The 58653-nt window shown below is 37.7% G+C and overlaps 3 protein-coding genes and 1 long non-coding RNA gene across 7 annotated transcripts; 2 read left to right on the forward strand and 2 right to left on the reverse strand.

Moving 5' to 3' along the window:
* Positions 1-390: 390 nt before the first annotated feature.
* pkd1b (polycystic kidney disease 1b) lies at positions 391-25072 on the reverse strand. Its single transcript, XM_058794003.1, has 42 exons — positions 25009-25072; positions 24677-24854; positions 24370-24545; positions 23846-23964; positions 23334-23481; positions 22969-23234; positions 20996-21703; positions 20665-20796; positions 19755-19930; positions 19524-19645; positions 15748-19370; positions 15507-15671; positions 14723-14860; positions 14315-14597; positions 13994-14225; positions 13759-13903; positions 12208-12342; positions 11818-11962; positions 11111-11716; positions 10330-10480; positions 10001-10253; positions 9609-9804; positions 9341-9508; positions 9122-9265; positions 8846-9056; positions 8475-8598; positions 7916-8068; positions 7746-7804; positions 7519-7670; positions 7137-7251; positions 6892-7058; positions 6416-6618; positions 6126-6323; positions 5834-5988; positions 5204-5316; positions 4722-4860; positions 4460-4576; positions 4120-4291; positions 3723-4010; positions 2922-3056; positions 2504-2818; positions 391-1360 (listed from the first exon to the last, which is right to left on the reverse strand). Exons 1-42 carry the CDS (start codon positions 25070-25072, stop codon positions 620-622), a joined length of 12030 nt encoding a protein of 4009 aa, XP_058649986.1. The 3' UTR covers positions 391-619.
* A 2611-nt stretch (positions 25073-27683) lies between these two features.
* On the reverse strand, positions 27684-31598 carry mrpl27 (mitochondrial ribosomal protein L27). The gene is made up of 4 exons (XM_058794582.1): positions 31465-31598; positions 30968-31093; positions 30763-30836; positions 27684-28055 (listed from the first exon to the last, which is right to left on the reverse strand). The coding sequence occupies exons 1-4, from the start codon at positions 31502-31504 to the stop codon at positions 27849-27851; spliced, it is 447 nt and encodes a 148-aa protein (XP_058650565.1). The 5' UTR covers positions 31505-31598; the 3' UTR covers positions 27684-27848.
* On the forward strand, positions 31474-39175 carry eme1 (essential meiotic structure-specific endonuclease 1). 4 transcript variants are annotated; one of them, XM_058794581.1, is made up of 9 exons: positions 31474-31586; positions 32373-33106; positions 33272-33399; positions 34573-34662; positions 35050-35174; positions 35438-35582; positions 35681-35796; positions 35896-36085; positions 36283-39175. In XM_058794581.1, the coding sequence occupies exons 2-9, from the start codon at positions 32401-32403 to the stop codon at positions 36457-36459; spliced, it is 1677 nt and encodes a 558-aa protein (XP_058650564.1). In that variant the 5' UTR covers positions 31474-31586; positions 32373-32400; the 3' UTR covers positions 36460-39175. The 4 variants fall into 4 exon arrangements, with proteins under 4 accessions (XP_058650564.1, XP_058650560.1, XP_058650563.1 ...); XM_058794577.1 differs by having other exon boundaries at positions 35435-35582; positions 36283-39174; XM_058794580.1 differs by lacking the exon at positions 31474-31586 and adding an exon at positions 31609-31732 and having other exon boundaries at positions 35435-35582; positions 36283-39174.
* Positions 39176-42206: 3031 nt separating this feature from the next.
* Positions 42207-56746, forward strand: LOC131551311 (uncharacterized). The gene is made up of 3 exons (XR_009273725.1): positions 42207-42382; positions 42635-42746; positions 55737-56746. It is a non-coding gene; the product is annotated as an uncharacterized LOC131551311 (long non-coding RNA).
* The last annotated feature ends 1907 nt before the right edge of the window (positions 56747-58653 follow it).

The following is a 58653-nucleotide window of genomic DNA, read 5'->3' on the forward strand; positions in this document are numbered from 1 at the left end:
CGGAACACAATTTAAGATATTTTGGATGAAAAATTATTTCAGATATTTTAGAAAATATATTATTTCCTTTAAAAAGTATTCTCGCCGCTTCATAAAATTCAGATTGAACCACTGATGGCAGATGGACTATTTTGACAATTTTTTTGTAATTTGACAGTGTAATTTACTTGGCAGTCAATGAGACAGTCACAAGCCTCCCGGTTTTCATCCAAAATATCTTAAATTGTGTTCCGAGGATGAATAAATTTTTTACGGGTTTGGAACGACATGGGGGTAAGTGATTAATGACAAAATTTTCATTTTGGGGTGGAGTAACCCTTTAACTCTTTAAGATGTTTTAAATGATAAACACAAATGTTCTGATGTTTAAGCCACAGTTTGGGTGGCCGTGTCAATTTATTGGCAAAAATAAAACAGATTTTGTTAATATACAAGAAGATACATGTCCCAGAAGACTGATTGTGGTGAAATCAAAGGCAAACAAACATGAAAAGCAGCGCAAAAGCACCAGTCAAGAGGTAGAAACACAATTTACAAAATCTAAAGCAATTGCAACTAACACACTGTATTCACTGTTTCAAAAAATTATTATTCATACTTAATAGCATACTTGAAACTCTTATTCAGTGTGCCATGCCTGTCTCTTAATCGGCATGCCGTCACATGCATGCTCTCGGTCTCCGTCTTCACTCCGGGGTCTTGCTGGCAAGGCCACAGTGCTGTGAGATCCAGGTAACCTCTGAGCGGTGTCAGCAGAATGGCAGGTGACTGAATTCCAGGCTCTGCGTCTTGGGACACCCCATTTTCTCGGGTTTGGGCTGTTCATCCTTCCATCCAATGCAGAAAGTATTCTCTTACCCAGCTGAGCAGCCGGCCCCAACAGGGAGGACTCTGAGCGTGTAGCACGGCGATGTGGAAGGGTATTAATGACACCTTGGAGAGAAGCTGGAGTGGGGTTACATTCCAAAACAGAGGTAGATGGATGTCGAGGGAGCGGTGGTGGCTCTGGTGTTGCATCATGTCCCTTGAAGGTCACTTGCTGAGGCGGAGACTTTCTTCTCTGGTAAATTCTGCTCTGGATCTGCTGCAGTTGGAGCTCAAAGTTATAGACTTCTTCGGTCAGCTGGTTGACACGGTCGAAACCAGCCAGGAGGCTGTCAACACAGGGCACCAGGCGGTCCACATAATGCTGGAAGTCAAAACTGGCTGAAATGACAGATGAATCGGAGGCCAAAGAAGAGGCAGATGATCCCTGATGACTGATGGGACTGAGCGGGACAGAGCAGCTGGAGGCTTCAGAGCCCTGGGAGGATCTGGAGGGTGGAGGAACCATTCCCTCGAACTTGACTCTGTGCCGAAACTATGAAGAAAATAAGGAAATGAAGTTTTTATGTGTGTGTATGTATCAGCAAATCTATGCATGTAGATGTATTTCTATATATAATTCTATATATAGATAGATAGATATCCATATTTTGAATTATGCATTGCATTATTTTGTGAATTAGAGTTAAAGGTGATGTCCATAAACTTCCGAAGTGTGGATTCAGTGATTTAAAATAATTAAGTTTGCATTTATTTGATCAATAATACAGTAAAACGGTAACATTAAAATAACTGTTTTTGCTTACACTATTACTGAGAGTCCACTTTAGACATGTTACTAACTATAAGTAACTTTGCAACTACATGTCAACTAATGCTCATTAATTTGCAACTACATGTCTACTAACTCTCAGAGAAGACTGTTAGGTTAGGTTTAGGGTTAGTAGAATAAGACTTGCCAATACTTGCAAAGTTTCTCATAGTCAGTATGTTGTATGTTGTGGACCCATTAAAATAAAGTGTAAGAAGATATTAAGCAGACAGTCTACTAATACTCTAATAACTGCTAGATGACATGTAGTTGCAAAGTTACTTACTGTTAACAATGTCTAAAGTTGACTATCAAAATAAAGTGTTACCCTGTTTTCTAGTTTAATACAATATATTTTAAAATTAAATTTATTTCTGTGATGGCAAAACTGCCATTACTTCAGTGTCACATGATCCTTCAGAAATCATTCTTATTTGCTGATTTGGTGCTCATGACACATTTCTCATTATTATGAATTTTGGAAAGTTTTTGATGCTTAATATTTTTATACTGTCACTTTTTTATCATATTTGCCAAATATTTTTTGTATGGTTGTAAATATCCTGCTGTTTGTTACATGCACTATCATACATGTCCCATTCAAAGGTTTAGTTTGTTTTTTATATGTAATTTTATTTCTAAATATGATTTATCTATATTTTATAATTTTATAATTCTTTTATATATTTATTTATATATATATATATATATATATATTTTTTTTTTTATTAAAGTGTCGATTGAACAAAATACATGTAAAAAATAGATGTAAATGAACCCAAATGTTGCTTTATAAAGCATGCTTATTGGCTTTTGTAGTTGAAAAAAAATGTCATGATCTATAATAGTCAGTCATGATATTTGTACCTCTTTGGTCTTGCTAAGCCCCATCCATAGCTTGAGCCGTTTAATGAGGAACTGTACCATCTCATAGTCCTGCGGCTCCATGGATGGTCTGTAAATGTCTGACTGCACCATTCGGTAAGTTCGAATCAATACAGCAGCACATAGGCGCCCCAGTACCCAAAATCCAATGCCCACGGCAGACAGGCAGTAGAGAGTTCCCACCACTGGATGATGCTCACAAAGTCGACGCAACCCCATGTGCCCCCTTAGCAAACATAGCAGAGAGGAACTCGCCTGCCCTAAGGTCCTAAAGCCCTCCACTGAACCCGAGAAGAGCTGAAAGAGATGGAGGAATGATGGTGGGCCTAGTTTGAGGTGCAAAAATGATTGAGCAAAAACACAATGGAAAGTCAAATTATAGAAATAAAAAGCATTGTACCATGATGCCTACGTGAGAGAACAGAAGCAACATAAGGAGCAACAGGAACACTACGCCACAGATCTGAGGGAATACCTGTCGAATAACCCGACCAAACACCAACCATCGCCTGACAAACCTCAGGATCCCCACCGTCTGTAAAAACACACCTCTCAACAGCTGAACTACATTTTGACTGGCAAAATTAAGGATTGTTTGTTCATAGAGGTTGACTTTAAAGGGTTACTCCACCCCAAAATGAAAATTTTGTCATTAATTACTCACCCTCATGTCGTTCATAACCTGTAAGACCTCCGTTCATCTTCAGAACACAAATTAAGATATTTTTGATGCATTCTGAGAGCTGTCTGACCCTCCCATAGACAGCATAAACAGCATACGCTGTTTGCGTTCAGTAGATACTCTCCAAAATGGCGCTACGGTGACGTGGAGGAGACGAATTGTTGAATAAAGTCATTGTTTTTGTTTTCTTTGCGTACAAAAAGTATTCTCGCAGCTTCGTAAAATTACGGTTGAACCCCTGATGTCACATGGATTATTTTACCGATCTCCTTGCTACGTTTCTGGAAGTTGATCATGTTAATTCCATTGCTGTCTATGGGAGGGTCAGACAGCTCTCAGAATGGAGGTCTTACAAGTTTGGAACGACAGGAGGGTGAGTATTTAATGACAAAATTTTCATTTTGGGGTGGAGTAACCCTTTAACACAATATATTTCATTTTAGTGATTGCAAGCCATTTTCAGTTCTTTCTTAGATCATATGCGTGCTAAAATAAAAATCCTTTGCTTAGGACAAATACCTTTAGAACCAAGAGGGTTAATAAAATTGCTGAGAGCTGATTGGATTTTCTGGCCAGTCTGGCAGAACTATGGAAGTCAGCAAAGGAGGAGGGCCGGGAGCGATGTCTGGAGATGTAGGCTGTAGTCATAGAGAGGAAATACAGACGAAGAACAGCTGCTGCTAGTGTCAGTAGAGCTAACAGCAGCTGAAACCAGCACCAGGCTTGCCTCGGGTGCTGACTTGACTTCCTGATCAAGGCCCATACTTCAGCACTCGCAAAGCACAGGCCAAACAGCAGTAGCAGAACCTAGTGAGAAAACAGCAGTTAATACGACTATAAGAAAACCACAAATACATTTTAACTCCGTTCAAACAGTAAAATTAGTTTCTATTTAGTCTTGTAGAAGAGCAAGTACCGTCAATGTGGTGTGTAAGTCTGGACCAAATAATGGAGAGATGTGAAAAGGCTGGATGGAGATGAAAGAAAGGACTCTGCCTGTCTGTGTTTGATCCAGGAGAATAGAAACAGGTGCCAAGATGCCCGTCTGTTTATGATAGTGAGTGAACTCTATCAATACTGCCTGTGTCCTGTCACAGAAATCATAAGAATCACTGAGTTGATGAGTATGCTGGGTCTCTGGTACTAATAACTTCCATACTTACAGTATGTGTGCAGAAAGTACAAGCCTGGACATGTAGAGAACAAGGTATTGTATTCTACAGTGATATTTTGTGTATAATGGTGTGACATTATACCCTGTTGTCATCCACTTTGCCGTCTGTAGGTCCGACAGGATCTGACGTGTGGATTCACTGTTGTTCCCAAGTATTACTTCCTCTGTCTGACTGAATGCACATGATGCACCTGTAGTCCTTGGCCTTGAGAGAGGACATTGTGATAATTTTCCAAAAGACAAATGTACTACGGAAAATATTGTTATATTCTCAGCTGTTCAGGCTGCATAACATCTTATTCGCACGCTGACAGTCTCTCTCTTTGTGTCCTGTTATCTCTCACCACGTTGAAAGTGCTGCAGTGTTCTTGCTGTGTGCTGAGGAGCTCTGCTGTCCAGGCTTGGCATGTGATGAAACATGAGCAGTCAGCATCAAAGGAAGTCGACCAGATTGGAACTTATCTCTGATGTTTTGACTGCAGACTTTGAGGAAAAAAAACACTTTTACAAAGGTTATGATTTTATGGAAACCTCTTTCTGCCACTGAATAAAAAATAAAAAAGGTAATTGCGACTTTTTATCTTACAATTCTGACTTTTTTTTTAACAGCAATTGCGAGTTATAAAGTCTAGTTCTGAGGAGAAAAAAAGACTGATATGTTGTCAGAGTTGCGATTGCAAGTTTATATCTCGCAATTCTGACTTCAATGTCAGATAAAATGTCGCAATTACCTTTTTTATTTTTTATTCAGTGGTGGAAATCGGCTTCCATATGATTTCATGTTATTATGACATAACCTTACAGTCCTTACATGGTATGTCCTTACAGTCTTGAAAATGAACTTTCTGTAGTCTTGCGGGGCCAGTTAAAGAAAGAGAAGGGTTTTCATACAGGTGTGATATTAATCTCTCATCTACCCACTGTTCAGCATTCATCCATCTATGATAAAAAAATAAAAGTTAAAATAAAATTACTTTAACTGATTCATGACAAGTTTTCATATTTCATATTCAATTCATATTTTTGACAAAACCATCGGCTGGTTTGTTTTGACCCTGCGGTTGAGTTAAATGTTTAACACAACCTTCTGGGTAGTTTTATTTATCTCAAATATTGTTTAAAAATTGCTATGTGGCTGGCTTAAACCTTTTTTTCCTTTTACTGTTTTTCTAATATATTCTGCATCTCTAACCAATGCATCACTGTTTCTATTAATTTATATGAGGTCTCTCAGACCCCAAAATTCAGCAGCATTACTATACTGAAGTCAAATTTCTGAATTGCATTTTGCAATGCAATGGAGGTTTAAAGTTTTACTTAGGTCAGAGGAACATATTAAAAGAGGTTGACTTCAAATTCCTATTATTATTTTTATACAAATCACTGAGCTGTCTGAGACCTCAAAAAGAAAAATCAGTTTCAGTGGAACATGTATAATGTATAGAGTCTGCCTTACCCTGATAATGCAGTGAGACAGGGCTGGCCTGGTGAAGCTGTGATCAGCATGTGTTTAATAGCTGAGTGAAGCCGTCTGCTGTTTGCCTCATGCACATGTTCCTGGTAGTTCACCATCAGAACCACCAACAGGAAAAGCATATAGACTAAGCATCTCTGATTATAAGCATAAAACATGAAACAAAAGACCATTAAAATTAATATTAATATCCATTAGAGTCAGAATGCAGCTGTTATAGGTCTCTGAGGACTAAATGAGTGCTGAATGGATTCATCTGTGGGTCTGAGCTCACCCTCATTAAGACTCTTAACGTTCTCAGCTTCCGCGCTTCCTCTTTAGCCTGCAGCAGGCTGTATCCACAGAGAGGATGCACCTTATCCCCCAGACCCTCTTCTGTTCTTCTGACTTCTGTCTCCTGAGCCAAACGGTCCTCCACCTCTGGGTCCACTGGTCTCACCACAGCAGCCAGATATAGTGCCTGAATACAGATCTACAGAAACATGTGATAACATAAAAATGCACATCTTTCAGTTTGTTTGTTTTTTAATCTAAAGAGCAGTGCAAAATAAGTTTATAGCTTACCGCAAATGGCTCCAACAGCAAGGCAGAAGTGAGGAAAGCTGACAGGGCAGACACCAACCACATGAGAACCACAGAGCTGGAAAACCTGCTTCCATACAGTCCCACCAGAGCCAGGCTTGTTCCCAAGAAAACAGCCACCAGTGGGTGAACCACACGCAGAACCCATGATGGAAGAAACAAGCCAGGTACACCACGAACAACACCTGAACAACAGCCCATACAGTAGTAGTAGTTATTCATTTTTATTGCCATGTCAGCATCTAAGGCTATCTTCATGGCAAAAACTGAGTTGGAATAACACAAGAGTTGGATAAACATAAGGAAATTATGGGAATAAAGTGAAAAAACTGTGAAAATACGATCAAGAAATGGGCATGTGTTCACTCATGCACAACGCATCAGAGCATGTTCCTTGCTACCGTTCAACATCTCAGCTGAAAATATCAATTCTTTCCCTGTGGATGGTGTGGGCTCACCAATGCGTGTGTTGGAGATGGTGCTTATAGAGTCGGGTGGGAGACTAGGGAGAAATGTGCTGGCATCACTGAGCACTGAGAGTGAGGAGGAGGACTTGTGAAAGCCAGGTTCAGATGTAGGCGTATCCACGCTCAGATCAGACCACTCACTGCACAAGCTGTCCTGGCTGAAAGAAAAATGTATGTGACATGTCTCCTGGTAAACTGTGCGTGGGTCAGTGTGAAACGTTCATTGCAGAACTCACATGTCAGACAGGATGGTGTCGTTGGGTGTGAAATGGCCACTGTCAGATGCTTCTGGCTCCCAGGAAAGCGTATTTGCAGGATCCAGGTCTGCAGATATAGATCTAAGATCTTCCTCTTAAAAAAAAAAAAAAAAGAAAAAAAAAAAGCAAACTATTCCATATAAGAAATAATTAAACGTTGTATGGATGACTTTTATTTTGCCATTTTATTTTTTATTTTGAAAAATAGACCCGGTCCTTATTTACCTTATTTCATTATATGAAAAAGAGCAAAACTGTGTTCCACAGAAAAAAGTGAGTCATACAGGTTTGGACCAGCATGAGGGTAAGTAAATTATGACAGAATTTTTTAATTCCAGAGAGTGATTGTGTTTCTTCAAACCTGAAGACCTGATTGGTTCTAAGGTGTCGTGGTCGGAGGTCGGAGTTGACAAATGTAGTTGTAGAATGGCTTTTTTTCTTTTCAGAAGGTGATTGGTTCCTGTTAGCTCAGGCACGCCAAAGATACTGTCACATGAAGTCCACTGATCCATTCTGTAAAATAACACTGTATGATTAACTTTTTAAAGGCATGTAGTACTGCAATTCCATGTAGAATAGATTCAGTACCGGTCATTCCCAGGGTCTGGAGTATTCCAAAACTCTGAATCTAGTTTCTGCAGGGAATTCTTTGAGGGGGAAAAAGAAGAATGTGCTGTAAAAGTATTCATTTAGGAAATTATGCTTGATGATTCTCTATAAAATCAATTAATTAACCATGAGAATGGACTTTCTCTCACAGTGAATGGAGACGGTCCATCATAGATGGAAGAGTCGGGGCCTATCGGCAGTGACAGAAAAGATGAACAGGAGAGATCTGGGTGACTGAGGAAAACATCCATCTCCACGGTATGAGACACAGGAGAGGGAGGCAGAGATACCTCCAATGTCACCTACAACACAATACATCAGCTTTGCACTATGTGTGGATTTTTCATGAATGCACTCTACCATTCAATTTAATTCTCACTATCAACTAGTTGTTTATTAGCATGCCTATTAATAACATATTGGCTGTTTATTAGTACTTTTAAAGAACACATTCTACATGACCATATTCTACATCCCTAATCCCACCCAATACCTAAACTTAATAACTACCTTATTAACTATTAATAAGCAGCAAATTAAGTGTTTATTGCGGCAAAAGTCATAGTTCTTGGTTTGTTAATAGCGAAAATGAATACACTAAAGTGTGACCATAAAATCTTACCAACCCCAAACTTCTGAACAGTAGTATAAGTTCGAAGTCAAAATATGATATCTAAAGTATGGTTTCAGAAGGACTGACATGTATACCTTGCTCTTGATGTTTTGGAAGAGAAATCTAAGAATGGTTTGGAAAGGGAACATCAAAGCTGCAACTGTTATTCCAACCAATATGTTCTCTGCATTCATCACCATCTGGGTAGAGACTGGACCGCTGTATTCGGAACAGTAACAAATGTGAAGAATAACCCATTTGTTTTGAGAGGAATGAGAGGAAATTCATTCATTTGTTTAGTGATGAATATTATTCTCTTGTGCCATTAATCAATAACAAAGACTTCTGTAGCTCGGAGAAAAACAAAAATTGCTTTGTTTTACAAGATGTAATTACCTCCACCTACAGTGTAAGCTATACAAGCTCAATCTGTTAATCCATGACCTTTGAAGGTCAAGTTTATTACCTGCTGCCCTTTCTGCCCACTGCTCCATACCAAACTGCCCCAGCTGCCAGATAGAGATGTAATAAGAGGGCGCAGCAGGTGACTCTCTGGGCTCGGCTAAAACGGCTATGGGCAGGCCGTTCCCATAATGAAATCCACAGATGGTGCTCTCGAAGACCAAATAGTAACTGGGAATGTAGGATCCTCTTAAACTGCTGCAGCTCCTGAGGACCTACGGGGATGGTAAGGTTATGAAAAGCAAATATGATTTACGCTGTACTGCATGCGTATACTTACAAGATGCTAAAATAACTTTCTCCACCCTTCCAGAGTTCTTTTCATTCTCCACAGATAGCCAGTCTTCCACCAAAAAGAAGAACATGTTGTCTGTTTGTATGTCCCAGACTATCACATGTTTTAGGAACCAGGATGGGTCTAGGCCTGGAAAACACAGCAGTTGTTTGTGAGGATTTGTTATTTTAGAAAGAAAGAAGGAAGCTATTCACAGCCACTGACCTGTGTTGTCATGCCAGATGCGTATTTTCCAGATCTCTCCGAGATTGGCATCTGTTTCAACTTGGAAGTCATCCAGGCTATTCCTCTGGAAAGCTCCTTCTCTTTGAAGGTGACGTGAGCCACTTTTATTCAGGCCATACAGGCTAATGCCAACATGTGCAGTGGTACCTGGTGAATTCAGATGTTTTATAACTTGAAAAGATCTTGTTTGTTGAGTTTTATGAGGTTGATAAATATTTTTAGCATGCAAATTAAAGGTTATATTTACCAGATCCTCTTTTCCAACCTGTTTTGACAAGAACTCGGTACTGGTAGCAACCTTTCTGACCACACAGAGGAACCCAACTCAGACGTAGACTTTCCAGGTGATCCAGTTTGTGAGCGATAAGACCAACCAGCAGATGAATTACCAGCAAGACTCCGCAAACTATTCCCACCACCACATTTCTCACTGGCACCTCTGACTGGTGACACAAATAATTTTTTTCATCACATATGTGTTATATATTTCATTATGATATTAAGAATGTCAGAGTCTTATCACTTTTGATCAATTTCAAGCATTCTTGCTGAATTAAAGTATTAATTTCTTTTGAACAGTAGTGTTTCAATTCCCTGTAATGGTGAAATTATGTTATGTCTTTGAACAAAATGGCATACAGGTGGCAGCAGTAGAAGTGCATCAGGATGGATGAAGAGGCTGGCTCCAAACATAGTGAGGTGGTGTGTGAGGCAGTGGGCAGTGTGGGGGCTGCTGCCACTCAGAGGACTCAAGCCGTCACTGCTCCAGCGCCTCTCATCAACACTGAAGAACCGGCACAGCACGCTGAACACACACACTGAGACGGACATGTCCACACCTCTGACGCTACTGTTCAGCTTCACATACAGGTCTTTAGCAGAGTCATTCAAGCTGCAAAGTTTAAAGACACAATAGATAATAACTACTTTCAATTAAATGAATTATGGAAGGAAAAGGAAGAACTTACAGTGGTGTAAGGAAGATTGTGTGCTCCAGTGATGGAGTTCGAGCTGAGAGAGAGAGGGCGAGCTCTTCAGAATGAGTGTGTTCTGACAGTGGATGAACTGGTTGGTCAATGACAGAGATCCATACTAATCCATAGGCTTCCTCACCAGCTCCTGCTCGACAGTACAAAACACAGGCTTCCTATATTCTATATTGCTAACACATTATGTATTTTTCTCTACCTCTATTACTAACACTGGGACCAACTTACCATTACAGTCATTTCATAAAGTAAATGAAATAAAAAATAATTCAATATAAACTAATATTAAAAAGTAAAGTCTCTTATGCTCAGAAAGCCTGCATTTATTTGATCCAAATATCAGTAGAACAGTAGTAGTGTGCAATATTATTACATTTACAATACCAATTTTCTATTTGAATATCTTTCAGTGTCACATGATACTTCAGAAATCATTCTAATATGCTGATTTGTTAATCTTATTATTACAGTGTTGAAAACATAATATACTGTATTAATTTATTGTGGAAACCATGATACATTTTTGCAGGATTCTTTGATTAGTAAAATTAGAAAGTTCAAAATATCTTTATCTTTTGTAATATTATAACTATGTTACTTTTGATGATTTACTTTTAATACTGCTACTTTTGACGATTTTAATGCATCCTTGTTAAACAGAAGTATAGTTTTTTACATTAATGGTTACATTACATTACATTACATTACATTATATTATATTATTGAAATCTAATAAGATGAAATGACTGGCGTACATTACCTGGAATGAGACTGAAGTTTAAGGCAACATAGAGGCCAGTCTGAGGATCTGAGTCCATTGCTTTGACTGTGAAATTTACACTTCCCTTGGGTGGTAGAGTAAAATTTTTCCATCGTAACCTCTCATCTTCCATCTCTTTTACTTTTTTGTGTAAAGTAAATTGTATCGCAGTGTCTAGTGTCAGGTTGGCAATGGAAATGGACTGCCCCTGTGGTGTAGCAAACTCCATGGCTGCGAGCGTGGTCGATATGGGAGGCACTGCAGCTGGAATGAATGGGTTTTCTTCACCCTCCATTTGCAGGAGGATCTGCAGGACCTCTTGTTTTTCCTCCTTTAGTTGAGAGCTCAGTGCTGATGGGACGTGAAACTGGCAGTGACTAAGGGGATCTGTGCACAGGAGGTCTTTAGTAGGGTCACCCCGTATGCCCACCGCAGTGATCTTTGGAACAGTGAGGGAAAGAGCTTCTCCCCCACTCATCTGCGACAGCATTAATGAACGCATGAGCTCGAAAATCTGGCCTAGTGCTGATACAGCTGTCTCTGATGTATCCACATGCTTGAGGCCTGAATTGTTCCTCTGCCTCTGATCAGCAGTCAGTGTGCTGCCTGCAGTGAAAACGGAAGGATGGTTAAGCCACGGTTCATTTACAACTTCAGAGCGAACCTCTATTATCACGCTGAATATGAATTCTGCTGAGCATAGTTACTTAAAACAGCCAGAATGTTCCTGCCGGTGTCTGTGGGGTTGATGTCACCCTGTCCTGTTTGTTCTCTTATCGCTTTGATCATCTTCTCTGTGACCTTCAGCACCTTTGCATGGCAGCCGTTGCACTGCACTTCAGAGGGAACCACCTGCAGACAGGAAAGTACATTTTACAGTACATCATTTGCATTTGTAACATCACATGTGACAATAATTTGTTCCTGGGCAGCACTCCTCATTATGCACAGCAGGTAATCTGTATTCAGTGACATGTCTCTGCTTCTCGTATCACATTGTGCTGGATCTGTAAAATGCTGACATGCTTTGTGCCAAGCTATGATTAATGCTGATTAATGCTATACTGTTCATAAGCTTTAATAGTAGAAAGCCTTACGGTAGACTGGGCCAAAGCTGAGCTGATCAGAGCCACATCCTGGAAGGAGGAGATTGGCAGAGACGCCAGAGCCTGAATGACATTTCCACGTGTCTGAATCTTGTTCTCCATCTCTTGAGCATTTATGGACGCTAGCTGTGGAAGTGGTAGATTTTGAATTAGAAATAAATTTTCTAAAAAAATGGGTGGAGAATTACAGAAACGTCATGTCTTGTGGTGTGGATGCAACTACACAAAAATTGTCAATTGCTGATGAGCTGCCCCTTTAAATTCTAAATTTAAAGAGATAGTTCACCCAAAATTCAGTAATCATTTACTTACCCGTTTGCATTCCAAACCTGTATGACTTTCTTTCTTCTGTGGAACACCAAAAAGAAGATATTTCTGAATGTCGGGAACCAAACAACATTGACCCCAGTGACATTTTTCAAAATATCTTCTTTCGTGTTTCACAGAAGAAAGTCTTTCAGTTTTGGATGAAATGAGGGTGAGTAAACGATGACAGATTTTTCATTTTTGGGTGAATCTCTTTAAGAACTTGGCCCCGCTTTAGTTCATGAGTTGGAATTTGAATTAAATTAGCTACACCCCATAGGAAGTTGAACTGGAACTGTGCAATGTACTAAATAAACTGGAGGTGCAATGTACTAAATTACTTTTCAGAGAAGTTCAACAGATAATGGCATTCTGGGAAAATAAAGTGTTCCTACAGATTGGTGAATATACATATCTTATCTATATGCATGAATAAAAACAACACAGAAGTGACATTTCAAACAGATTTTCATTGTTTTTTAAGACAGTCTTTAAACTTTCTTTATACTTACTATGATTATTTGAGTTTATCTGAATTTTATTTTTTAATTCAACTTCATAAAATGCACATTTGTAGGGCTGCAAAATGATTAATCATGATTAATCGCAATAAAAATAAAAGTTTGTTTACATACTCTTTGTGTGTGTATTGTGTATATTGTATATTATTATATATAAATACACACACACACACACACACACACACACACACACACACATATATATATATATATATATATATATATATATATATATATATATATATATATATAAATATTTATATGTACATATATTTATACTTGTATATAATTTATATTATGTATAAATATTGTGTGTATATATATATATATATATATATATATATATCTAACATATTTGTCCTTAATATATGCATGTATGTGTATGCATTTATATATACATAATAAATATACACAGTACACACACATACATATATTATGTAAACATAAACTTTCATTTTGAATGCGATTAATCGTCTCGCAGCAGCCCTACAAATTTGACATCTGATTTCCTACAACAAATAAAAATCACAACTGAATTGGAATCTAAAAAGCATTCTCATTGAAGTTATGAATGAGTTATGAACATTTCATGTGAATGTGTATGATTTTTTAGTCTATTTTATCCATCCAGTATAATAGTCTTTTTACTTAGAAAGATGAGTACACCTCCTAATAAATATCCAGACGACTGGTTTGTCAGGGCTATCTTGGTTACCTGGTTAAGTTGGCTGCTCAGGGCAATAGAATATTGAATGATGTCCTGAGGATTGCCTTGTTGGCGCAAGACCCATAATTCTGATTGGCTCTTATTCCTCAACCACTCCGTTGTGCATTGGTCACTCAGCAGCACTGTCAGGTTCCTGCAGAATATAGCAATTGTAATGTTAGAGCTGTGATATTTAGTCAAATTTTATCTGACTGTATAATTGGCAAACAGCTGAATGACTAACTTTCTCGCTGCAATGACTGATGCCCCCATACTGCCCTCTACCAGCACCAGCACGTGAATAACAGTTAAGTTTTCCACTGTGCTCACACTACCCAGTGGCACCAGGGAGCTGAACGTGCTCTGAGTGCCTCTGTAAAGGGTAATCATGGGACATAATAGTCCAAAATCATCACACTGTGCCACCTGCAGTGAAAATATCAGCTGAGCTGAGTCACCGTCATCATCCATCCACCCTGCCGTTGAGAAATAATAGCAAAGAATGAGTCAATCCGCAGAGCCATTACTTGGATGAGAAATAAGAGGAGAAGAGAAATGACACTACCTGAGCAACTGTAAGAGACCATGGTTTCCAGGAAATGAAGCGAGTCGTCAGGTGACAGAGTGCAAATACCCCCGTAGGGAGGATGGTTGGGGACTAAGGTGATGCTTGCCGACCCCCAAAGCCCAGAGGCTGGTTCAGACACGTTGAGAGTAAAGGTATATTCTTGGCCCTCCATTAACACCCCTGGTTTAATAACTATTTCTCTCCAGAGATTTCCTGTCGAGGTAGTGACCTCGTTCAGTGTTAGAGCTTCACCTTCCTGATTCTCTGCAGTCCACCTGTACTGTAGTTGAAGTGTTTTAAAACATTATTAAGGTGTGTGTGTGTGAGTGTGTGTGTGTGTGCGAGAGAGAGAGAGACTTATGAAGGCATATGAGGTTATGTTAAGGGACATTGTTAATTGAATACCTGTACAGTGTCTTGACATGAGGAACAATGACCAGCCAATGTAACGTAACGGCCGTGACTCACATGGAATGACAGCAGGGAATTACATGAGACACACTTTACAGTCACATGAAGCAATGTGGTATTGTACACTGTAACCTGCAAGAAGAAAAACATATTTTTTCATTCTAAACCCATAAGACTTCCCTTCATCTTGGAAACACACACAAAAATATATTTTAATCTATATTTTTAACATATTGATATGCTCATTATGTGTTGATCAATGTTTATACATGAATCAAAGCCTAAATTAAATTGGTTTATCATATAAAACAACCTGTCTTTTCAGAAGTTATGGATTAAACCACACGATTCATATTGATTCATTTTACAATGTATTTTTATACTTTTTGATGTGTCAAATATTTGATTGAGTAGACATTCAATGGATGGCCAAAAATAATGAGGGAATATCAAAATGATCTGTGTGTGTGTGTGTGTGTGTGTGTGTGTGTGTGTGTGTGTGTGTGTGTGTGTGTGTTCCAACGATTAACTAAAGTCTTGCATTTTGAATGACAAGAGACTAAATGATTTTCATTTTTGGATGAACTATCCCTTTAACAGAATGTCCCGTTAGAATGAAGATTTCCGTGAGCTTAATTTTAAGTAAAATCTTCTCATATAATTAATATACAGGTGTAACACAAAATGAGTGTGAGAAAATTATGACAGAATGTTAATGACAAATACTGTATGTTCATGTTGTGGAGAGCAAAATGAAGTAAGATAAGTTGACACTCACTGACTGTGATATAGACACAGGTTGTCGTCCACTTTTGTAAAGGATGAGAGTAAAGTGGAACATTCTGTCTGGCAGCAGTGCACTTCTGGGAAGAAGCAGTATACTTCCATTTCTTGGAATATGTTGATGAAGGGTGGAAACAGCTGAAGACAATGCTGTTGTGTTCTGGAAGCACAAAATACAGCATCAGTTGAATGTTTTAATGGAATCAAGTATTCACTGTATTTGTGATGTACTGTACCTCTATAGTGTAACCCCACTGGAACTGAAACAGCTCATTATCATTCTCCTCTGAATCTGGATCAAAAGACTCAGTCGCATCCAAAACCAGATCGTACTGACTTGACCAGAACCTGTGAGAACCACCTTTAATCACAGGCACCAACTCACTGTGGAACACAGTAAGCTGTACGTCTCTGTTCTGATGTAGAGGAGTTCCTCGAAGTCCGGCAGTAAATGTCAGGCAGTAGCTTCCCACTTTCAGAGCGTGCTTTGGCAGAGAAAGAAGCGGTGTTGTGACATCCACTGAATCATTTAAGGACACCTTGTCCATTCCTGAGCAATCCTGTCCACTGAAGATCTCCCAGAAATAATATGCTTTGTGTGTAACACAACCATTAAAGTCCACTCTTGCTTCAAAGAAACTTGGTCTGGATTTTAATATTTTATATTGTTCTTTTACTACATAGATATGTGGCTGGGTACACTCCAGCTTTTGTACTTCAACTGTCATTTGAGTAGAGACCTCACTTATGTTGTTGAAAGCTGTTAATTTTACAACAAACTCTCCAGTAACATTATATTTGTGGACTCTATTAGATTCTGTAACCAGGACTCCTTCACTGCCATCACCAAAATCCCAAAGGAATTTAAGGTTGCTGCCTCCATCTGTGATAGCTACAAATGTAATCGGATAATCAATAAAAGCTCCATCATGGGTGGTAAATAGCTTCACTTTCTTCACATGCTTCTGTATTGTTGCTGTACTGGTAAGGGACTGTGAACAGAAGCCATTATCAGCTTTCACTGTAACAGACAGGGATCCATTAGTGAAAGGTGTGAAGTGAACTTTTTGCCCGATTTCCCGAGAGGACTGGACTCCATTTAATAGGAAAGTCCAGTGGTAATTGGCTAGTGAGCCACTGGACGCTTGAAAACTGATGTTTTTGGATGCCTCCAGGACAGCAGAACAACATCCGATCAAATGCAGACCTTTAATTCTTTCCACAACTCTGACAATCGCTGTTGCACTTTGGTAACTGACATGATTTGTTGCTGTTGCTCTTACAAGGTGGTTTCTGACTGAAAGAGAAGAGATGGTAAAATTCTGCCAAATTTCCACGGAATAACTTGCATTAACAAACTCCAAAGAAAAGGAAACTTCACTTCCTTGGGAGACAGATGGTGTGAAAGTAACTGGATCGTCCTCACATACAACATCGCTGCTAGCCGCAAGTATAAGTCCCTGGATGGCATCCTGAACGGTAACAGTATATGAAACAGTTTGCCAGCTAATGTCATTTGATGCATTAAGCGAGACACGGTGATCTGCAACATCCGCAAAAGAATAGCTAACAGTTTGATTGTCTGCAAGAACCATACCAGTGTTGTTGTGAAACATTAAAACCCATTCCCAATGCAGGACATTTCCTGTTCCTGCAGAGCCATGGAGCAACAGGAGGCTGTTTGATTTTACAAAAAATGGTCTAAATTGTCCATTTATCTGAAAGTCTACTTTAGAGATGTTCTCCTGAATTATTAATAGCTTGGTTGCATCATCAGACCCAAATACATTTGAGACCGATACCCTGATCTTGGCCTCACCGATAACTTTAAAAACATGCAGAACAAAAGGCACATCTGATATTACAGGACTGCTCTCAGAATCCAAGAACCATGAGTACCGAAGGTCTGTTCCAGAGGACACACTCACAGATATTCTCACTGGCTTTCCTTTGGCTACAGTATTCATTGGTGATGAAATACTCAGACCAGACACAAGCTCTATTGCTCTGAGTGAAAGGTCAGCATCTACTGATCCAAGAACATTGGATACTACCAGCTTGATGTGTATATCACCAGGGCTGTTTGTAAAAAGTGGAAATTGTTTGCTAGTGCTTGCCATTCTTTGGTTTGCAGTCCACTCATATGTCAAGTTAGAACCACATGTCACTGATGCCATCAAGAGCACGGTCTGATTTGTCATAAAATATCTTGTAGACTGTAGCCCTTGAGATTGAATTCGAACTCCATGTATTCTCTCTACAACCTTAATGTGCGTTATGGATTCTACTCGACTGACAAGATTTTGTGCTGTGACTTTAATCTGAAACACCCCTGCTTTAGGAAACACATGCATGAACGTGGACATCCCAGGCTTTGGAGGTGATGAAGGATTCACCATCCAATAAAACACAACATTTTCATCAACATCAGTCTGAGCTGTCATTAGTATCTCTTTTCCAGCCTCCACAAATGGCTGACTGGTATTAACCGTTAAGTATGACAGTGGTGCCTGCACCTCAATCTCTATAGACACAGAATCTGAATTTATTACATTGGATGCGGTGGCTGTTACATGAAATCGTCCAGGAAAACAGAAAACGTGTGATTGATTCTGACCCTCCGTTTTGAAACCATCACCAAAATCCCACTGAAAAGAAGCTATTGTACCAGGGAGCTCAGCCCAAAAGTAATAGGACTGATTCACAGTCATAGCATCATGGTTACCCTCATATTTTATGGATAGATTAGATACAGGCCTTTGAACTGAAATGGTTGCTTTTGCTGTTCCATTGCTGACTTTGTTATGGACCAGCACTGAAATTTCATGCAAACCCTCCTCTTGAAAAACAAAGCAATGGTGTGACAGACCTTTGACTGGGACTAAATCACTAGAAACATTGTTATTCCACCAAAACAGATAATCTGTTACTTTGGGAAGCACAGAAACTTCAAAGCATATTTCCTCATTCACAGCTACAGCTCTCTTGGCTGAATGCAGAGTAACATCTGTTATTAGAGTCTCAACACATATGCTGGTTTCATAATTTGCCGAAGCCACCAGGCTATGAACATTTACACCAACTGTGTAAATTCCCGAAGTTAGAAAAGTATGAGTGATAGTTGTAGCTCCTTTAATGACAGAAAATGGTGTGCCATCTCCAAAATCCCAGGAGAAAGTCAAAAATGGAACATATCCTTTGACCAACACCTCAAAACTGGTCTCTGTTTTACTTACAATGCAGTCTGTTGGGATAATTTTACTAATTCGCAAATGATGAACTTCCACGCTGACAAACTGGTGTTCTTTACTTACAGAATTATAAGCAGTAACCTGAACAGTGTAATTTCCGAGAGACTTATAAATGTGAGAGGCTGAGCTTTCGGTGTGATCTTTAAGTGCCGAACCATCTCCAAAGTCAAAGGTCCATTTTAGACCTGTGCCTAAAGATACTCTGCCACTGATTTCAAATGTGCAGTTCAGTTCAATGGAGCTGTTGTAATATAGCTGGAGACCTGAGACAGCCTCAACTACCTCCACTGCTGTAGAGTTAGTCAAGACCGACAGGGAATTGTTGGCACATATGGTAACATTGTATGTGCCGGGTCTTTTAAAAACATGCCTGACTTCACTGTAATATTCCTTCACTTGGTCAGAGTCATCACCAAAGTTCCATGAATAAAGCACTCTGTATGAAGAGGGCCATAGTGAGACCTCAAAGAGGATGGTGTGGTTGACTTGACACACAATAGGAGATGGTGACACCAACAGTCTTGATATTGGAGTCCTTATTTTAACAGTTACAAATGTTTCAGTTTGGTCATATTGATTGTAAGCCTTGATTTTCAGTGTGTAGTCACCTAAAAAAAACCAATAATTCAAAATGTGGAGGAAAAATAAATATGAGTTAATTAATGGAATAAAATGTTTTAAAAAATTAAAATAAATATTTTAAAAAAATAATTATAAAGTAAATATAAAAAAGAATTTGTAATTATAATTATTTATAGTACCTGGAAAAGAATATGTATGATGGATGGAATCTTGCAGATAGACATATTTGGCGCTTTGGTGAACATAGCTGTCTTCCATCTCTAAAGGACTGACAGATGCTGTATTATCACCAAAATCCCATCTGGAGAGATAAATCATTTCATAATATAGCATAATGGAGCATTATACATTCAGAAAAGGTTAACCTTAATTTCATCAGTTTAACTAAATTATAATTCAGAGACATTAACCTGATTGTAGCGCCTATAGAGATGTCAGCTTTAACTCGAATTGTGTAGCGAGTTGAGGTGTTTACAGCAATGGCCTCTGGCATGGAAATTACTGCTAGGTCAGCTAATGGGGTCATTACATCAGCTGTGAGCTTCACCTCAATTAACTGAGAGCTCACGGGGTTATTTGCCATTACCTAGAGCAGAGAAAGCAGTAAAGATTTGAAAAAATTATAAACATGAAATCATTCATAACAAAACCTAAAGCAATGATTCTCAATTGGTGGGTCATGACTTCAAAATGGTCCACAGGGTCATTGGTGGCAGGAAAACAGCAATGCTAAATGCAAATAATAAAATGCAGATAATGCATAAAATAAATAATCATGCATAAGTAGTTTACCAAAATAAATAGGTTTTTAAAAGAGAGGAGAAAATGCTTTACATATGTTTTGTTGCTGACATCAAAGGTTGTGCATCCAGACAAGTTACCAGTATTTTTACTTGAAATAAAGATAAATATGGATTGTGCCACTACCAAAAATAATCTTGTGGGATGAGTTATTGGCTGCAGAGAACATGAACCCAATGTAATTCAACATTTAGGAACCAAATAATCAAAGTAATGTTAATAGTTTGGCACTTTTAAAAAATTTTTTAATTTGATAGTCACTTCAATTTGTAGTCATAAATTTGTTAGTAAATGTTTAATTTATTGTCCCGCAAAAGCAGTTAATTTTAGTATTAATACATTTTAAAGTTAGATTTGAAAAACAAACATTTTTTGGGTTAATAATTTGGAAACAAAACCAGCTGAGAACCACTGACCTCTAAAGACCTGGATCGCTGTATCATTGCTTTAGACTCAGTTTCATAAAGGGGTTTAAACTTGTACTTGAAAATATTTCTGTTACCATATTAACATACTTACCTTTAGCTTGTATTCTGCTGGCTTCTTAAAAACCACGCTGTAGGACTCTCCTGTGTGTGGAAACTGGACCAGGTCATCAATAACCCAAGTATACTTCACTGATGAGCCTGTGACTACTGAAGCTGTAAACAACTGTAGAAAAAACAACAACAACAACAACAGAGTAAACACTTTATCTAAAATCTAGTTATGACATTCTAAAAACCTTTTCTTCAAATAAAATACCAATTTTCTTCAAACAAATACCATTAGCACATCAAATTCTAAAAGGTTACTGGTGAACTTTTGAGGTAATATTTTCTTTCTCAATGACACAATAAGAAATTGATACCTGTGGTATGTCTACTAGAACTCTGCTGAAGCCCTGAGGCTGGATTCTCAGCCCAGTTACAGGAATATGAGACACAGCTCTCACACTCAGAGTCTGGGAATTCAAGCTGTTTGAAGCCATGATGTTTAGTATATGTTCCCCTTGACTAGAAAGCTTCATGTACACATGAGAGAACCACATGTCAAGAGAAGCCCTAACACATCCTCCTTCAATCTCAGCAGGGCAAGAGGATACGAAAGGGACTTCATTCTTAGACACAGGGTCTGACCAGGAACTTGTTGCGTTTTCTCCTGAAATGATCTGGATGACAATGAGGATTGGCACATTGACAGCAACATGCATTTGGTTGTCCTTATCAAGTTTTGGATACAAAACTTGCAACCCTGTGACAGGACTCTCTGCTATGATTTGACTGTTGCTCTGTGAGGTGCTGGGTATTGGTGAAACTCCAAAGCGTGGCATTGTGTCCTCGTAAATCACCCGGAGGTCACAGACCAGCTCATCTAGCCACTGGTCCTGTCCCGAATGGGCAGACAGACCGCCCTCTAACCAGCCCCCCCACTCAGGCCCATGCAGGGAGAGGAAACTCTGCCGCCAGGACGAGTTGGTGCTGGCAACACAATGTAGAAATTTGCCTGCTCTTCTAGTGTGTTGCAATGCCAGAATGTCATCAGGATAAACAGTGATTTGTTTGTCTTGTACTATAACCTGCACAAAAACAAAAATAAGTGTCTTTGATTTTAGGTCATTGTGAAACTTTCTACTATCATTTAAAACAATAACTGGGAAATACGCTCTGTTCCAGAAACCTATTGAGCTGCCTAGAAAAGGAATTTGCATAATAATTTTAACATAATTAAATAAGTTTAAAAGTAACAAAATAAATCCACGATTTCCTGAAATTTAACTTTGTATATTCAGGGTTCTCTGATCAATTAATTGGTTAATTGTCACCCTGGTGTTTTAGGAATCCAATCAAACTGAATGTAATAACAGGCCTAACAATTATGACTTAAATTGATAAATGTTTACACCCTTAAGCTTTTAACATTTCAAAGCCTCATGATTTTATTTTGGAGGAATATTGGTTAAAGAAAAAAAAAAAAAAAGGGAAATTCTGTAAAAATGTATTAAGTTCTCAAATTGCCTTTAAACTGATGTAAAGATGGAATTTGCTGCTTGACTGTAAACCGAGTTGCTCTGAGATGCTGAAAACACCGGATCATGAGCTGCTCATGTGTAAATGGACACAGTGTTGCTCTTTACTCTGCAACTGACCCTTCGCAATGATCTGCCCCTCTTCGTTACTGTTGCTATGTCCGACAAGCCATGGAGCTCTCACGCCACACATATTCTCACACAGTGAAAAATACATTGTGGAGCAATGAGGAAACTGACAATGTGCCGACAGACAAGACAGAACAGGTTATTTCCGGTGCGAAACAAAGTAAATAAATAACGTTTTGTGGCTCTTTAATGTGTCGTGACAGATCACTATAGCACCTCAGTTCAAACGACACGTGAACTTCTAATATTTTCATTAAAGCAGAAATAAACATGAATGAACATCAGAACGTATTTTATTTCAACCACGGCAAGATGTCAAAACGCACAATTTTTCCAAGTTTGTTTAAGTCCACCGCAGTTAATCTACTCTCCTGTCTGATTTGTTTGTCAGGCAAAATGGCGGATTCGGCATTATGATTGGTCTGATCGCCTGTCAATCAAGTACTCTTCTTGTTGCTAGGCCTATTGTTTAGTACAGCTGAATGGATTATTTTACTTTGCGGACATGTTAAGATAACATAAAGGTTAAAACTGTAAAATAATTATTATAAAATATTAATTAAGTTATTAGTTAATTAAGAGAAATAATATAAAACTTTTTTTGTTTGTTTTTTTTTTGTTTATTTTGCCTACTTATGCTTATTAGGTTTTGGAACAGAGTCAACAAGTCAAGTGTTGCCACCTACACTGATGTGTGTGTGCTCAGTGCTTGGGGTCAGTGTCAGTGACATGTCTGCCATCAAGTGGAAGAATGGTGGCGTCGCAGGATAGCGGGGAGGCAGGGGGAATACATGTCCCGTGTTAAAAGAGTGGTAAGGGCTGCACGGACTGGTGACGGGCAGGCAGATCTCCAGTAGGTGACACCAGTACTGCCCACTGGCACAGCCACCAGTGGTGTTGCACATGGGCACCAGTGAACAGCAGCTGAAAGGGTTCAGGAGAGAACTACAACCTGAGAGAAAAGATTTTTTTTTTTTAAGTTGTACTTCTTGAACTGATTATTTGACATACTGTTAGCAATGTGTTTCTCATTAGTGCTTAATTTACTCACCAGGTGGTACTAGGTGATGACTTGGGTTGCAGTACGGCCGTAAGATTTGCACTCTAGCAAAGGTCAGTTTATCATTTGGCTGCGTCACCAAATCCAAAGACAGGACTCGACCCTCGTGACTGAACCAAAGACCTGGGAACAACATAATCTGTGCAGATACACACACACACTTAAAAATAGACATGTATTAAGTTTTAAATGATAAGACAAATATCTCTCTCTCTCTCTCTGTGTGTGTGTGTGTGTGTGTCATGACATGGGTTTTGTATTATTTAAATATTTTCCTTGAGTTTCAATTATAATGTTTATATACTAAATATATTTCACAAAATACTTCTTTTACAGCATTTTGATTAAATAAATGCAGCCTTGGTTATCATAACAAAGTTATAATCAGTTAAAAACTTTTTTAAAAGTCGTATCTTTAACACTCTAATTTTCATAAACCTAAATGTTCTTAAAACTATATATAATTTATTCCCTTAAACTGCAGATTCCTTGATAAACAATACCTCAACCATTTGTGGTCCTGGGTCTGGTGGAGAGGGTAGCAGTTGTATCTGGGACACTGTGTATATGCCTGACATTAGTGGGACACCTGCCACGTAGCTCTCCAGCGATGGCAAAGACACTTTAAAGAAAAAGTGAATGATGCTGCTGTCAGCTCTGATAAAGGATTTGAAAAATAGCTTATATTTATTGAATGTGAACAGTCAAAAAAAATAAAAATAAAGTAAACAAATGTATGATGTGCTTTGTCACCCTCTAGCTGCTAGAATTAAACGAAAAGCAAACTAGAGCATTGTAATGCTAAAAGTATTTTACTTCCAGAAATAATAATATTGTATAATGTAATAAATATTATATATTACATAATGCTGAATTCAGTGATTATAAATAAACTACAAATTGTGTTTTTTTTCCTGAAGAAAATGTTACTGGTGCTTGATTGTGCAAAAGGTTTTGTTTGAAGGTGTAGGTGATAATGTCATTTTCTTGTTTTATCAGTGGGGTTAAAACAGTTTTATTGGCTTACCTGATATCTTTTTCTCACAGATAATGAAATTTCCTTTATTACAATGTTCATTCATCCACTGTCCAGAAGCCAAAGCCATTGAAGTACAGTCCTTCACCTCACTTTCCTCAGTATCTAAATCATCGAACGGACCCTGTGCCATTCCGTTTCTCAACCAGACTCCAGCTGGAGCTTCTCTGGAATAAAACATGCAAAATAAGAAAAAACACATCAACTGCCAGAAGTTGCAATGTTCATACATTTCTTTTTTGTGGAAAAAAAAGGCAGTCTTGTCTGCAAAACCATATAAAATCTTGTGATCTCTTACAGTTGAAATGAATTTTGTATGAAGGTATGTACAGTCACACTGTCCACCATAGCAAGGTCTCCTCTCTCCTCTGTCTGACAGATGCCTTTTGCTTCTAGCCATGTTGACTTAAATGTGGGCATCCAGTAACAGCGCAAACCATCGCGGTCGATTTTTGCCCCCTTTGGGCAATAATATTCTAGTGGAAAGTATGAAATATTCCAAAAAACATTGTGTTCATATTAGCTGCATACACAATAGGGAACACAAGTCACGTAATGCAATGCTCAATGATTGAAAATAATTAGCAAGAAAAATATCCATTACTGAGCAAGGCAGATAAAACATCTCACCACTGAAGCAGCTTGTAAAAACACAGAGAATCCAAATGAGAGGCAGGTGCACAATATTTGCCATTTTATCTGATCCCCAGGTAGAGCATAATAAATGTTACTAATAATGAATCCTACATGAGAGAGGCTACAAAAGGGTCCATTTCATGCTCAGACTGTATCTGTCCATTTAACTTTTCCTTCTGCATTTTAGTTCTCTTCACCCTATCTCCCTCTCTCTCTCCGGCCTCTATCCTTTTGTCTTTCTCTCTTACTTGTCCTTTTATTGCGTGGTGACTTATTAGCATTGTGCGTTTCAACACATAGTTTCACACCCCCTTTAACATTCACATGACTCTCGGTTTGTCTCACAGCAACAGCCCCAGAAGAGAGTGAGAGTGTACGGAGCCCTCATTAACATGCTGTAAAATCCTGTGTGAAGAATAGGCAGTTAAAACTGCTCATCTAGGTTAAATGCATCACCACCTCCTTTGTTATGCTAAAATATATATCTATATAAAATAAAAAGATGAAAAAGAGTGTTTGATCGTTCTGGCATCAGTAGTACTGTTGATTTCAGAATATGATATATATTTTGTGCAACTTCTGCCTAACCTTTTTTTATACTTGTTTTTTCCTCCAGGCCACACTGTCATTCTCCACTCCAATTCAAATATACAGAAAATAAGAGTGAGGAAATGCAGAAAAGGGGAAAGAGCAAGCTCTTATTGGAAGACGCACCAGCCGCTGCTAAGCAACAGAGTAGATAGAGCAGGGGTTGACAGTCATTCTTTTCAAAGCAAAGCAGACAGACGTAACAAGGCTTCCTTGGTTGAATACTGGGTCATAGCTTTCAGGGGTGAACAATGGAACAGCATCTAATAGTTTTCAGCAAAAAGGCCAATGAGAATCAGATTGGATTCCAGTGACCTTTCTCCAAACCTTACCGGATCTAAATTTTACATTGAGAACTGCAAACTGTATGATCCTTAGTCATGTCATTTCAAACCTGTTTGACTTTCTTTTGAAAATTTTTTAGGGGCCAAACAACATTATTCCATTGACTTTTATTATGTGGAGAAAAAAAAAAAAACCTTTATATGGAGAAAGGGGTTAACTATCCCTTTAACTATCCCTTTAACAATAATATTCTAATTCGTTTTCTGTATTATCTTATATTTGATAAGTTTGGAAAAAATACCAGAGGGCTCTGTGGCTATAAACAAAATTCCATGGTGATGAATCCAAATTAAATGGCCTTGTCCCGAAGAGCATTTCAATAAAAAGGATTATTGTTGTGCAAATATGACTTTAACACCTTCAAACTGTTTACATGCAAGTAAAACTGAACCATTGTTTCCTTCTTACAAATTCTGCATCAGTGTGTCATTAGACACATTTCAGTGATGTTTATTTGTAAATTGAATTTTAAAATTATTCATGATGTATTTGATTATACCGTTTATACTAAATTTAGCTCCGACACACCATTTGCATCTCGCTTCTCCTGAAATATAGTGTGGCAGGCTGTTGTTCGGGGCTGAATAACAATTATCTGCCAGATAGATTATTACACTGAGCATTGCTCAGAATCTCTGATTACTTTCTAAATCAATTCCCCATCCTTTTTCATTAGCATTGAATCTCATCACCTCTTTTTTCTTCAATGTACATAAAAGAGTTTCCAAACAATGATGGTTCCTTGAACATTCTGTACATCTGCATTGTAAAAAGCATTCTGAACTTGAAGCTTATGAAGTGGCACCTGCTTGAGTGGTTGTCCTTGGAAAGAGTCAGTACACTCCATATTTAATCCTCGCATATTGAAGGTGAGAGTGGAGCTACGTGGTGCAACAACTGGCACCGTTTCCAACCCAGTACTGGTACAATCCTTCTTATTTCTCCTTGGCTTCCTCCAACCTGAGGATACTCTCAGGCTTCGCTTCCCCTAATCCTGCTAATACACATGAACAACACCCTGAGCCCAAAGGGAAATGCTACAAAGATAGTCCTTGTCTGTTTTTTAGAGGAGAGAGAGAGTCTAAATCCTTAAACTCTAAAGCTGAGCTGAATTTTAGGAAACATGAATGGATGGAGTCAATGAAGGAGATTAAAACACCTCAGCAACAGGACGTTTGCACTGTTTAATGCTCCATGAAAAACAGATCTTAAAAGCTGTAACTTTATATTGATTTGCTGAAAGACTGAGCCGTCCTCTTTGTCTTTAAATCAACTTGAACGCAAAATGGACTCTATTTATTTTAACAATCCTGGTCTTAATGTGAACAATTAATCATTACACATATTACAAATAAAATTTTTGTCTCCGTTTTATCAAGATGTAGTAGCCTTTCCTTCCATTTCCTATTACTTTTTCAAGTCTTCCCTTCCAACCATCTCCTCCTGTATATATTTAACAATTTTCATGATTAAATTTGTGATGGCTAAAATAATGTCCTTTCCTACATGTTTCTCATTTCATTTCTCAATATCTCGCTTCCCTCGAAAATATAGAAGATTATGAAGGTAAAATGGAATATGAACATCGTTTAACATGGTTACCTGCAGCTTTCCACAAATGATGAATTTATTAAAGAGGACTTACAGAAAAAAGAACATATTTCTAGATTGCAAAATAAATTAATTTGTTTTAATTATGTAGTGTATATTAAAGAATTGAACAAAGTCACACAGTGTTAGGTAAACATGTTTATTAGACTATAACATGACTGTACAAATAAAAAGAAATGAAATAATTACTGCTGAATTTTTAGACACATTTGAAAGGAGACCATCAAAATATTCCAGGGTGTTACCAGTCCAAAGGATCCAGATCAAACTGAAGTTGAAGAAAGTCTTTTTCATACCATGTCCACTAGTTTAAATTTATTCTCCTGTTTTATAGGAACGACACTGATAAAGGTCTTGTACAGAACAGCACCCTTGGGAAGTTTTGGGATCACATCCCTGGCTTCAGCACTTCGTGGCAGAGGAACATACACCTCCTTGGTGAATCTGACAATACCATCCTCTAGGGCATAAAGTGTTTTGTTGGTTCCAATACCGACCTGTGAAGACAATGAGAGATTGATTTCCAGTAAGGGGAATGTTGTCCGTTTACAGTTTTTAATAGTTGTATAGAAATAAAATGTTAGGATTTTGAGAAAAATGCAATACGCAAAAAAACTAAAAAAACATTTAATGCAATAAAGTTAAGATTTCTGTTACTTATATATATATATATATATATACACACACACACTTTTTATATATGTATATGTAATGTATGTATATATATATATATATATATATATATATATATATATATATATAGCTGGGTAGTAACTGATTACATGTAATCTGGATTATGTAATCAGATTCCAAAAATTAATTAGAGTAAATTACATTTTAAAATACTCGTAATGAGACTACAGTTACTTTTTTTATGGATTACATGATTAGATATCATTCAAACAATAACAATACAGTATTCATAATTCATTGATTCTCCCTAATTTCTTTTTCATCTTTTAAATTTTCCTTTCTAAAATAGCCTATCGATTATATACATATTATATGTGTATATATAGCCCAGTTTTGTGGACATTCACACAAAGATCAGTCATTAATCAGGTGGTGAAAGAATTTGAACACTGGATTTACAAAAATCATTTCAGGTTTAAGAAGGGTTTCAACATTGCATCATCTACTGATGGACATTCATTTTTATTTAAATTATTACTCTGTAGGTTTTTTAACCATGTATTATTAATTACTAAAATAACTAAAATGCACATATTCACGTTATTTCTTAGTTACATGTAATGCAGGCATTCCAAAACTTTTTTTAATCTAAACCTTATTCACCAAATATATTTGCTTTAAGTACCCCTGAGATTTTAAAATAAATATTTCAATAATTAAGTATCACATTTGCATGTCCACGGTTTCTTTGATGTTGAGTATTGATCACATGGCATGCAGGCAAATAAAAATATTTCATCTTTTTTAGTAAGTGTTTTATTTTCTCCTATACTTATGAATGGGAGAAACTGCAACGCACAATATGGAGGAATAGTCCCACCTTCTAAATGAAAGAGCCAACTTCCCCATAGAAACCTGACTAGACCAGCCAATGCACATGCACAGTATAAGCACATTATGCCTCCGCATGCACAGTGGCTGGTCTAGCCTGAAAAATAAGCTTTTTAAAGGTTATTTAGCATAAGAAACAACATTCATGGGGCAATTAATTTCAGATTTTTCTTGCTGAATTGACATGTAATTTAATTGCGAGTTCAATGAGTAGTTTTTGAGATTTCAGGATTCCCTCATTCATTAAGATAGGTCTTGTACGAGCTGCCCGGAGGCGTTGCAAATATGGCCACCGAGTGAAGAGACTTTCCTTGAAAGGGAGTTTGTTTTAAAATTATTTATTTTCATTTTAATATTTTATGATTTAATTAATTAAAGCTTTTCTTTAAACTTTCTTTCTTTAAACTTTTTTTTTCTTTCTCACACACACACCATTGCAAATTTATTAAAGAAAAAAAGCTTAAATGTTTCCATTGCATAAGTATTCATACCCTTATCTGGGACAGTTGAAATTTAGCTCAGGAGCATTCTTATTGCTTGTAGACGTTACTACACTTTGAGTGAAGTTAACCTGTGGCAAATTTACTTGAATGGGTATGATTTGGAAAGGCACACGTCTTAATAAAATGTCTAATGGCTGACAATGCATATTAGAGCAAAGACAAAGCACTGCAGTAAAAAATAAAACTGCTTGTAGAGCTCAGAGACAGGATTGCATCAAACCACACATCTGGGGAAGAGTTCAGAAAAAATTCTGCTGCATTGAAGGTTCACATAAGCATGTAGCCTCCAATATCCATAATGGAAGACATTTGGAACAACCAACTAGAGCTGGCCTCCTGGCCAGACTGAGCAATTGGTGGAGAAGGGCTTTGGTTAGAGTGGTGACCAAGAACTTGATGGTCACTATAGTTGAGCTCCATGATCATATGGAGATACGAGAAATCTACAGAAGGACAAGCATCACTGCAACACTTCACCAATCTGTGCTTTATGCCGGTGTGGCCAGACTCAATCCTCTCCTCAGTGGAGACATGAAAACACATTTGGAATTTGCGCAAAAAAAAAAAAAAAAAAAAAAAAAAAGCACCTAAAGGACCCTTAGACTGTGAGAAACAATATTAACCCTAAGCACGCAGCAAGAGTGGCTTATAGACAACTCTGTGAATGTCCTTGAGTGGCCTAGCCACAGCCTGGCCTTGAACCCAATCAAATATTTCTGGAGAAACCTGAAAATGTGCGTCTGCCCCCATCCAACCTGACAGAGGCTGAGAGGTGAAGAGGTGAGGAGAAGAATAGCAGATAATTGCCAAATGCTGATGTGCAAAGCTTGTCTCATCATACCCCAAAATACTTGAGGCTGTAAAGGTGCTTCAGCTAAGAATACTTATGCAATGTACTAATTTCAGGATTTTTTATAAATTAACAAAGTTGTGACAGTTCTGTTTTTGCTTTGCCATTATAGTGCATGGAGTGTAGATTGATGTGAAAAAAATAAAAAATTATTTAAAGCAGTTTAACATAAGGCTGCAACATAAAACATGAAAAAAAAAAAAGGAAGGGGTTTGAATACTTTCGCAAGGCACTGTATATATACTGCCATTCAAAGTTTGGGATCAGCTATAGCTATAGCTATAATACAGCTACTCATAAGACAATATTTGATTCCAAAAATCTTACATGAGCTCCAGGCTGCCAGCGCATTAGACCCTTGCGTTGTGTAGCAAGAATGTTGCCCGCATGTACAAAGTTCCCTTAAAAGTAGGAAAGACAAAACATGTTATAATGCAAGTTCATGGTGAATAATAAAGACTAGTCGCAGTAAGAGCACACACAATCTCTACATGTTCCTCCTATGAGATCAACATAAATAGTAAAAAAGTACCATCTTGTTTCTTGTAACCATATCTGCGGCCAGCACTCTTCCCTCCTAGGTTTTTGCTGCTTCCTCCTGATTTCTTTGAAGCAAATCTCGTCAGTACAACTGTTGGCGTTTGACTGAACAGAATACCTGCAAACACCAGAGGAACACAGAAATCATTGCCTGCAACATAGTAGATGATGCTGAAACTGTCATTCACATCAAAGGCATCAGTTTAATATAAGTTAGCTGTTTGCTGGGCATTAAATTAACATGATCCTTAACGATCAAAATGTAAGCCAAATCAGTTCGCTTATCACTGTTTAAATGCTGTCGATGTTGCTGTCAACATTTAACACATGCTCACTGTGCTGTCAGGGAATGGTGGCTCAGCACGCTACTGCCATCTCACAGTCATTACAAAACGCTGAAAGGGCTCAATTATTTCCTATTATTCTTGTCTTACTTGCACTGTTCATAATACAATCCGAGAAAGTGATAAAAATAGTCATTCTACTTACAGACTCGGGATTGCAGCATCAAGGACGCAAGCGCCGCCATCTTGAATCACGTGATTGTGACGCAGCTGGCGCGCTCCCGTGATCCTTCAGAACCCGCGAACTGCAAAACTTCACTGACTAGCGTGAGTAGAAAGAGAAATATGTTGGATATGTAACACTGCAATAGAACGCTTGAAAAGATACATGAGCATTTGTATTGTGATGTTTTATGTGGTGTGCTGTCTTGAGCTGGAAACCTTTGCTCTTTTTTGTCTTTGTGTGTGCAAATGTAAATAATAGCTACACGCGACGGTTCTAGTTCTTGGTTTTGGCTCAGTATCGCACTGTTTCTCTTAACCAAACATTAATTGGTCAACATATTAATGTAAAAGTGTTTTATTAACGTAACCATATTTTTTCTACTAAGTTATTAGTGTTTGGACTGGTTTTAAACTGTGGTAGTTTATCCACTACATGCTAACCTTTTCCTGTTTCTGTGATTGTTTTGAAAACTGTTGTGAATTCTGCTGATTTTAAAAAAATCATATCTCGTTAGCAGATAATATTTTGCTGAAACTATAAGAATGATTTGTGGTAGTGTTGAAAACATAAGTTATAATAGTTTAACAATTGATGAACAATTGACAGTATAGCATCGTGTGCCAGCAAAAGAATGTTTGTGAATTTAATCTCTCTTGGAGTTAAATTGTAGCTGCACAGTTTTCATAATTATTTTTTTTTTTTTTAAAGAATGAATAAAATAATATTTAGTTTGTGAATGTTATTATAAAAATAAAAAATATATATTTTTATATAAAAATGAAAAGTACTTTATTGAATATATATATATATATATATATATATATATATAAATCTGTATTGTTGAGCCCTGCGTGTTAAATTGAATTTTAATTTGAACTTTCCTTCAGACCGCAGATCTCTGTATGACAGCTCAGCATGACCTACATCGGTAGACCTGGATTCCTCCTAAGTGACAGTGACTCTAGTGATTCAGAGGAGCTGCCTGTGTTTGATTTCTCACAGTCAAAATCCAGACAGCCCAACTTGGTGGTTTTAGACAGTTCAGACTCAGAAATGGCTCCTGTTGCTGATCCAGCTTTATCTCTGGAGGTCCACGGCTCCGTTGGAGCTGCTAGAAGTGATGTGTTGATGGTCAGTAGTGACAGCGAAGAGGAGGAGGAGGCCATAATTCCCTTAGCTGTAAGACTGAAACAAAAACAGCTTGGCCTGGGTACAGCAGCCATCAGTGCAGAGGAGACCCAGGCTTCCAGTGCGGTTTCCAATGGATGTTCTCGCCCCTTAGATGTTCCAGCACATCATATCAACCCCGAGGCCCAGCCGGTTGAATGTAACAAGATCTGTAGCAATATAACAAGGCAGTGCAGCTCAAACAACGATGCGCCATACCTCACAAAAGAACCTCCACCTGAAGCGGAGAATGGCACTTACCTGGCCAAACGCAAGAAAACCCCAGCAGAAGTGGAGGCTGCCAGACAGGAAGCCCTGAGGAAAAGAGTAATGCGAGAGCATCAGCAGGAAGAGAAGGAGAGATTGAGGATGGAGAAGAAAGCTCTGGCTGATGCTGTGAAAGCCCTAAGGCCAGAGGAGTGCATCAAACACATGGTGGTGACGGTCGACCCAGGTAGGTGGCAGTGTGTGCCTGTAGTGCTCATCTTTGCTGTCACAGTTGCTTTCAGGGCTCTTTGTGCTTTGATACTTTTCCCGAGTTGTTAAAAAGCACTGGCATGAGGTATTAAGCTGCATTTGTTGAATGGATTAGTATTGATTAACTGTCTCTTCCCCATAGGCCTACTGCAGCTGGAAGGTGGCGGCGCTCTCCTGACTTCCCTGCATGCCATGGGCTGCAACTGTGCCATAGAGAAGCAGTCTCTTCCTCGTAGTGTCACCTGGGCTAGGCGCTCACCCTGCCCTCAGGCACGACAGCACTCTACACATACAAATGCAGAAAAGAAAACATTTTAACCACATTCCTTGTCATTTGCTTTGAGATGCAGATGGGGATCAAAACAAATTGTTAAAGTAATTCGGTAAATTAATTATTTTCCTGTTATGGCTGGATATTTTAAATTGTATCTTTTTTTAAAATAAATATTATAAAATGAATAATATTATTATAAATGATATAACACTATGATAACACTAATATCAGTCAATAAATGCTTTTTAATTTAGGCATCACAACATAATATAGTGTACAGTACAGAAAGTGGTTATTCATTATGAGATTATGAATAACAGTGTTATTATTAATGTTTTAGAGTTAGGTTACATGATGGCAAAGGTAATCTACCAGTAAATGTTACAATACAGGAAATGAGCATGAACAATTAAATATCCAATTAATTACGATCATTTTTGTTTGGGTGATGTAATTGCCAGAGTACTGCTGTTGTGCAATATGTCACCCAAGGGATTTCTGTTGAATGTCACGGATACAGATGATGAATGTGTGACATTTTGAATTTCAAATATATGAATATAACATTATAAGATCTATAAAGATTTATCTAATGTTTGTAGATAAAGAAGATGCTTAAATATCTGTGTGATGTCTCATATCTGGGTAGAAGTTATGAACATCTTTACCAGTGGTTCTCAACCCGGAGGCCAGGACCCCCTTGGGGGCCTTGAATAAACTTTTAGGGGGCTCCAATAAAGTCTAAAAGTTCAGTTTGACAGCATGGGCAGAATATGCTTAACCATGCCCCTACAACAGTTAGATTGCTGTGAGTGAGAGATGAGAGGAGGAGCACGAAAAAACCCTGCCCTCTATTTAATATTCTGTTTCAGTTAGAAATACGTCACCATACTGAAGTAAAGTCGGCAGCAACTTCCGGTTCACACAGATTTTAAAAGTATTTAAATGTGCTTTTAGTTACACGCTATCATATTAATATGATTCTAAACAACAACCAAAAAAGATGTACCACATTAATCTGTCATTATATGTTTTTGTTCAGTTGTTTTGTTATATCAGATGTGCCAGAGGTTTGGGCAAGGGGGCCTTGTAGTCAAAAATGTTGAGAACCTCTAATTGAAATCTTTTTACACATATTTTTATAGTTCATTTGAATATTTTATTTGCAGACTGGTGAGATGATGTCCATTCCAGACTCAAATACTGTAATCCAAGTTCCTGTGGATGACTTTGTAACCATGATTAATAACTACTGCAAGGTAGGCACATTATGTTCTGGTATGGTGCAATTTCCTATTGGACCATTATAATGACCTAATTAACCATTAATAGGATAATTGTTTGATGTGCCCTTTTTGTATGATGTGCCAACTAAAATTTAAATTAAAAGAGTTTTGTGGCTGAAAGGGCAACAGAAAAACTAGCAGATATGACCTTTCCAAGAAGAGTCAGACCAATTAAGGGTAATGAATATAATTACAGGATCACCTCTCAATTATGTCAAAAATGATCCATAAGCTGTTTAAATTATGCTGTTGCTCAAACTTTGAGAAATGCATTTCTTCAGAATTTTGACAGCCTTGGGATTTCTCTCCTGATTGGGCTCTATGTGGGGCTTTTCTTTCTTTTTTTTTTTTTTTATGTAGAGGCAATGCAACGGTGTGTTGACAGAAAGTGGCATATCTCTGACCGCCTGGATCAAAGGACTTATGAGCAGGAACCCAGGCAGAGCCCTCAGTCTGGTTGTGATTGACATTGAGAAGTACTTCAGGTGAGTGACTTACTGAGAGTCAGACATTGTTTTAGTTTTTGACCAATTTATTTAAAATTTCATCTAAATGCTTTGACAAATATACAAGCGTTACACTTATTTAATACTTTATATTTTTTTGTTCATGATTTTCTTTTTTTTTATCCATAAATTGAGCAGTACTCATAAAACAAACATTAGCATATGTATGTTAGATTTGAAATGACAGATTAGTGAAGAGTTTATAATCGCTTAATTTTGCATTAAATGTTCTTTTGAAGAAGCCAGAATTCAAAATGTCAGAAGAAATACCGTGAGGCAGTGCTGGGCGAGGAGAAGAATGTGGGACTTCAGGGAGGGCAGAAAAAGAGAAGAAAGAAAGACGATATCAATCAGCTTCCTGAGGTCTCGCGAGTGCAGGTGGAAGAGGTAAGCTGAACCACCTCATTGGCAGTCGATATAAATTCATGGTCATATTTGAGGTGCTCTGCTTCAACTCTGTCTTTTTTCCCTCACCTGTCCATCAGGCTTTGGTAGACCTGCAGCTGCAAACTGGGGTGCAGGTTCGCTTCCTCTCTACCTGGAAAGACTTCACTGATTATATTACCATGCTTACCAAAGCAGTAGCCGAGGCACCGTTCAAGTGAGTGGGAAGCCAGTTTCCATATTTATCGCTCTCCAACCAGCTGCATCTTTAGCTACAGTGGTTTATTTTTTACTTGTGTATGTTTATTCTTCCCAGGCGGGAGCGAGAGAAGACTGGATTCACGTTTTGTTTGGAGAGTGAGTGGGCAGGGGGTCAGAAGGTGGACCGCTTAGGGAACGGCCTTCTGCAAGTTTGGAAGAGACAAATACAACAACTGAACCGTGTCAGCCCTGATATGGCCAGTGCTATACTTAGTGCCTACCCCTCTCCTCGGCTTCTTGCTCAGGTTAAAGCTGTTTTCAAATATGAAGTGCCTAACAGAAAATACAAATTGTGTTCTACAAATTATTATAGGCAGACGGATTAACGACATATTGGCATATACTGTTTTTTATTTTGTAAATAATAATTATATTTAGGACTTTTAGTGTTTTTTTTTTTGTTGCAAGATCTCATGTTTGAATGTATATTTGTTACTTGTAGGCATATGCACGGTGCAAATCGGAACATGAAAAAATCGGTCTGCTGGCAGACATACTAATTCGTCGCGGAGAGGGTGTGACATCTACAACCCGCAGAGTTGGTCCGGAGCTTTCCAAACGGCTGTTTCTTTTGATGGCGTCACTTGATGCCCATCGGCCCCTTGACTCTGCTCTATAGGTTCTTCTGTCTCCTTGTACACATGAGAACAGATGTCAAAAGCATTATGTTATAGATATTTATTACTTTTCAGATATTTTATTCATTTCAAGCCTGAATTTGCCAGATTTTCAAAGTTATATTTTTGTCTGTTTGTACTATAAATCGTTGCCATTAAATGTTTCTTAAAGTACCTGAACACCATTTTACTTTACTTCCATCAGAATTAGTTTTTCTCAAATGACCTCGGTCCAAACCTTTCTGTACCTCTTTATACTAAAGGGGGAACCTTGAAAGTTTCACCTTTTCTGGAATAGTCTTTGAGTTTTTTTATTCACTTCACCCTAGTGGCAAATAACCTTGGACGGCAGAAGCTGAAATGCAGTAAATTTTCAGAAATGCTACGCATGCACGGTATTTCTTGGACGCATTTAGGACCGGTAGGTCATACCCAAGCTGTTTCATTTAGAATTCATTCACTTTATGTTATGCTTACATATTTTAGCAGCACTAGAGAGGGCACTGTTAATTGTAAAAGCAACAGTTTTCAGTTTTGGCTTTTTTCCTGTTTAAAGCACTACTGCGCTCCTTTCAGAACCAAAATGGCCCCTTGAGCACACCGTACTTACTGTCTAAAGACTGTAGAGGCTCATGGCTCATTTCCAGCACATTAGAGAATGGCACCTGACCAAGGAGTGTCGTGTTGCCTGAAACGAGCGGTGGGGTAACGAGCCGTTAAATGTGCTTAAGAGATGAGCTGCATGCTTCATCTCTGTCCCTGAAGGCAGTATTTCCTCTACAGTTTAAGGGATGGCATAACAAACTATGGCTAGTAGGTGTGTTCTTGTGCCGAAGGGAATTATACGAGCAGAACTACGGCAGCTTGAAAAGGGATCACCTTGGAGTGATTGTTTAGCTGAATAGTATGAAATTCAATTTTCATGTACTCTGAACGCAGACCATAATAGCTTTTATGACCTAGAGTCTGCAGTGCTAACATCTTCAGTGGTATGTGAATGGTTGAATGGGACTTTAATTTACAAAAAGCAGTTGTAGGATATTACGACTTACGAAGTACAATGCAATGTTTTGGAGGAGGAATAGTTTCTCTCTGCATGTGTGCAAATATGAATATCTATGTAAGTGCAAAGGGGCTGTATATCTTCAGCTGCAATGTGCATATATGAGTCATGACTACTCCACATGATAGATTGCACCCTGTAAAGTATTTCTGTTCAGTGGAGTAGCAGTTTCTCATTTGTGGTGCACGCGGGATTCTTCCTGCTTCTTGTTGGAGATTAATAAGGATTGGGAGTGGCGGTAGGTCAACGTCGGCCACCTTCACTCACAGTCAATAGAGTGGGAAGCAAAGCAGGGCTGTTAGTCACTGTCTTTCCCTGGATATTCTCAACTCGGCTCATCTCTTGGAAAAATGCGCCTTCTTATCGGCCGCCACACAAGATGGAGTGCCACAGACAGTGCTGTTTATGGTTTTGTGAGTTTGTTTTGTTCCAGTTCCAGTTTCGGATTCTTGGCAGAGTGGGTGCACTTCCAATTTCTTGGGTTGTGCCACAGTAATGCCACCTGTAGTGTGCTGGCCCTCCGTTGACAGTGGCATAATAATAACACGTTTCCTCAGGCAAGTGATATGGCAACAAGACAAAGCCTCTGATATTATCCTTCCATTGCACTCTTGGTGTGTTTTGCCTTGGTGCTTGGTGAATCACGATCCACTTGGAGCCACTTGCTAAAACGACAAGAGAGAATGTCAAAGACTCCAACAATCTATTTCAGAGCATGAGTAGGCCGGCCACTGTGGTATTGGTTTCTTTGCCACCAGCGTTCAATCAATGTTTCCTGCTTCTCTTTAAAAATAAATCATTATATGGCTCCGCTTCTGCCTTTCTTTTGTTCATTTGCAAATCAGACGCAAGCGATTCAAGTGTTCAGATCCAGCTCTTGTGGGAAAAGAGATGCAAAACCCTCAAGAAAATAACTTTCGCTGCCAGAGCTAGAGGCTTTTTAACTTCAGAGGGAAAACATTGCATTGTTATTGCAGGATTTTGTTTTCTACCTTGCCCTCTCCTACCAGCCTTTTTTTAGACTGCACATATGTACAGAGTTTTCTTCTCTCACTGTGGATTTTTGTTGTTTTTTGTTCCAGTCGGTTGGCTGAATTTTTGATTGCCACATGAGGGCAGAATTGCTTCACACTGTCTGTACACTAACTAGACCAGTGAATCCACACTAGTGTTGCTGTTCTCAACTTGATGTTTTAGTGAATGTCACATTTCGATCCAACACAGTAGCCAGATTGTTCTTAAAACTGAACAAATGTATTAATATTACCATGAACTGCACAGACCCAACAATATGCAAAATGTGTTATCGTGACATAAGCTTGTATGTTTTGAGTGTTTCATGTCTCTTGAGTTTTGACGGTTTCTTTCTCTCAGCAGACAGTAATGCACTGCACAAGTTTCTGCTCCCTGCAAGTAATATGTAGTCTGGATTTATTTATTATTTTATTTTACTTTACTTTGCATCATTTTGTTTGTCACACAACATTTCCATGTTGGCATCTAAATTATTTGGCTTGATCAACTCTTGACTTTTTGTCATCCAAACCCCTTTGATGTAAAATATTTACTTAAATTTACTTAAGATTTTATTTTAATATTTCAATAATTTAAAACCATATTCATGTTCCCAGCTCGCTGATATCATTTAATGGTCACATGACATGCAAGTAAAATAAAATACTTCTTTATTCTTTTAAAATCTTTTAGTACATTTTGATTTTTACATTTTTATGATTTAAAGGGGTGGTTTACTGCTTTTTTTATTTGCTTGATTGCGTTTATGGGGTGCAATATAACATGTCTTCGTGTTTCGTTTGTTAAAAAACGCCTTATTTTTCATATATTTCAGCTTTATTGTAAGCCGCTTTCTCCTCTGTCATTTGAACGACCGGTTGACTTCCTGATTCTATGAAACCACTCCCTCAGAAACAGGCAATGGGCTCAGATTGGTTAGTTGGGCCGGTGTGTTGTGATTGGCTAAACTTCGTACTGCACATTGTCCGGGAACTTCACGCCCATTACCTTCACGGGCGACAGTTGCATGTGCTCCGGTCAAATGTAAATAATGCTGTCAATATTGCCGTATCAGTTTGAGCCAGAATCAGACCCAGAAAGCGATAATGAAGAGAGTCAAGCAGAACTTCCGCAAGCACGGCTCTTACAAAACGTTTCTGAATGGAAGTTTGCTGTTGTGATTACATATCATTTTTTGAAGTTTGTACACGTTTGTCTTATAGACACAAAATAGCATCGAACTAACTGGCTACTATAACCAAACAGCGTTGGCTTGTGTTTACGTTCTTGATCAAATTGAAAAATTACGTCATAAAGTATACATGGAAAATACATTTACAAAATTAGTACATAATTACAAATTCGGGTCCAAAATGTTTGTACGCGTTTGTCAAAGACTCACGAAATAGCATTTAACTAACTGGCTAAAGCCAGCGTTGACATTTGTTTACGACCTTGATAAAACTAAAACATTACGTCTGAAATTATACATGCAAATACATTTAAAATTATGAAATCTTACTTACAGGTTGTGGCCCAACAACTGCTGCCTCTGGTTTTAAAGTTGGAACTGCTCCATGTTTTAGTAATAGTTTCTGTGTGAATCCAGCATTGATTCTGGAAGCTGTCTTCCATAAAATGCGCAGCACAGAGAGCTAAATTAGGATTGTAATTGTCAGGAACATAATCAAACATAAATTTTAACCATTGTTGACGAACTACAGCGTCCGTAGGAAGCCGAACACAGAAGACCTGACAGCTGGGTGAAAATAACACTGTTTCGACGGCATGGCTACAACTCTCCACAATAACTCTTCCTCTTCGACAAAGCCGCAGAACATGGCCTTGCCCCCTCTTTGGCATGTTCCGGAGGGAGGGGTTGATGCAAATTTATGGGTTTTTTACGTATGCAACCCGGGAAATATTTCGTAGTCCCATATGAGTCGTTTTTGTAGGCATTAAACTTACTGATTTTTAAAAGACGATATCTCCGCTTACGTTGAACTTTCAGCGCAGCAACTTTGCAGATACTGTTCATGCACCAACAGCAACATTACACACTATTTAAAATGAAAAAAGTGAAATCGCAGTAAACCACCCCTTTAATTATCAGCATTTTTAGCACCCTGAAGAGTCCACTCATGAACCACCAACAAACCCCATTTTGGGAAACCGTGGTCTAGATTGATAGTTATAGATGAATTTGCTTTAGAAAGTTTGATTGGACACACATAGTTTAAAACCGTGTTATCCAGTCATATACATGATATATGTGTACCACTGCAATGCTTTACTAGCTTACCCTCCAGCTAGCACCATCAATCCTGTACAGGCGATTCGGAATGCAGCAGCATGTTGGTCTTCAATCAGTCAAAGAGGAGCCATGTCGCAACACCTCTTGTTCGCCAACATTAAATTTAAGGCTCTGAAGATAGCATAGGGCCACCTACCAGTCTGCACGCTCTTACCTAAACACTTCAAATTTATGCTTCTCCTTATTCCCTGCAGTCATTCAAAGCGTGATTCCTAGTGGCTACATCAAAACACAATATGGTGTCGAAAAACCTCTACATTCCCATGATGGTGGAACATGTTCTTTCTTTGGTCTTTCTTTACCTAACAGCAGTAAGGTTCTACAGATTCTGTTCTTTACACTAATGTTTCTTTTAAGAATTATTCACTTTAAAGGTTCATTGGGGAACCTAAAATGGTTCTTACATGGAATCGCTGTGAAAACCATCCTTTTGTAACCTTTATTTTTAAAAGTCTATCATAAAGTATGTAGCAGACAAATTTAAGTAGAATTTTTTTAAGCACATTCAGTATCCTCAAAGAACGTCCACACTCCAAAAGGCCATCAAAAAGCAGATGGAGAATCTCATTGATGGTCCTTATAAAGTCAGATCATTATCTCTCTGTTTTCCACTCACTTTCTCCTCACAATCTAAGTTTCTCTGTGGGAGGTTCTGCTTTCCGAAGAGTGCTTGAGAGTTTGAGGCTGCTGTGTGGAATCAGGCCAGGGCTCTATTTACTTTAGCTCCCAGGCCTCAACCCTGCGGGGACCCCTAATCAATGCCCGCCTCTCGCCCTCCTCATGATCCCTCTCCCGTAGCGACCTGATGCAATCGCTAATTGGGCTATTTGTGTGGAGCTGAGCGAGCCTGACGTTCTTCCTGCTTGTCAGTGTGTGTGTGTGTTTTATGATGTATCCGGGCCGTTTACTTATTTATTTGAAGCATGCACCTTCTGGAGTCTGTAAGGTGGTTTGATGGACTGCATCCCAAAGGAGTCTTCCGAGGCCAGCCGCGTGTCTGCAAGCGTGTGTCAATGTGTGCGAGACGCCACGACAGTGTCCTGCCCGCCGCCGCTCAGCATTCATTACACACCGTCACCCTCTGGGGCGTTTTTATTAACATTCCAATCAGTGCCGTGCCAGATTGCTCGATCTGCAGAAACAAATTGGGAATAGTCTTTGATATAAGGTTGAAAACACTCTGACAAGAGGAGGCACACAAATATGAATTCGTGTGCGCGGCACATATTGAGATTTGGTCAATGAGCCAAGCCAGGGCCATTACTACTCTGTTTGTTATTTAAATGCCTTTGCACAACACCGGCACCTGGAGTATCGCTTTCACGCGCTAAGAGAACGGCCAGTGGGAAGCTGCCGGTTCTTGCTGAAGTGATAGGCACTTTTCCGGTTTTCTCTCGTGATCCATTGTTGTCTTTATTTCTTTTTTCCCTGCAGCTGACTGATTCTCCGAATGGAGGTGCTTGACAGTCACCATCATCTGCAAAAGACACACTTTATTCTCACAGGAAGGCAGCGGTGAGATGGAAAGATGAAGGTAAGACAGAGGGTGTCATTCATCGTGTCTCTCAATTCACAGGTCTGTCACACTCCCCTCAATTCGCTGAAGGCTTCGCAAAGGCTTAGTGCTTGAGATTCTTTGGTCAATAGCTGTACTTGACCTTTTACACCCAAAAATGTTTGTACGTGTTGGTGCACTTTCCCACAGCGTGTGTCATGTATGAGTATCGCTTCTGCCTGACAGGTCTCTGGATCAATCCGAATTCATGTCATTAATATCTTCTCACAGCTGCTGTCCTTAACCTGGTGCTCAGTTCCTGTCTGAATGACGTTAGTGGTGTCTGAGCTCCACAGGAGATGACCTAGAATGATGGTGACGATGCATTTTTGGCAATGAAAAGGTATGGCGAGAAGTGAATCCGGTGATTTCACACTCTTTCTCTTTTTAGTGTGCTGTCTGTCCAAGGTTATGTGCTACTTCCACTTTCTATTAAATTAATCTTTAAATTGTATCAAATTAAAGTGAATAAGTGCTGTATAAAAATACATACAGTGTATAGCCTGAGAATCTATTCAGGTGCACCAATATTAAATGGATTGTTCACCCAGAAATTAAAATTCCTGAGCCCTCGTGTTGTTGCAAACCCGTAAGACCTTCGTTCATCTTCGGAACACAATTTAAGATATTTTTGATGAAATTTGACTTTCTGACCCTGCATAGACAGCAACGTAACTACCACATTCAAGGTCCGGAAAGGTAGTAAGGACATCATTAAAATAATCCATGTGATGTTAGTGATTCAACCGTAATTAATTACTCACCCTCATTTACCTGTTGAGCGTATGTTGGCAGTCTGTGTAGTTGGATGGTTGAACTCCAGTGAATCAATAATGATATGACTTTGACACTTATAGATTTTATTTTAAAGGGGTGGTTTACTGCTTTTTTTCTTTGCTTGATTGTGTTTATGGGGTGCAATATAACATGTCTTCGTGTTTCGTTTGTTAAAAAACGCCTTATTTTTCATATATTTCACCTTTATTGTAAGCCGCTTTCTCCTCTGTCATTTGAACGACCGGTTGACTTCCTGATTCTCTGAAACCACTCCCTCAGAAACAGGCAATGGGCTCAGATTGGTTAGTTGGGCCGGTGTGTTGTGATTGGCTAAACTGCGTACTGCACATTGTCCGGGAACTTCACGCCCATTACCTTTACGGGCGACAGTTGCATGTGCTCCGGTCAAATGTAAATAATGCTGTCAATATTGCCGTATCAGTTTGAGCCAGAATCAGACCCAGAAAGCGATAATGAAGACAGTCAAGCAGAACTTCCGCAAGCACGGCTCTTACAAAACGTTTCTGAATGAAGTTTGCTGTTGTGATTACATATAATTTTTTGAAGTTTGTACATGTTTGTCTCATACACACAAAATAGCATCGAACTAACTGGCTACTATAACCAAACAGCGTTGGCTTGTGTTTACGTTCTTGATGAAATCGAAAAAGTACGTCATAAAGTATACATGGAAAATACATTAAAAAAATTAGTACATAATTACAAATTCGGGTCCAAAATGTTTGTACATTAAATAGCATTTAACTAACTGGCTACTAAAGCCAGCGTTGGCATTTGTTTACGTCCTTGATAAAACTAAAACATTACGTCTGAAATTATACATGCAAATACATTTAAAATTATTAAATCTTACTTACAGGTTGTGGCCCAACAACTGCTGCCTCTGGTTTTAAAGTTGGAACTGCTCCATGTTTTAGTAATAGTTTCTGTGTGAATCCGGCATTGAACTCTGAACTCTCTTGATTCTGGAAGCTGTCTTCCGTAAAATGCGCAGCACAGAGAGCTAAATTAGGATTGTAATTGTCAGGAACATAATCAAACATAAATTTTAACCATTGTTGACGAACTACAGCGTCCGTAGGAAGCCGAACACAGAAGACCTGACAGCTGGGTGAAAATAACACCGTTTCGACGGCATGGCTACAACTCTCCACTATAACTCTTCCTCTTCGACAAAGCCGCAGAACATGGCCTTGCCCCCTCTTTTGCATGTTCCGGAGGGAGGGGTTGATGCAAATTTATGGGTTTCTTACGTATGCAACCCGGGAAGGATCTCGTTGTAGTCCCATATGAGTCGTTTTTGTAGGCATTAAACTTCCTGATTTTTAAAAGACTTTCAGCGCAGCAACTTTGCAGATACTGTTCATGCACCAACAGCAACATTACACACTATTTAAAATGAAAAAAGTGAAATCACAGTAAACCACCCCTTTAAAAATGAGTCTGGGAATATTTCAGTTGCGTTGGTGTCAGGATCAGAGAGCTCTCGGATTTCATAAAAATATATTAATTTCTGTTCCGAAGATGAACGAAGGCATTACAGGTTTGGAATGACATGAGGGTGAGTAATTAATGGCAGAATTTTCAATTTTGGGTAATCTATCCCTTTAACTTTCATTGAGCATTTTTTATTTATTTATTTCACAATATTACAATTTTTAGTGTATGTTTTGATCTCATATCGGTTAATAACCACAGTATTATGTGTAAATGTATCCACTTATTTTAATTCTCATAAATCTATGCATTCCACAAAACGTATTCTATCACAAATTCAATTTTAGTACATTTTCAAATATGCCTGAAGGTTAATAGTTTCTTAAGCTTTAGCATGTCTTAAAGTTCACTGAACAAAAACAATGCCTCTTTTACTGCGTGTGTGATATCAACTTCATTATTCGTACAAACAAAACAGTAAGGTCAGTAAATATGCTTATTGCAATGGGGTCCCTTCCGCTTTCATTTATTTCTTCTTTTTAAATGTCTGAATATTTGAAATTATTAACCTTGGGATAAATGCTAAAACACTCAACATATGAGAAAAAGCTTGTATAGTTCACCTCCATTCCCATTAAAAACACACACACAAAAAAGCTCTCACTGCGATCTGTAAATCCTTTTTCCCCCATACTTGAAGGTGAAGGTGAGCCTAAAAAAACTTCTTTGCTGTAGTTCTAACTGTAGAAACCATAAACATGATGAAGTGAGGCTGGCTTTTTCATCATGCATCAAGCTTCAGTGTTATTCAAATGCTCAAGCTGGTAAATAATTCAGGGAAGGTGATGTACTTCATATTTCCTGAGCTTTGGGATTCATGTAATTTTCCCAACACCAAATGGTGATTGATAGACAGATAATGATGTAATTATCTTAGTGAGACTTGGTGCTCTTCCATTAAAGAGGATAATGTTGCTGTTGTCCTTCTGGAATTCAGTTGCTAATTTTACCCTTTAGAACTGTTACGAAACGACAGCCGACATCCTGGAATGAAGGAATCATTTAAGGTGCACAGTCTGATGCCGTGATACAAAGGTTAAACTCTTCTTTTCTGAGCCAGCTTGTAAAAGTTGAATGTGCTTACTTGCTCAGAGCTTTTGAAGGATTACATCCACACTTTGTTTTATGAAAGGACTAAAAGGTCACATGGCTTAATAGAGAAACCAATTACTTCAGCTCCACTTGATAATGAGAATGTTGATCAGTCCTCGCATTCATGTATCAGATTTCCTCACAGCATTTATTATTTATTATTTCCAATTTAAGGTCTATTAAAAACATTCATTCTAGTTGATTGGCTTTTGATGATTTTAGAACACACATCGTTTTCAGTTGTCATGTGTCTCATGAGGCACGTTTCTTTGTGACTTTGTTGTGTTTGGAACAACTTTAAAGTCTGGTAATCCTACTTTTTGATGATGCCCAGTTTTTTTTTCTTTATTTCACAATATTACAATTTTTAGTGTATGTTTTGATCTCATATCGGTTAATAACCACAGTATTATGTGTAAATGTATCCACTTATTTTAATTCTCATAAATCTATGCATTCCACAAAACGTATTCTATCACAAATTCAATTTTAGTACATTTTCAAATATGCCTGAAGGTTAATAGTTTCTTAAGCTTTAGCATGTCTTAAAGTTCACTGAACAAAAACAATGCCTCTTTTACTGCGTGTGTGATATCAACTTCATTATTCGTACAAACAAAACAGTAAGGTCAGTAAATATGCTTATTGCAATGGGGTCCCTTCCGCTTTCATTTATTTCTTCTTTTAAATGTCTGAATATTTGAAATTATTAACCTTGGGATAAATGCTAAAACACTCAACATATGAGAAAAAGCTTGTATAGTTCACCTCCATTCCCATTAAAACACACACACAAAAAAGCTCTCACTGCGATCTGTAAATCCTTTTTCCCCCATACTTGAAGGTGAAGGTGAGCCTAAAAAAACTTCTTTGCTGTAGTTCTAACTGTAGAAACCATAAACATGATGAAGTGAGGCTGGCTTTTTCATCATGCATCAAGCTTCAGTGTTATTCAAATGCTCAAGCTGGTAAATAATTCAGGGAAGGTGATGTACTTCATATTTCCTGAGCTTTGGGATGTAATTTTCCCAACACCAAATGGTGATTGATAGACAGATAATGATGTAATTATCTTAGTGAGACTTGGTGCTCTTCTATTAAAGAGGATAATGTTGCTGTTGTCCTTCTGGAATTCAGTTGCTAATTTTACCCTTTAGAACTGTTACGAAACGACAGCCGACATCCTGGAATGAAGGAATCATTTAAGGTGCACAGTCTGATGCCGTGATACAAAGGTTAAACTCTTCTTTTCTGAGCCAGCTTGTAAAAGTTGAATGTGCTTACTTGCTCAGAGCTTTTGAAGGATTACATCCACACTTTGTTTTATGAAAGGACTAAAAGGTCACATGGCTTAATAGAGAAACCAATTACTTCAGCTCCACTTGATAATGAGAATGTTGATCAGTCCTCGCATTCATGTATCAGATTTCCTCACAGCATTTATTATTTATTATTTCCAATTTAAGGTCTATTAAAAACATTCATTCTAGTTGATTGGCTTTTGATGATTTTAGAACACACATCGTTTTCAGTTGTCATGTGTCTCATGAGGCACGTTTCTTTGTGACTTTGTTGTGTTTGGAACAACTTTAAAGTCTGGTAATCCTACTTTTTTGATGATGCCCAGTTTTTTTTTTTTCTTTCCCCTGTAACTATTTACAAAGTCAGCAAGTGAACAATTTTTTTTCAGATTTTAAAAGTTGTCTAGTGTATTCAAACCTTTAAATGCTTGCACTGTTATGTTTGCATGACTAATCTTAAGAGACATTCACACATAGGGATTTGCAGCAACAAAACAACTAGAAGTCATTTATTTTCAATGAGAGTAATTTCCAGTGGCATGATTGACTCTTGGCAATGCATTGTGGGTATGTTCAGTGATGCAGTGCGGTTAAAGAATACACACATAGTAAACTGACTCAATCGTCTTGTTCAAAATGAGTTTGATTTAAGCATTTATAATTATTCTTGTTCATGATATGATGCATTATGTAATGCTGCAATTTATATTCAAACCTTACCTCTTAGAATGTTATTGTTATATTTTTAGCAGCAAGGAAATGTATCCTTTATTACGGTGACGCATTGCTGCCACACACATATTATTTTTTTCACTCAATTATGTCGTAATAACGAGATCTTATGTCGTTTTAACGACATCTTTTCTCGTTAAAACGACATCTTTTCTCGTTAAAACGACATCTTTTCTCGTAATAACGAGATGTTTTCTCGTTAAAACGACATCTTTTTCTTGTTAAAACGACATCTTTTTTTCTCATAATAACGACATATTATGTCATAAATATTTTCCCGTTATAATAGATGGTAGCCTACATTATGTGAGCAAGCTGATTGTCCGTGCTACTGTCCTGACACAATCTGCACGCTGCTGAAGTTATGATATACACTGTTTTAAATGTATTTTAATGTAATGGTTTTAATTTGTAGCGGCATGTTTATTAGGATTAATCTCCAATCTGTCTACAATATAGTGCTATTAACTGCACTCAGACCCATGACTCATTTAGGCTATTTGATCAGATCAAAACAGCTATTTTTGAATATCCACTCTGGGCTTGGAATATTTCTTTATTTTAATGACTGAAGTTTGATTTAACAACAAATCGAAATACGAACAAAAATAAATAAAGGCATTTTCTAATAGGCTAATAATAATAATAATAATAATTAATATTATTATTATTATTATTATTATTATTTCGTTCTGTTTGGCAAACGGGAAAGCTTTTTCGTATTTTTTGTTCGTGGGTTAAAAAAAGAACTATAGGCTATTTGTGCATGGGCCAGCCTAAAAACGCCACTTTTCAACTCAGTCTTGTCTATCCCATCACACAGAAGAGTTAATCTGTTATGAAATATAATGTTTGGAGAAACATTTCATTCGCGATGTGTCTGCCATTACTTCAGCGGATTCCGTATCATAGCAACCAAAAAGTACAGTCTGCCCAGACAGCAACATAGTTCTGGCCCGTGTGAAATCCATGCGGGCCAGTTGTGGGCCGGATCTGAGCCGACACTCTTTGCTGTCTGGGTATAGTATACGGAAAAAAACGCTGCGCTGTCAAGCGCTCACAGCCGAGCGTTTTCAGCTGGCAAAAAAACGCTTTGGTGCACACGCGGCCTAAAGCGAAGCATGGAATTTAACCCAGAAGAGGAACGCGATGCGATGCGCGGCTTGATTCAGCTAAAGATATAATTTAATAATATAATTAAGACATATATAATCAGAGTAAAGTATCAAGACCGTTCATTTTTATTATTATTATTTCCAATTTAAGGTCTATTAAAACATTCATTCTAGTTGATTGGCTTTTGATGATTTTAGAACACACATCGTTTTCAGTTGTCATGTGTCTCATGAGGCACGTTTCTTTGTGACTTTGTTGTGTTTGGAACAACTTTAAAGTCTGGTAATCCTACTTTTTTGATGATGCCCAGTTTTTTTTTTTTCTTTCCCCTGTAACTATTTACAAAGTCAGCAAGTGAACAATTTTTTTTCAGATTTTAAAAGTTGTCTAGTGTATTCAAACCTTTAAATGCTTGCACTGTTATGTTTGCATGACTAATCTTAAGAGACATTCACACATAGGGATTTGCAGCAACAAAACAACTAGAAGTCATTTATTTTCAATGAGAGTAATTTCCAGTGGCATGATTGACTCTTGGCAATGCATTGTGGGTATGTTCAGTGATGCAGTGCGGTTAAAGAATACACACATAGTAAACTGACTCAATCGTCTTGTTCAAAATGAGTTTGATTTAAGCATTTATAATTATTCTTGTTCATGATATGATGCATTATGTAATGCTGCAATTTATATTCAAACCTTACCTCTTAGAATGTTATTGTTATATTTTTAGCAGCAAGGAAATGTATCCTTTATTACGGTGACGCATTGCTGCCACACACATATTATTTTTTTCACTCAATTATGTCGTAATAACGAGATCTTATGTCGTTTTAACGACATCTTTTCTCGTTAAAACGACATCTTTTCTCGTTAAAACGACATCTTTTCTCGTAATAACGAGATGTTTTATCGTTAAAACGACATCTTTTCTCGTAATAACGAGATGTTTTCTCGTTAAAACGACATAAAACATCTCGTTTTTACGAGAAAAGATGTCGTTTTAACGAGAAAAGATGTCGTTTTAACGAGAAAACATCTCGTTATTACGAGAAAAGATGTCGTTAAAACGAGATAAGATCTCGTTATTACGAGAAAAGATGTCGTTAAAACGAGATAAGATCTCGTTATTACGAGAAAAGATGTCGTTAAAACGAGATAAGATCTTGTTATTACGACATAATTGAGTGGAAAAAAAATATGTGTGCGGCAGCAATGCTTCACCGTACTTTATTCTATATGTTTTAAATCTCCACCTATAACTTCAGGGCACCCAGAGAAACACACTGTTCAGCTGTCACTCGGCAACTGTGAACATCCCATTATACTGTACACTCTTGCCCTATTTTTTAAAAAGTTTTTTTGGCTAGTAGCTTAGTGGATACATTTCAAGTTCATTAACATCTAATTTATAAGTTAAAATATTCAGAAAGTGGGTAGACTGAGTTTAGACTCGTTAACTGATGTTCTCCTTTCATCGGGCTCTTAATGAAATACGGTCATCTCATGGAATTTCTGAAGGCAGTCTTCAGTTTTCAACCTTTATAAGACCCCAAACAGTTTCTAAATCTTAAAAGTACAAAATGTACCACATTGAGAAATGCATTTAAAATATGTAGAATGTTTGTATTCTTTAAAATTATGTTTTAGATATGTCCACAGACCTGCTGCAGGTCCTTTGTGGACCCTCGGGTGTCTGAAGACTGATAACATGATTTATAATTCATGGAAGTCAGAGCTTTAAAGCCTTTACTATGATTTTGCCCTCTTGAATGTTTAGTTCTTGCACAGTATCCATAGTTTAACTGTAGTATTTATTAGATTTTGCTGCATTTAAACTACCCAAGGCTTGTATAAACATAAATGCAAAGAATATACTTTTCAGATTGAAAAAGTATAAATTGTTCAGTGCTAAGTGTATAAAATTTGGCATATTGCATATTTTAAATTCAATAATAATGGATGAAGTTCATCTTGTTTTAAATAGCTTGAAAAGAAATTCCATGACATGGCAAGTATGAGAGCCTCAACAATGTTTTGTATATAAAAAAAAACTAGATCTGGTTTAATATTGGACTTTAGGTGGATAGTTCACCTAAAATGAAAATTCTTTCATTAATTACTCAGCCTCATGCTGTTCCAAAACTGCAAGACGACCTTAATTTTATGAAGCTACGAAAATACTTTTTGTCTACAAATAAAATAAGAAAATAAAAGAAAATATAACAACTTGTTCAACAATTTCAACGCATGAACATTCCTCTGCTTGTAAACAAGGCACAGTGCATCGTTTTCTACGTCAGAACGCCGGCTCCTGCGTCAGCAGTGATACTCCCATGAATGTGCGTCGAAAACCGAAAGCGAAGAGAAATTGTTGAATAAAGTTATTTTTATTTCCTTTGCGCACAAAAAGTATTCTCGTAGCTTCATAAAATTACGGTTATGAACCACTCATGTCATGTCATTCTATGATTGTGGACTATTTTATCGATGTCCTTACTATCTTTTCTGGGCCTTTGCAGGGTCAGAAAGCTCTTGGATTTTATCTAGTGCTGTCAATCGATTAAAAAATGTAATCGCGTTAATCACTGTGATTAATCATGATTAATCGCAAATTTAAAATACTAGGATTTACCTGTAAATGTGTTGAAATAAAGAAATGCATGACAAACTAGTTTAAGGAAACAGAACCTTTCACACTTCCGCCAGCTATGAGACATAATCCTTATTATTCTTTTATCATTGTTTTTATTCAGCCATTATCAGCCTTTAAACTGGCAATAAAACGTTTACCAAGCCACATGGCTTCAATCCCAGTATACATTGACCCAACTATTATCAAAAGTATTTCTAAATAAATACAACAAAACATTTTTTGCGACCTTACGTGAAGTATTATGACAAAATGCATTATGAAGAAGAATTGGACCTGTTCTGCAGCTGCATTAGAGCTAATATTAGCATCATGCTTCATAAGACAATTTATGAAATTAATAGTACACTTTTACTCAGAACTCACTTCAAACCACCATCCAGTGTTTTTAATAACTTCCTTTTACTATCACATGTGGAATTTGGTCGTTTACTGTTGTTAATTATGCTATTTATAGCCTTTTATATCGCTGCACAAATTAGCACTTCAGATGTGCACATTAAACTAAAAAAAAAAATCACATACAAACCATATCATGTCGTAATCGTGTGTTTATTATCTTATATAATCTATAGTGGCTGTTGTCATGTTTATTTCTGCTGCTCTGCTGAAACTCACGTTGTTTGTGATGTTACAACCGCCTCTCAGTTCTTAAGTTGCCAGGGATACATTCCAAGTATAATACACATTAGTAAAAGGATCTATTTAATTTTTATTTGTCTATATACACGTTGGGCGGCCGCGGTACATTAAAAAAGTAGCCCAAAACGGCTCTGTAATTTTTCCCGCGACTGTATTTAAAAAAATAGCCCACTTGCGCCGTTACCCTGGCAACACTGGTGCTGTTCCCTCATCACACAATGATAGATGACCTTCCGTGCTGCGATGACGGGAAGAAGTTGGGGTCAAACCTTATCAAACGATTAATCTGCGTTAAAAAAATATTAACGCGTTAACGCATGCGATTAATCAAAAAAAATTAACGCGTTAATATTTTATATTTAATATTTTTAACGTTGACACCCCTAATTTTATCAAACATATCTTAATTTGTGTTCTGAAGATGAACGAAGTTCTTATGTGTTCGGATAGACACGAGGGTGAGTAAGTAATGACATAATTTTCATTTTTTAACATTTTATAGGAAGGCTGAAATTAGACCTAGTGAAGCAGAGTTTAGAGCATAGAGTTAATGCCATTAACTCAGTGTAAAACAATAGAAGTCTCCTCCATGACATATGTATGTGTGTGTTGGTTAGACTAGTTAATCTCAGCCCTAGCCTGTGACATGTTCCCATTCACAATTAGATGTGTCTGCAGTAAACAATACAGTTCACTCTCTGATCCTTTTTTGCTATTGAAAGTCTTGTGATGATTGTATAAATATATATGCTATCAAATCCAGACCATGACAAAACAGTAAAAGCATCACCAGATGATACACAAAAATGTAATGTCATTTTCTGTAAACGCCTCATGGGTCTCTTCAAAGCTTTAAGCAGTGCCATGTTTATTTCAGTGGATACATCCTTCAGCTAGAGTACACTTGCTTTATATTTGGTAGCTTTATGAAGAGGAAGTTTGTTTGAGGGCCACTTAGTTTGGCTTGATGTTTGACAGCATTTTTATGACCACACAGGTAGGCTATTCCTAAGTATACTCGTTTTCGAAATGTGAATAAGTTGTCCCTAGTACATAATAAATATCACTTAAATTTCATATTTTAAGTCATACTTCTGGGGTGTCATAACGTCAGCCAAGCACCTACAGTATGAAATGATTTTTCTGTGCACTAGATTGTATTTTAGGTAATTAAAAAGCGCATTTCACACATTTATGAACTGAGTTTTGTGGAGAGCTATTTTGTTAAATTGACTTTCGTTTGCTCAAAATTAGGGCTTTCATGATTCCTCGATTCAATTTGAGTACTCGATAAAAAAAAGATAAAAAAAATTGCATTTTGCTTGTGTCGATTGACTGGCAAAATACCGGAAGTAACACATTTATGGATTCTGTGCTACTGTGAATTCTATGCTATTGTGAATTCACAAACGCTACGATTCAAGTAAATGCATGCAATGCGGGTTTAATACTGTAGATGCGCTTTATTTACATACGTACGTGTAGGTTACGTACTCTCCCTTCACAGTAAATGCTGCTCCACACAAACTCTTATCATTTACATGTGTGGAGTGTCTCAAACTCCATCTCTGCATATTGTTGTGGGTTTTGGTTAGACTAGTTAATCTCAGCCCTAGCCTGTGACATGTTCCCATTCACAATTAGATGTGTCTGCAGTAAACAATACAGTTCACTCTCTGATCCTTTTTGCTATTGAAAGTCTTGTGATGATTGTATAAATATATATGCTATCAAATCCAGACCATGACAAAACAGTAAAAGCATCACCAGATGATACACAAAAATGTAATGTAATTTTCTGTAAACGCCTCATGGGTCTCTTCAAAGCTTTAAGCAGTGCCATGTTTATTTCAGTGGATACATCCTTCAGCTAGAGTACACTTGCTTTATATTTGGTAGCTTTATGAAGAGGAAGTTTGTTTGAGGGCCACTTAGTTTGGCTTGATGTTTGACAGCATTTTTATGACCACACAGGTAGGCTATTCCTAAGTATACTCGTTTTCGAAATGTGAATAAGTTGTCCCTAGTACATAATAAATATCACTTAAATTTCATATTTTAAGTCATACTTCTGGGGTGTCATAACGTCAGCCAAGCACCTACAGTATGAAATGATTTTTCTGTGCACTAGATTGTATTTTAGGTAATTAAAAAGCGCATTTCACACATTTATGAACTGAGTTTTGTGGAGAGCTATTTTGTTAAATTGACTTTCGTTTGCTCAAAATTAGGGCTTTCATGATTCCTCGATTCAATTTGAGTACTCGATAAAAAAAAGATAAAAAAAATTGCATTTTGCTTGTGTCGATTGACTGGCAAAATACCGGAAGTAACACATTTATGGATTCTGTGCTACTGTGAATTCTATGCTATTGTGAATTCACAAACGCTACGATTCAAGTAAATGCATGCAATGCGGGTTTAATACTGTAGATGCGCTTTATTTACATACGTACGTGTAGGTTACGTACTCTCCCTTCACAGTAAATGCTGCTCCACACAAACTCTTATCATTTACATGTGTGGAGTGTCTCAAACTCCATCTCTGCATATTGTTGTGGGTTTTGGTTTATTTTAACGTTCATCTGGGAATGTAACATTTCATTAGATTTTTAAGGTAAATCATGTACAAATCTATGCAAACACAGGAGAATACATCAATATCTTTCTCAATATGCTAACTGTTTATCGCAATTTCAAAATAAAGGTTTAAGCATGAGTTCACACATTTTGATGACTACATATTCAAGACATTACAGTGGCTGTAGCATTTCTGTCATAAAGAAATGGAAAAAATATTAAAGATTAAGTGTACATTTGAATTAAATGTTGTATAGTCAATATTAAACAATTAGATTGCGCTGTGAAGTATAAAAATAATTGTCCGGCCGTTGGCACCTTCTGCAGTCATTTGTTATAATGCGTAATGCACATTAGCTCTATTGTTTATAATAAATTATGTATTTTAACACTTTTATTCAATAAAACCATTTGATTACTTGCTTGTATATGTATTTAAAGTAATTTTAAAGGCTCTTTTTATTACCACAAAAAATGTATTCTAATTTATCTGATTACTCGATTAATCATCAGAATAATGACTAATTACTCAGATTACTAAAAATAATGGTTAGTGACAGCCCTAATACTTTATTATTTTTGAGGCAAACATTTCTACACAATACTCAAAATATGATCCTGCATTTGCAAACTTATGAAACAAATATAACCCCTAAGAAGCTGCCATTGAGATGAATGAGAATGTTTAATGGACAGCTCTCTCCAGGTGTTCTAGAACTCCCCTGGTTAAAACGTTGCAATGTGTGGCTAAAGATAATCAGAGAATCCTCAGGCAGTAAATTATCTGATTGCTGAAACATTATAAACTGCTGATTTATGTTTGAATGTTTAACAGTGGAAACACAAATTTCACCTAATAGATTCAAATTTGTGTGTTTTCAATAGACTAATTATGCCATTTATGTCTTTCTTTTTTAAACAGTCAGCAGTCTAGATACACAAGATGAAATGTCACAGACTGCATCACTGTCTAAAAACATGGAGAAGGCTGGAACACAAACAGTGGACTATCACAACACCATCAACAAGAAGAACTGCTGGGTGATCTCACCTTTCTGTCATAAGAGACAGTGTGACCAGTCATTACTGGTGTCATTCAGTACTTGATGATGTTTACCTGTTAGCAGTATCAGTGATGTACTACAGGTCAGTTGTTACCATGGTCACAGCAATGGAAGTGCCAGTTATATTTTGTGCTGGTGTAATATCTTATAGGCTTAGTAGCAATTTCAAAGTTTTTTCACGGAATACTTCTAAGTGCAATCACAGTAGCTTTCTTCAATTCAGATTGCGCAGGTAAAAATTTTGGACTGCGTCCAAAATCACATACTCTCTGAGTAGGTGCTTCTTTTTAAATAAGTAATTACTTTACGGGTTTTAAAAAAGTGTTTTATACAGTAGTATGAATGTGTATAGTATGACTTTAATCTGGATGTACTACACATAGTAACTTCTATTTAGAACCATATCATTCTAAAGAACCATTTTATGCTGAAATTGTTCTTTGTATTAGAGTTTAGGATTCTTATTCCCGCCTTTTTGTTTTTTAAATCTGTAACTGTCAAAGTCATATCATTATTGATTTACTGGAGTTCAACCATACAACTACACAGACTGTCAAAATATTCTCAACAGGTAAATGAGGGTGAGAAATGAATGAATTTTCATTTTTGGGTGAACTATCCCCTTAAGGGCCATGTTGTCTTAGGCATATTAGTGTTAGCTGCGTTACTTCACTGTCATTCACAGATCCTGGCCGCATCTCGAACGGAAGGCTGCATCCTCTGGAGGTCGCATTTGTATGCTGCATACATCATAAAGAAGATCTTATTTTAGAATATTAACAGTTATAAATTTAACCATTATTCTTAGTTAAGTGTAAATTGTTGTAATATGCTTTTGACTCGCAAATGTAATGCTCAGTTAACTGAAATAAACCAGGCTTGATGACGTGTGCAGCCTACAAATGCGACCTCCAGAGGATGCAGCCTTCCGTTTGAGAAACGGCACCTCTCCTGCGGCCTCATGGGATTTCCTCATGGATGCGTGCTTCAAAACCGAAATCAAATCGAACTGAAAACTGGAAATAGTTGATCATCTGTGAACTTTTGCCTACTGTGAATTTGGACATAATACTGTTTTCAGATATTGTTTGTCGATTTGTATGCGATTTCAAATGCAGCCTTGGATATCAGATTTACAGCAAGAAGTTATACTGTAGCCACAGTGCAATTTGAGTTTTTCAGATAATAATTTGAGTACATTTGGTGAATTTAAATTGAGAGGCCTTTTGAATTGTTTTTTTTTTTGGTAACACTTTACAATAAGGTGTCATTTATTAACATTAGTTAATGTATTAACTAACATGAACCAACAATGAACAATGCATTTATTACACTATTTATTATTCTTTGTTAATGTTAGTTAATGAAAATATAGTTGTTCATTGTTTATTCATGTTAGTTCACAGTGCATTAACTAATGTTAACAAACACAATTTGTGATTTTAATAATGCATTAGTAAATGATGAAATTAACATTAACTAAGATTAATAAATGCTGTAGAAGTATTGTTCATTCTTAGTTCATGTTTACTAATGCTGTTAACTAATGTTAACTAATGAACCTTATTGTAAAGTGTTACCTTTTTTTTTTTTTTTTTACCTGAACCAAATGTTTGTGTCTGTCAGATGTCCCTTCATTGCAAAAGAACGAACAGCTGTATAGTGTAATTCATCCCTTTTACACAGCCTTAAAAGACAGAATTTCATCTAAATGGCTTTTTTGAGGGCTGGTCTGTGCTTTTTTATGGAATAACATCTGTTCTGCTTCATTGTTTGGTAGCAGTCCATCTTTTCATCTCAGTCAGCCGGGTATGTAAAGATAAAGTACTGTTTTGTTATGGTTCGCACATTGATGGAATGGAATCTACTGTGCTTTAAAAATGTTCCACAGGAAAGGAACCTATTGTTTAACAACCAGACATATCACTGGCTGTATGCCTTCACTTGTCTGTACAACAGTGTTACTGGAGACTTTGAGGGAGGCACAAATGTCGTTTTTGAAGACAGCTGAGAATGTATTGACATGCTGATAGGAAATATCTAGCCAGGGGACAAATGTGTTGGCTGCTGATGCATTAATTGGGAAGGCGGCTGTGGTGCTCACAGCTCCTGCTGGGAGCCCTGCCTCTCCTCAGACTTATTCAAAACACATCCAGACAAGCACCCGCGGCTGCTCCACACACATTGTGCGGAAACCAACACGAGGAATCTGGCGGCTTTGCCACATTGTCGGCCAGTGTTGTCTGGGCAGGCTGACAGAAAGCAAGACAGATGAGTGTAGTCATTTTTTCTCTTATTCGCATCTCAGTTGACAGGGAGCAGTTTCAAAATACTAGTCCTTTTGGAGAAATGGCGACCTGACAAGGGTGATGAAAAGGAGTGGTGATGAGGAGTGTGGATCTGTCAGTCCACCTCAGATCTAACTATACACACCACATGCAGGTAAATTTCACCCTTTCACATTGACATCGAGTCAGTTCTCTTTTAGAGAAACGTTAAAGCTGGTCTCTGACCAGTGAAGAAAAGGCACAGCTAGGAGCCTTTAGTGTGACATACAGACTAGAACTTTGCAGGTTAAACACTGACTGAACCAGCGAACGAAAAAAATAAAACATTTATCATTCTGGTTTGTGTTGAGAGGTTCTCTTGACTGTCCTTTACTCTGACAGATGGATGCTTTCAGCCTGCTTTATTCAGTAAACTGCTGACTGAGATAGAAGAATAAGCATATACAACTGAATAGACAGGCTCTTGGGCTCCACGCAGGGGCCTGCG

This window comes from Onychostoma macrolepis, chromosome 12 (assembly GCF_012432095.1).
Source record: "Onychostoma macrolepis isolate SWU-2019 chromosome 12, ASM1243209v1, whole genome shotgun sequence".
Lineage (NCBI taxonomy): Eukaryota > Metazoa > Chordata > Actinopteri > Cypriniformes > Cyprinidae > Onychostoma > Onychostoma macrolepis.

Bases quoted from the DNA above. Each gene is read 5' to 3' on its own strand.
- pkd1b (XM_058794003.1), bottom strand. From the start codon at position 25,072: ATGGCAAATATTGTGCACCTGCCTCTCATTTGGATTCTCTGTGTTTTT. The intron at 19,931-20,664 runs GTAAGTATGTTA...TCTCTGCTCTAG, and splicing joins CAGCAGAATACAAGCTAAAG to GTAATGGCAAATAACCCCGT. The intron at 9,266-9,340 runs GTCAGTGGCTGT...TGTGTTTTCCAG, and splicing joins CATCTGGCATGACAACACAG to GCCTAGACCCATCCTGGTTC.
- eme1 (XM_058794577.1), top strand. From the start codon at position 32,401: ATGACCTACATCGGTAGACCTGGATTCCTCCTAAGTGACAGTGACTCT. The intron at 35,175-35,434 runs GTGAGTGACTTA...GTTCTTTTGAAG, and splicing joins GACATTGAGAAGTACTTCAG to AAGCCAGAATTCAAAATGTC. The intron at 35,797-35,895 runs GTGAGTGGGAAG...TATTCTTCCCAG, and splicing joins GTAGCCGAGGCACCGTTCAA to GCGGGAGCGAGAGAAGACTG.
- mrpl27 (XM_058794582.1), bottom strand. From the start codon at position 31,504: ATGGCGGCGCTTGCGTCCTTGATGCTGCAATCCCGAGTCT. The intron at 31,094-31,464 runs GTAAGTAGAATG...TGGTGTTTGCAG, and splicing joins GATGCTGCAATCCCGAGTCT to GTATTCTGTTCAGTCAAACG. The intron at 28,056-30,762 runs GTAAGATTTTTG...TTGTCTTCACAG, and splicing joins GCTGGCAGCCTGGAGCTCAT to GTCGGTATTGGAACCAACAA.